This window comes from Tamandua tetradactyla, chromosome 16, assembly GCF_023851605.1.
Source record: "Tamandua tetradactyla isolate mTamTet1 chromosome 16, mTamTet1.pri, whole genome shotgun sequence".
Classification (NCBI taxonomy): domain Eukaryota; kingdom Metazoa; phylum Chordata; class Mammalia; order Pilosa; family Myrmecophagidae; genus Tamandua; species Tamandua tetradactyla.
Genome location: NC_135342.1, coordinates 8,708,530 through 8,775,181, shown reverse-complemented (window position 1 = coordinate 8,775,181; position 66,652 = coordinate 8,708,530). Strand labels below are relative to the sequence as shown.

Sequence of the window (66,652 nt, the reverse complement as noted above, 5' to 3'; positions counted from 1 at the left end):
ATCTTGCTATTGCAGCACCATTTGGTGAATTTTTAAATTTTATTTTTGAAAGTGCATAGGTCGGGAATCAAACTCTGGTCTCCTGTATGGCACGTGAGAATTCTACCACTGAACTACCCTTGCACCCCAATTCTTGAGCTTTTTGTTCCATCATTTCAATCTCTGTGTCAATCTTCATATGGCCTCTTTCTCTGCTTGTGTCTCTGTGCATCTTCTTCTCTTCGTAAGAAGTCTATTTACAAAACCAATCAAAATGTACATTTCTTGAGATAAACTTAAGAATAAATACAAAATCTGACTGAGGAAAATTTTGATAGATGGAAGGATATTACTTGGTCTAGGATAGGATAACTGAACATTACAAAAATGTAGGTTCTCCATAAATTAATATCAACATTTAATGGACAAAGTTAAAATATCAGCAAGTTTTTTCTTGAACTAGAAAAGTTGATAACTAAAAATGATATGGAAAAATAATTATGCAAGAACACCTATAAAAAGTATGAAGATAGAGCTTTATGGGGAAATTGGTGCTACCTGATATTAACACATGCTTCAAATTTTCTATAATTAAAATAATGTACTTACAAATAGACAAACTGCAATGAAGTAGATAAACTCTACAAATTGACTCATATATTTAAAAATTATTATATAATAAATGCAAATTCCTGTAGCAAGGATGACCAATTTAATAAAGGCTGCTGTGACAACTGTGTGGCCATTCTGAATAAGATAAAGTTACATCAACATCTCACACCATATATCAGACTAATGGCTAATTGGACCAGACAGATGTCTAAAATTTTAAAAATGAAACCATCCATATAAGTATTAGAAGAAAAAAGTGGTGAATTCCACTAAGAACTAAGTGTAGGAAATGACTTTCTTATTATGAATCAATATCAAGAGGCAATAAAGGTCCTATAAAAGCAACAACATCAAAATAGAAAAAGACACGTCTATGGTGAAAATATTATAAGGAAAGTAAAAGAGAAGAACAGTTTCTGCTTCTGGTAAAAGCTGAGCACATTCTATTTATCCAAACCTTCCTGTAAATAACAAACATAGACTTAAAATATTTGTAAAAATTATTTTGAAAACGGAAAAAGTTCGCTAGAGTTCACTAAAGAGTGAACAAAGGTAGGCAGATCCTCGATGAGTTATAACATGGGTAAAGGGAGAGTTTTTCCCTTTTAAAATGACTTTCAACCTCATGGTTTGTTGAAGTTGGTCCCATGCAAAATGATTAAAAACTGAAACAACCTGTAATACTATTGGTCTGAAGAATCAAAGTAAATTTCACCGTAGGGCACACGGGTAGTTCAGTGGTAGAATGCTCGGCTTCCATGTGGGAGACCCGGTTCGATTCCCCGACCATGCACCCCCTTCCCGCCCCCCCAAAAAAAAATTCACTGTAAACACAGAGGCTGGAAAGTAAGGGTAAAAAGTAAAGTTATTTTAGAAAAAGAGCCATACCTAGAGCCCTATTTTATGTATAATCTCTGTCCAAATCTGTCTAATTCATGAATATGCATGCAGGTTCAAATGTCAAACAATATATATGTCTATAATTACTGAACTGAGATTTCAGTATATGGAATTTGAGTTTAGCATAATTAAATGTCTTCTGAAAGAAAAATATTCTATACTCTTTGAAGAAACATAGATCCAGTCTCTACAATGTAGTAAATACATTCTGAAATTAGTAAACACAGAAAGATATGTTAATATGGAACAAATATTCAAGAAAAAATGTAGTCAGTGAAGCTAAACTCAAGATGACCCAGATATTCAAATTAACAGACAATGGTATTAAAACTTTTATGATAATAATCAAGGGTATAAAGAAAAATAAATGAAGAGAGATATAACTGATAAGGAACCCAATGAAATTCTAGAACTGAAAAATACATCTGAAACTTTAAGTTATAATAAATTAACAGTCTGAAACAGTGAAAAAAGACTAGAGAATAACTAAAGTGGATGGCAAATGGGAAACTGTATTTAAAAGTCTTTTAAACTGTATTTTAAAGGTATAATGTATTCTCCTTAAGATTAGAATTAGAATAATGGATTAAATATTTCACAAAGCAATTTAGAGGAACTCAAAAGCACCCAGAAATAGGCAAAATCTGGAGGAAAGTTTGCACTTGACAAACTTCAATTGCAAAAATTTATTGTCTAAGCTATGATAGTGAATTTCACTATGAAGGTGAAAGCTATAGCTATGGCAGTGGAAAACAGCAAGCCTTACCATATCAAAGTGGCAGAAAAGAGAACTCTGGGATGGAAATGAACCTGGAAATTTAAAGGAGAAATCCTGGAAGTAAGGGAATTGAAGGAGTAAACACCAAATTTGAATACAAATTCCACACCTGGGAATCATAACCTTTTTTCCTGCTCGAAACTGCAGAGGCAGAACTTTCCCACAGTAAGACCGGATTAGATAAGGTGCAGCCCAGGCTGGACCTTATTCCTCAGGAGCCGTGGCTCCAAGGTTATTCTGATGTGGCTTTGTCAGCAGTCAGAGGCCTGCTTCATGTAAAACCTGACTTGGGCCCCGACAGTAATAGATTGACAATTAGATAGATAGACAGGTAGATTGATGGATTGATTCATAGGAGAGAAGCAGAAAAATAAAAGCTAGTCCTTAAAGAGCATGCCAATTAATAAAGGTAGCAAGAAAGATGGGGTAAGAAATATCATGATTTTGTAACCATGAAAGTATAAGTGATTCAGGCAAGGCTTATTAATTAATGCTAAAGCTAGAAGGAGAAAGTTTGACGAGGAAGAGAAAATAGAACCTCAGAGTAAGTTCCCACAAATCGCCTATCAATTACAAAGGAAAAAAGAATTTTACAGTGGAGTAACTCAGCAGACAGCATTTTCATCAAGTGATCATAGGTAACACCACATATAATGGGACCAACTCACCACATGGGTAACCTAAGGTAGTGCACTGAGAAGGATATGACGTCATTTACACAGTAGTCCATCCCAAAATGTATAATCTGAATTGAACATCTGGAAACAGCATGTAAACTGAGGGACATTCTACAAAGAACTGGACTGAATTCTTCAAAACTGTCAAGGTCATGGAGAACAAAATGGTACAACCATTACAGATTAAAGGAGGAGAAAGAGACATGGCAACTCAATGGTGCATGAAACATGGAGCAAGGAGGTTAGATGATATTTTTGTGCAGCATTCATTTCCTGATTTTGGTCATTGTGATGTGGTTATATAAGAGAACAACTTGCTCTTGGGAAATACAAACAAAGAATTTAGGAGTAAAAGGGCATGATGTCTGCAATTTACACTCAAATGACTCAGAAAAGAAATTATATTCTACATATGTAACATACACTTATCTAACATTACATATTTGAATATGTTTATAAACAGTAAGAGAAGGAGAAAATAGTAGAGAAAATGTGGTAAAATGTTCATAACTGTTCAATCTGATGAATGGTATACTTGAATTCTTTGTGCTATTTTTATTTAAATGCAATTTTATTGAGATATAGTCACACACCATATAATCCCTCCAAAGTATACAATCAGTGGTTCACACTATCATCATATAATTATGTATTCATCACCACAATCAATTTTAAAACATTTTCATTACTCCAAAAATAAAAATAAAAAAGAACACCCCAAACATCCCATACCCCTTATGCACCCCCTGTTATTTTTTTGTCTTTATTACTCATACTTGGAGTTAGGAGCAGTGATGTTTGAGAAAGCACCTGGCTGCCATAGTGTCCTGGAAATAATTCCTGGATCTGAAAGAGGGTTGGCTTAAAGGTAATAGAAAAATAGATTTGTGAAGCACCCAGTCACAGAATGGGGAAATCTCATGAGAGATATGAGAAAAGTCATTACAAAGATAGAAATGCAGATATAGAAGTGGAATTAGAATGAAGCCACTAATTTCTTTGTTTCCAAACATTTTTCTGATAAATGATTCAGGGTCTAGTCAGAGAAAACACTGGTAGATCCAGTTGATTGATGAACTTCTGCAAGCTCGGCTCTAGGGCTAGGACAGGACCTTCATTTCAGTTATTACTGAGTGCTCAGTGTCAAAGAATATTATCCTGTTCACATGGATTAAAAAAAATAAAGCACAAATGAGAAAATAAAACAAATAAAGAAATTGTTTTAACTTTCTCAAAGTCACTCACCTATGATAAATGACAAAGCTAGATCTAATCTGACCTGCAGACTGATCATGGTTTGCATGAACTGTTTCACTAGGCATAAATATCCCAAGAGGGATTAATTCACTGGTTTATTGGTTTATCGGTATGGTCTAGATAGAATCTCTCTCTCTCTGTCACTGTCTGTCTCTTTGAAACCCACATACAAACACATACACAGAGCAGAGTGATTCCTTTCCAAAATCATACAAGAAAGGAGATGGAAAATTATACCGAGTCACACAGAGATGGGATGAAATTTGATCAGACTTCCTGCCAGCTGGTGTCTATCTCCCTCCTAAGTGTTGGCTCTGCTGTACATTATCCATTCACTATATTTCGTATTCAGAGCTGCCTACCAATGTGACATTGTGGAACAATTGCTCACTCACTGTTTAGGGAATTGAGAATAGGGTCAGTAGTTTCCAGTCCCTCAGTTTTTAGGCAGCAGAGTCAGGATTAGCAAGAAACTGTTCCTGACTCCAAAGGCTGGGCTGTTATTCAGTGTTGTCTTTCGGTGGGGAAGAAAAATGTATGATATTACACTCCATTGTGACTCATACCCATCTTATCTCTCCAGTTCTAATCAAATTCCAAACCCTGTCTGTGAGGTTAGTACTGAGGGAGTGTGTCTGTGTACTCATGTGTATGCAGAGAAAGGGACATATTTAAATTTATGAAGATATACCCTGAATTCCAGACATTAAAATTCATGAACTGCTTGAGTCCAGTTCTCAATGGCCTGGGCCAGTGAACAGTTGCATCACTATTCTAAAGGGGAAAGAGCAGGTGTGAACAGAGTATCGCTCCCTCCCCAGCCTTGCAGCATCCATTCCTTCTCAAGCCAATACCCATGACCATTTACTGACTGCTCTGTGGTCTTTATCTTCTCCCTCTCCCATCACTCCTTCCATCAGTCTAATCCATGTTGGTCATAACGGAGTTCAGAGCTTAAGTAAAGCTGTCCTGGGGTGAAGGAAAATGTCTCTCCTGTTCAGTTCCTCACCCATTCTCCCCTCTGGACATTCCCTCCTTCCCCAACCTGGCATGAGTCTGAGCCATCACAAAAAACTCACCGATGTTGAGCTCTGTTGCTAGAATTGGCAGCAGAAGGATGGCCTGCAGTAAATAGGTGCCATCTGCAGCTATAGCAGTTATAGGTCTCAAGATTCCCCAAGTTTATCTCCCCCCAGAACTGCCATTACCTTGTCAATTCTAGGGGCACTGACACCTGCTGCAAAGGGACCGTGGCACATCTGCAAAGAACCTGTAAATGTTGGTCCCAGGACAAGTCACCATCAGTATTTCCTGGGGATTATTATGATGACCTAATTAATAGGAAGTACAGTGAGAGGAAAACTTTCCTGACACCACTGAAATGGGCTTTGTGTCTCAGGAGGGCATTCTCAAGACTGCACCGGGATACTCATATCAGGGACTGTGAAGTAGATACTAAAGTTCCTCTAATTCCTGCTCTCAAAGAAAGTGATTAGATCTGTTGAGATCATGCTAGACCTTGGGCTCAGTGTTTCTTTGGTACAGACCTAGTCTCTGCTTGGGGTTCTGGGTCATCTGCATATTGGGAAAGCTCTGACCCATTCCTGTTCTCACATTCTTGCAGGAGCTCTGGGCACTTCTGCTAGTCTCTCTCACCCTTTGTCTTCCCAAGTTCTGCTAAGGCCATGGCAGCATGGCCAACAGGGACTCCATCTGCCATTTCTGAAGGTGCTTCTACCCTGATTCCTGAATCCCTTCTCTGAGTAATTATGCATTTTGTGCAGTTCCACTTCCTCCTTTCCTCCCATGGTATCATGCTAGTAGATTTCCTTAATGTTCTTTTTATAATTTATTTGATGTTATCTTCTCTATTTTGATAAATCAGTTTAAATGATATTTACCTTTCTATCTTCACTGAAATGATTAGCTCAATATACTTACATTTTTCATCAATTTCCTTCTCCATTCCACCCCTATTTTTTTAGGCGTACAATTTCTACATTAGCATTGTCATTAGTCAATTGTCATTGACTGCTATTGAAATACCCACAACACACTAAAAGCTTATTTCTGTGGTTATACAGAATCAGCTTTTTCTCTCAGTTCCTTTCCCATTGTGTATCTGTTTATCTCTTATCAGTGATAATATCTTAGAGATATTTCAATTCAGTGATATAGTCTCTTCAAATGCTTAGGATTATTTTTACTGTGAACAGAGTATTTTTGAATGTTCTGAATATGCCTGGTGCTTAGCACTGAATTGGAGGAGCAAGGGTTAAAACAAGACCTGCAGAATTTGTTGGGAGCAGCTGGCATCAGGGTGGTGGTGGCAGTAAACTGTGGAGATTGTTAGCTGCTTTATGTAGAACAGTCTGGGAGGAAGAGAATGTTTGATAACCCCAAATGGTTATGTTAAGTATGAAGGAAGAGAGCACTGAAAAGTAAGCACTCAGTTCCCTCAGTAATCACATGCATGCCTTTTGTCACCCTGCAGTATGTAAGCAGGATCTGGTTAAGAATAAAGTAGTCTGTTGTCTGTTATCACTAATCTTCAGATCCCCTGGTCCTGTCTCTTTCTCGACATTCCTTAATATCCTTAGAGCTCCAGTCCATAGGAAGCAACACTCAATTTAATTTCAACATTGAACATGTATCCAGCAAAAGTACTGGGCTCTCTTATTCTACATGGTTACCTGTGGATTCTCTTGTCTTTCCATGTCAGCAATCATATCATCTGAAAATAAGGAGAGACTGGTTTCTTCATTTCCAATGCTTAACCCCCTCACTTCTTACTACTGTCATCCTTTGCTGGTTATGACCTCTAAGAGTGTATTAAGCAAAAATGGTGAAAATATACGTGTATAGCTCAATGTTGTATTCCTAGGGAAGCTCTTTAAAGATTCTTCATTAAACATGTTATTAGCTGTAAACTTTTTGATAGTTATCATCTATTAAATGGTTAATGTTTTATTTAGACCTGTTTTGTTAAAAGGTTTTTTTCCCCATGAATAACTTGGTTTTCATAAATGTGTATGGAATTATTTCTTTAGCCTTCTTTTATGAATTGCATTAACAATGGTTTTCCTTTTTTAAAAAGTTTTAAAAACAGAACACAGAAAAAGAAACTTTGCAGTGCAATGAATATTCATAGATTGAACATCTATGTAATTCAACCACACTCCTGGACCAGAAACAGAAGATTTCTGACATAGTGGAAGCCCCAATGTGTGTACCTTTTCACTCACATTCTCTTTCAACCCTCTGCAGTACAATCACTATCCTGATATTTCTGTTAATAATTTATTTTCTTTTCTTTAAAGTTTTGCCACTTGTGTACATATCTCTAGACAATATAATTTAATTTTTCCAGATTTACCCTTTAATGAGTTTTAACACTGATGAAATGCCAAATCTTAAATAAGCACTTTTATGAATTTTCACAAATGAATACACCTATGTAGCTATCTATCAAGATGTAGCTTATTTCCATCACCACTGGAAGTATTCTCATATCGCTTACTGGTCAATATTCCCTCAGCCCTTTTGAATTCTATCACCAGAATAGTTTTGTCTGCCCTTGAATCTCATAAATACAGTACAATATGAATTTTCTTTATATCTTGTTTCTTTCTCCCAACAAAACATTTCTGAGATTCAGCTTTGTTATTGGGTGTATCAGCAGTTCCTTCTTTTTAATTGATGACATGTATTCCATTTTATGAATATCCCAAACATGGTTCATTATTCTCCTGTTGATAGATATTAGGATAGTTTCCAGATTCAGGCACTTATGGATCAATTTGCTAAGAACTTTTTGTAGAAATCATTTTTTGTGACGATATGCCCTCATTTTTCTTGGATATTGATCCATAACAGATATTGCTGCATCTTGAGTACACATCTTTTTAACTTCATAAGAAACTATCAAACAGTTTTCCCAAATGCTTACCGTTTTATTCTCCTACCCATAAGCATGAAATGCTCCTATGACATGCGAAATCTCATTATATCTAATGGAATTTATATGGTAAGAAAACATTATGCCTAAAAGACATATACACTAACCTGAAAAATTAGTCATTAGAAGTTAGATAATTTACACTGAGGATATCGATCTGTATTGAGAGGATTGACTCCATTTTTTAGTGTTTATATGCTGACATCTCATAAAGGTTTCCTCCCTTTGGCCTTTCTGTCCCAAATCTTCTCTCAGCCTCTCTCTCACTCTCTCATCATCATCATCAACAGTATCCAACTGTAAACCAAATTTTGGGTGGAGTCCATACTGTCTCTGTGGGATGATCACAACTCCTTCCGAATTGCATGATTTCTGGAAAGCTCATTTGCCCTTTTTAATTCCCCAAAATTAATTATAATGACAATTTCACACCAGAAAATATATTAAGGTCTAAAAATGTCTGAATTCATAGAATGTGGGGATGATTCCAAAGTAATAATGATCAGCCCTATTTGCTGAGAATTTATATTGAGGAAAAACTGGGAGAGAAATGAAACAAGTGTGGAGAAGCAGAACTCATTACACTTCAGATGATTTGCCTTGTTATTTTTGCATAATATTATAAGCTGTTTTTAAAGTTATGTTTTAAGGTAACATTTACAGTCAGTAAAATTCACTCTTTCATGTTGTTTTAGTTTGCTAATTTGCCAAAATGCAAAATACCAGAAATGGGTTGTTTTTTTACAATAGGATTTTAACTTATAAGTTTACAGTTCTGAGACCAAAGAAATGTCCAAATGAGAGCATCACCAGGCAATGATTTCTTCCTGAAGACTGGCTAACAGGGATCTTGGACTCCTACATCTCATGCAAGTCATGGCTCTTGTTTTTCTCCCAGATTTTCTTGCTTTTAGCTTCTGGCTGTTCCATCACTGGCTTTCCTTCTGAGCTTCTTTGTGAGCCCTTTCCTCTCTCAGTTTCTGTTTTCTGTATCTTCTGCATATCTATCCTGTTATATAGGACTCCAGGAAAAGGATTAAGGCCCACCTGGGCCATAACTCAACTTAATTAACCTGGTCAAAAGGTCTCACCCACAATAGGTTTATGCCCAGAGGAATAGATTAGATTTAATAATATGATATTTGGGGGGAGGGGGTTTATAAAACCTCCAAACCATCACATATGTATACAGATCTATGAATTTTGACAAAGATATACAGTCACATAACAATCACCGCAATAAAGCTATAGTATATCATGAATAACCTAGGTACATCCCTTCTGCTATTTGTACTCAATCCCATCTTCTCACCTCCAATGACAGTTCCTATAGTTTTGTCTTTTCCAGTATCTCAAGTGTAAACATATAGTTTGTTGCCTTTTGAGTTTGAGTTCTTTTACGTGGTATAATGTCTTTCACATTCACCCATGTTATTGTGTGTATTCCTTTCTAGAGCTGAAGAATGATCCATTGTATAGGTGAACTATAACTTGGTTATCCATTCACAAGTTGATGTATATTGTGGCTTAATCATTTATTTGGCAATATAAATAAAGCTGCCAAAACATTCACATACACATTATGTGTAGACATATGTCTTCATTTTCTTGGACAAAAATCTGGGAATGGGAAGCCGAGTATTTAATTTCATAATAGACTGATAAAATGTTTTACAAAATTGGTGAACCATTTTGCATTCTCCAACAGAAATGCATGAGAGTTCTAGTTACTACACTTCCTCAGCAACACTTGCTAATGTCAGTCTTCCTTACTAATAGCTATTCTGAAAGACATGAGCAGTAAACCTCCTAAAAGCTTGGGAAAGCTAATTGGGGACATTTCTTCCCAAATTCTGGTTCTATAGTCACCATATTAGCTTGAAATTGGCCACGGTGTGATTGTTTACACTGTGGCCATTTTTCCCTGGAAGCATGTTGTTAAATATTTATTAGCACGCCACTGTCAGCATTTCTTTGGTTCAGTATTTGTTTATATACCTGTTTTTCATGGGTTTTCTTGCTTTCTTATTTTTGAAAGCAATTAGGAGATGCACTAGTCAAAATATAAATTTTGTACCAAATAAACATTTTTTGCTTTAGTCTCACACATACGTTGAAATTTTAAAATATTAATTACCATCTATTTTCAGCAACCTGCAGTAATGACATTCCTTTTTTCTTCCTCATGCAAAAACATTTTTTAAATTTGTACACTTAGTCACTATCATTATACACTCAGGCATTCTTAGATTATACAATCTCAATCTTTATTGTCTATTTTTCTTTGTGATTTAATTTATGCCTCCAGCCCTCCTCCCTCTATCATTCTCACATTCAGCTTCGTTCAGTGTTTTAACATAATTGTATTACAGTTAGGTAGTATTGTGCTGTCCATTTCTGAGTTTTTATGTTCAGTCCATTTCTGAGTTTTGTCCATTATATTTATATTGTCCATTTCTGAGTTTTTATATTCAGTCCTGTTGCACAGTCTGTATGCCTTCAGCTCCAATTACCCAATATCTTACCCTATTTCTATCTCCTGATGGTCTCTGTTACCAACGAAATATTCCAAGTTTGTTCACTAATGTCAGTTCATATCAGTGAGACCATACAGTATTTGTCTTTTTGTTTTTGGCTAATCTTGTTGCTTCCTATGAAATGGAGCTTGAAGGATATTAAGGAATGATGAGAAAGAAAGAAAGAGACAGACGGGATCAGGGGATCTGAAGCTTAGCCTTAACAAACAACAGACAACAGACAACTTTATTCTGAACCAGATCCTGCTTATATATATACTGCAGGGTAAAAAAAGGCATGCATGCATTTCCTGAGGAAACAGAGTGCTTATCTTTCATCATACTTAACGTAACCATTTGAGGTAACAAACATTTTCTTCCTCCCAGATTTTTCTACATGAAGCAGATAATATTCTCCACAGTTTACTGCTGCTGCCACCCTGACGCCAGCTGCTCCCAACCAATTCTGCAGGTCTTGTTTTAATCCTTGGCTCTTACATAATCTCACTTAGCATAATGTCTTTAAGGTTCATCCATGTTGTTACATACTTCATAACTTTATTCTGTCTTACAGCTGCATAATATTCCATTGTATGAATATGCCACAGTTTGTTTAGCCACCGGTCTGTTGATGGACATTTTGGCTGTTTCCATCTCTTGGTAATTGTAAAAAATGCTGCTATAAACATTGGTGTGCAAATGTCTGTTTGCATCCTTGCCCTCATGTCCTTTGAGTAGAGACAGCATATAGATGGGTCCTGTTTTTTCAATCCATTCTGCCAGTCTATGTCTTTTGATTGGGGAGTTTAATCCATTAACATTTAGTGTTACTACTGCATGGGTAGTACTTTCTTCTTCTATTTTGCCTTCTAGATCTTATATGTCATATCTAATTTTCCTTCTTTTTACCTTTACTCATAGTCTTCCTTCCTACACTCTTCTCCATACCTCTCTCTTCTGTCTTTTCATTTCCATTACATCTAGACTAACAAGATGTGGTAGTTAGATTCAGTTGTCAACTTGGCCAGGTGAAGCCACCTAGTTCTGTTGCTGTGGACATTAGCCAATGGCGTGTGAACCTCATTTGTTGCTGATTACATCTGTAGTCAGGTAGGAGGCATGCCTGCTGCAATGAATAATGTTTGATTTAAGTGGCTGGTGCTTAAATGAGAGAGCGCAACGTAGCACAGCCCAAGCAGTTTGGCATTCCTCATCTCAGCACTCGCAGTGCAGCCCAGACCTTTGGAGATGCAGAAAGGAATCACCCCAGGGAAAGTTGTTGGAACTCAGAGGCCTGGAGAGAAGGCCAGCAGAGACCATCTGTGCCTTCCCATGTAAGAAAGAACCTCAGTTAAAAGTTAGCTGCCATTCCTCTGAAGAACTAATGAAATAAATCCCCTTTTATTAAAAGCCAGTTCGTCTCTGGTGTGTTGCATTCTGGCAGCTAGCAAACTAGAACACAAGGTGATATCTATTTAATGCATAGGAATAACCTCCAAGATAACCTCTCAACTCTGTTTGGAATCTCTCAGCCATTGACACGTTGTTTTGTCTCATTTTGCTCTTCCCTTTTTGGTCAAGCAGGTTTTCTCAATCCCTTGATGCTGAGTCCCAACTCATTCTTGGATCTCTGTCCCACGTTGCCAGGAAGGTCCACACTCCTGGGAGTCATGTCCCACGTAGACCAGGGGAGGGTGGTGAGTTTGCTTGTTGTGTTGGCTGGAGAGAGAGGCCACATCTGAGCAACAAAAGAGATTCACTTGGGGGTGACTCTTAGGCCTAATTTTAAGTAGGCTTGACCTATCCTTTGTGGGGTTAAGTTTCATATGAACAAACCCCAAGAATGAGGACTCAGCCTATTGCTTTGGTTGTCCCCACTGCTTGTGAGAATATCATGAGTTCTCCACTTGGGGAAGCTGAATTTTCCCCCTTTCCCACCATTCCCCCGGAGGGATTTTGCAAATATTTTTTATTCACTGTTCAAATTAGTCTGGAACTTATTGGGTCATCACTCTGGACAAACCTTCAAAATCTAATGTCCTACTGAAGGTTCCATGTACTTATGGTGTTTAATTAAGCTGTCTACATAAGTTATATTAGGAATTGCACTAGTCAAAATATAAATTTTGTAACAAATAAACATTTTTTGCTTTAGTCTCACATATAAGGTGAAATTTTAAAATATTAATTACCACTGTTTTCAACACCCTGCAGTAATGACATTCCTTTGTTCTTCCTCATGCAAAAATATTTTTAAATTTGTACAATTTAGTCATTATCATTATACACTCTAGGCATTCCTAGATTATGCCATCTCAGTCTTTTTCATCTATTTATCTTTCTGATTTCATTTGTGCCCCCAGCCCACCACCCTTTATCATTCTCACATTCAGGTATGTTCAGTGTTTTAACATAATTGTATTACAGTTAGGTAGTATTGTGCTATCCATTTCTGAGTTTTTACAATCAGTCCTGTTGCACAATCAGTATCTCTTCAGCTCCAAATACCCAATATATTACCCTATTTCTATCACCTGATGGTCTCTGTTACCAATGAAATTCTCCACGTTTATTCACTAATGTCAGTTCATATCAGTGAGACCATACAGTATTTGTCCTTTTGTTTCTGGCTAATCTCACTCAGCATAATGTTCTTAAGGTCCATCCATGTTGTTACATACTTCATAACTTTATTCTGTCTTACAGCTCCATAATATTCCATTAATATGTATATACCAGAGCTTGTTTAGCCACTCGTCAGTTGATGGACATTTTGGCTGTTTCCATCTCTTTGCTGTTGTAAATAATGCTGCTATAAACATTGGTGTGCAAATGTCCGTTTGTGTCCTTGCCCTCATGCCCTCTGAGTAGATGCCTAGCAACGGTATTGCTGGGTCATATGGCAAGTCTATACTTGTCTTCCTGAGGACCTGCCAAACTGCATTCCACAGTGGTTGTACCATTTGACGTTCTCACCAACAATGGATAAGTGTGCCTCTTTCCCCACATCCTCTCCAGCACTTGTCATTTTCTGTTTTCTTGATAATTGCCATTCTGGTGGGTTTGAGATGATATCTCATTATGGTTTTGATTTGCATTTCCCTAATAGCCAGGGAAGTTGAGCATCTTCTCATGTGTGTTTTGGCCATTTGTGTTTCCTCTTCTGAGAAGTGTCTGTTTAAGTCTTTTGCTCATTTTGTAATTGGGTTGGCTGTCTTTTCGTTGTTGAGTTGAACAATCTGTTTATATATTCAGGATACTAGACCTTTATCTGATATATCGTTTCCAAATATTGTCTCCCATTATGTAGCCTGTCCTTTTACTTTCTTGATGAAGTCCTTTGATGCACAAAAGTGTTTAATTTTGAGGCATTCTCATTTATTTCTTTCTTCAATGCTCATGCTTTGGGTGTAAGGTTTAGGAAACCACCTCCTATTATAAGATTTATAAGATATTTCCCTACATTTTCTTCTAACAGTTTTATGATCTTAGATCCAACGTTTAGATCTTTGATCTATTTTGAGTTAATTTTTTATAGGGTGTGAGATATGGATCCTCTTTCATTCTTTTGCACTGGATATCCCATTCTCAAGGCACCATTTATCGAAGAGACTGTTCTGTCCAAGGTGAGTTGGCTTGACTGTCTTATCAAAGATCAATTGTCCATAGATGAGAGAAAACTCTATTCTATTCTATTGGTTAATATACCTATCTTTATGCCAATACCATGCTTTTTTGACCACTGTAGCTTCATAATACGCCTTAAAGTCAGGTATCATGAAACCTCCAAATTCATTTTTCTTTCTCAGGATACTTTTAGCTATTTGGGGCACCCTGCCCTTCCAGATAAATTTGGTTATTGGTTTTTCTATTTCTGAAAAGTAAGTTGTGGGGATTTTAATTAGTATTGCATTGAATCTGTAATTCAATTTAAGTAGAATCGACATCTTAACTATATTTAGTCTTCCAATCCATGAACACGGTATGCCCTTCCATCTATTTAGGTCTTTTGTGATTTTTTTATTAATTAAAAAAAAATGAACAAATGAACAGAAACATTAACATATGATCATTCTGTTCTACATATATAATCAGTAATTCATAATATCATCACATAGTTGCATATTCATCCTCAAGATAATTTCTTAGAACATTTGCATTAATTCAGAAAAAGAAATAAAAAACAACAGAAAAAGATATAGAACGAAAACAGAAAAAAAAGATTATACATACCATACCCCTTACCCCTCCCTTTCATTGATCACTAGCATTTCAAACTAAATTTATTTTAACATTTGTTCCCCCTATTATTTATTTTTATTCCATATTTTCTACTCTTCTGTTGACAAGGTAGATAAAAGAAGCATCATACACAAGGTTTTCACAATCACACAGTCACATTGTGAAAGCTATATCTGTGATTTCTTTTAACAATTTCTTGTAGTTTTCTTTGTATAGGTCTTTTGTCTCTTTAGTTAAATTTATTCCTAAATATTTTATTCTTTTGGTTGCAATTGTAAATGAAACTTTTTCTTTATTTCCCCTCAGATTGTTCATTACCAGTGTATAGAAACACTACAGATTTTTGAGTGTTGATCTTGTAACCTGCCACTTTGCTGTAGTCACTTATTAGCTCTAGCAGTTTTGCTGTGGATTTTTCAGGATTTTTGACATATAGTATCATATTATCTGCAAAGAATGATAGTTTTACTTCTTCCTTTCCAACTTTGATGCCTTGTCTTTCTTTTTCTTGTCTAATTGCTCTGGCTAGAACTTCTAACACAATGTTGAATAACAGCGGTGATAGTGGACATCCTTGCTTTGTTCCTGATCTTATGGGGAAAGTTTTCAGTTTTTGTCCATGGAGGATGATATTAGCTGTGGGTTTTTCATATACTCCTTTTATCATTTTGAGGAAGTTCCCTTCTATTCCTATCCTTTGAAGTGTTTTTAACAGGAAAGGATGTTGAATTTTGTCAAATGCCTTTTCTGCATCAATCGGATGATCATGTGTTTTTTCTGCTTTGATTTGTTAATATGGTGTATTACATTAATTGATTTTCTTATGTTGAACCACCCTTGCATACCTGGGATGAATCCTATATGCTTATGATATATAATTCTTTTAATGTGTTGCTGGATTTATTTCCCAGAATTTTGTTGAGAATTTTTGCATCTATATTCATTACAGAGATTGGCCTATAGTTTTCTTTTTTTGTAATATCTTTGTCTGGCTTTGGTATGAGGGTGATGCTGGCTTCGTGGAATGAGTTAAGTGACTTTCCCTCCTCTTCAATTTTTTTGAAGAATTTGAGCAGGATTGTTTCTTTCTGCAATGTTTGGTAGAATTCACATGTGAAGCCATCTGGTCCTGGACTTTTCTTTTTGGGGAGCCTCTTAATGACTGATTCAAATTCTTTACTTGTGATTGGTTTGTTGAAGTTGTCTACTTCTTCTCGAGTCAATGTTGGTTGTTCATGCCTTTCTAGAAAGTTGTCCATTTCATCTACATTCTCGAGTTTATTAGCATAAAGTTGCTCATAGTATCCTCTCATTACTTCCTTTATTTCTTTGGGGTCAGTGGTTATGTGTTCTCTTCCATTTCAGATTTTATTTATTTACATCCTCTCTGTTCTTCTTTTTGTTAATCTTGCTAAGGGTCCATCAATCTTATTGATTTTCTCATAGAACCAAATTTGTTGATTTTATCCATTGTTTTCCTGTTCTCAATTTCATTTATTTCTGCTTTAATCTTCATTATTTCTTTACTTTTGCTTGCTTTGGGGTTTGTTTGCTGTTTTTTTCTCTAGTTCTAAGTGAACAGTTAATTCCTTGATTTTTGCCCTTTCTTCTTTTTTGATATAGGCATTTAGGGCAATAAATTTCCCTTTTAGCACTGCCTTTGCCGAATCCCATAAATTTTGATATGTTGTGTTTTCATTTTGCATTTGCCTTGAGATATTTACTTATTTCTCTTGTAATTTCTTCCTTGACCCACTGGTTGTTTAAGAGTGTGTTGTTAAGCCTCCAAATATTTGTGAATTTTCTGGTCCTCTGCCTATTATTGACTTCCAACTTCATTCCTTTATGATCTGAGAAAGTGTTTTGTATGATTTCAATCTTTTAAAATTTATTGAGACTTGCTTTGTGACCCAATATATGGTCTATCCTTGACAATGATCCATGAGCACTTGAGAAAAAGGTGTATCCTGCTGTTGTGGAGTGTAATATTCTGTAAATGTCTGTTAGGTCTAGCTCATTTATTGTATTATTCAAATTCTCTGTTTATTGATCCTCTGTCTAGATGTTCTGTCCATGGATGACAGTGTGGAATTGAAGCCTCCAACTATTATGGTAGATGTGTCTATTTCTGTTTTCAGTGTTTGCCTCAAGTATTTTGGAGCATTCTGCCTCGTTGCATAAATATTTATGATTGTTATCTCTTCTTGTTGAATTGTTCCTTTTATTAATACATAGTGTCCTTCTTTGTCTCTTTTAACTGTTTTACATTTGAAGTCTAATTTGTTGGATATTAGTATAACAACTCCTGCTCTTTTCTGATTGTTATTTGCATGAAATGTCTTTTACCAACCTTTCACTTTCAACCTATGTTTTTCCTTGGGTCTAAGATGTGTTTCCTGTAGACAGCATATAGATGGGTCCTGTTTTTTAATCCACTCTGCCAGTCTATGTCTTTTGATTGGGGAGTTTAATCCATTAAAGTTTAGTGTTATTACTGTACAGGCAGTAATTTCTTCTACCATTTTGCCTTCTGGATTTTATATGTTATATCTAATTTTCCTTCTTTTTACCTTTACTGATAGTCTTCATTTCTACACTCTTCTCCATACCTGTCTCTCCTGTCTTTTCGTATCTACCTCTAGTGCTCCCTTTAGTATTTCTTGCGGAGGTGGTCTCTTGGTCACAAATTCTCTCAGTGATTTTTTTTGTCTGAAAATGTTTTAATTGCTCCCTTATTTTTGAAGGACAAATTTGCTGGACAGAATTCTTGGTTGGCAGTTTTTCTCTTTTAATAATTTAAATATATCATCCCACTGTCTTCTAGCCTTCATGGTTTCTACTGAGAAAAACACGCATAGTCTTATTGGGCTTCCCTTGTATGTGATAGATTGCTTTTCTCTTGCTGCTTTCAAGATTCTCTCTTTCTCTTTGACCTCTACACTCTGATTGGTAAATGTCTTGGAGTATGTCTATTTGGATCTATTCTCTTTGGGGTACACTGCACTTCTTGGATCTGTAATTTTAAGTCTTTTATAAGAGTTGGAAAATTTTCAGTAATGATTTCCTCCATTAGTTTTTCTCCTCCTTTCCCCTTCTCTTCTCCTTCTGGGACACCCATAACACATATATTCATGAGCTTCATATTATCATTCAATTCCCTGAGTCCCTGCTCATATTTTTCCATTTTTCCCCTATATTTTCTTTTTCTTGTCGGATTTCAGATGTTCCATTCTCCAGTTCACTAATTCAATCTTCTACCTCTCAAAATCTAACGTTGTAAGTTTCCATTGTTTTTTCATCTCTTCTACTGTGCCTTTCATTCCCATAAGTTCTGTGATTTTTTTTTTCAGACTTTCAATTTCTTCCTTTTCTTCATTCCGTGCCTTCTTTATATCCTCCCTCAATTCATTGATTTGATTTTTGATGAGGTTTTCCACATCTGTTTGTACATTCTGAATTAATTATTTCAACTCCTGTATCTCATTTGAATTGTTGGCTTATTCCTTTGAATGGGCCATGTCTTCAATTTTCCTAGTGTGATTTGTTATTTTTTTGCTGGCATCTAGGCATTTTATTACCTTTATTAGTTTATTCTGGAGATTGTTTTAACATCTTTTACCTAGGGTTTTCTTGCTGGATGACTTTGGTGTCTGTCTGTTCTTTGACATTCAGCTCCGCTTTTTCTGGACCACTAGGTTAGGTTTTGTTTAACAGAGGAGAATTTTTCAGTTCTTGTTTTCTCGTTTCTTTCCCTGTGTAATAATGGTGCCTTTTCCCCTCCACCCTTTGGAGGGTCTACTTAGGTATTACAGATCCCAGCCAGATTTTCCCAGACCAAACTGGCCTCCTGTCAGGAGGAGTCACTTGCATCAGTTTTCCCTGAGGGTGAGACCCAGAAGGTTGAAAGTCTTTCCTGTGAAGTCTCTGGACTCAGTTTTTCTTATCTTGCCCAGTATGTGGCACTTATCTGCCTGCAAGTCCCACCAGCATAAGATGATGTGGTGTCTTTAGATTTGGCAGACTCTCCCTGCTGGCAGCATGGTGGAGATAGAGGAGAGGTTGTAGGCTGGTTTTAATGGTTTCAAGTTACCATGCCCTGCGTTCTGAATTCCTTGAGGGAGGGATTTCACCTCAGTTGTGCCTCACCCCTCCCCTGTAGAAGGCACCAGCTCCAGCAAGCTCACAAGGAAGGTTGTTTCTGCCTATTCCTGGGGCAGTTGTAGCCTGAGGATCCCTGCTGCTGTATCCAAAGGCAGCCAAGCCTCCACAGAAACACAGCCACAAAAACCTCTGTTTCTTTTTTTTCTTTTTCTGTCAGCCCTGCCCCCTTGGTGCCAGGGCAAAGATCAGCGACCTCTGCTTTGACCAGGTTCACCTAAGCTGGGGGCCTATTTTTATTAGTCAGAATTTGTGAATTAATTCCACACTTGAAGCTTAGTTGAGCTCAGCCCCTGCTGCTGGTAAAGTCTCTTTCCTTTCCCCTCTGGGAAGCAGCCTGTGGGGGAGGGGCACAGGCCACCCAGGCTTGGGGAATTCATGGTTCTGGGTGGGCTTGCAGCCAGTTCAGCTGGTCCAGGCTGAGGGTACACTGTGTGTCCGGTCGCTGACATGGACCCAAGGAGCTGTTCTGTACTGTTCCTGGTTATTTAGTAGCTGTTCAGGAAGACGAATTAAATCCCATGCCTTGGTAAGCTACTGTCTTGGTTCCTCCCTTCATCGGTGTGTTAGTTAGATTCAGTTGTCAACTTGACCAGGTGAGCATACCTAGTGTTGTTGCTGCAGACATAAGCCAATGGTATGTGAACCTCATCTGTTGTTAATTACATCTGCAGTCAGCTAGGAGGCATGTCTGCTGCAATGAGTGACGTTTGACTTAATTGGCTGGTGCTTAAATGAGAGAATGCAATGTAGCACAGCTAAGCAGCTCGGCATTCCTCATTTCGGCACTAGCAGCTCAGCCCAGGCCTTTGGAGATGCAGAAAGAAGTCACCCTGGGGAAAGTTGTTGGAACCCAGGGACCTGGAGAGAATACCAGCAGAGACCATCCTGTGCCTTCCATGTAAAAAGAACCTCAGTGGAAAGTTAGCTGCCTTTCCTCTGAAGAACCAACAAAATAAATCCCCTTTTATTAAAAGTCAATCCGTCTCTGCTGTGTTGCATTCTGGCAGCTAGCAAACTAGAACAATTGGCCTTCTTGAACCAAGGTATCTTTCCCTGGATACCCTGGATTGGGCATTTCTATAGACTTGTTGTAACTGGGACATTATCTCGGCCTTGAAGCAACTGATTAAATTCCCCTTTTTAAAAGCCATTCCTTTTCTGGTATATTGCATTCTGGCAGCTAGCAAACTAGAACAAATCCTAATCCTATTTTTTAAGGACAGCCATTTCTTCTAATCACTATTCAGTACTGTATATTGGGAACCTCAGATTATCTCCATGGAGATGTGTCTCAACCAAGTATGGGTATTAACCTTAATTAGACAGGGACGTGTCTCCACCCATTCTACGTGGATCTTGATTAGTTTACTGGGACCCTATAAAAGAGGAGACATTTTTTGGAGAGAATGCCTTTTGAGAATGATGAGAAAGCAACAGCAGAGCCCAGCAGAGCCAAAAGGCCAAAAGAACCACAGAGTTCACCAGCCAGTGACCTTTGGAGATTCTGAGAAAACAGAGAATGCCACAGAACCAGGAAGCAGTCCACCACCCAATGACCCTTTGAGAATGAGGAGAGAGCCACAGAACCATAACAGAAGGATGAGAGAACCGCAGAGTCCACCAACCAGAGACTTTTGGAGAGGAAGAAGGAAAACACCTCTCAGGGAGCTTCATGAAACAAGAATCTGGAACAGAAAGCTGGCAGACTTTGCCATGTGTCCTTCTAGCCAAGAGAAACCCTGAACATCATCAGCCTTCTTAAACCAAGGTATCTATCCCTGGATGCCTTAGATTGGACATTTCTATGGACTTCTTTAATTGGGACATTTTCATAGTCTTAGAACTGTAAACCTGTAACTTACTAAATTCCTCTTTTTAAAAAAGCCATTCCATTTCTGGTGTATTGCATTCCAGCAGCTAGTAAACTAGAACACCTTCTCTTTCATTGACCAGAGCTATGGCCTTGACTGAGGAAAAGAAGACTCGGGCCTGGTTTATAGAGGGTATTACATGATATGCAGGGACCACCCAGAAGTGGACAGCTGCAGCACTACAATCCCCCTTGGAAATGTCCTTAAGGGACAGTGGTGAGGGGAAATCCTCTCAGTGTGCAGATCTGGTTGTTCATTTTGCTTGGAAGGAGAACTGGCCAGAGGTGTACTTATATACTGACTCATGGACTTTTGCTTATGGTTTAGGTGGATGGTCAGGGACATGGAAGGAGCATGACTACAAAATTGGTGACAAAGAGTCTGGGGAAGAGTTATGTGGATAGACCTTTCTGAATGGGCAAAGGTATTGTTTCTCATGTGAATGCTCTCCAGAGGGTGACTTAAACAGAGAAAGGTTTTGATAATCAAGTGAATAAGCTAACCTGTACTGTGGATACAAGTCATCTTCTTTCCTCGGACATTCTGCCATTGCCCAAGAGGCTCATGAACAAAATGGGCATGGGGGGAGGGATGGAGGTTATGCATGGACTTAACAACATGAACTTACAATCACAAAGCTTAACCTGGCTATGGCCACTGCTGAGTGCCCAATCTGCCAGCTGCAGAGACCCACACTCAGTCCCCAATATCGTACCAATCCCTGAGGTTATGAGCCTGTTCCTGGTAGCAGGTTGATTACATTGAACCAATTTCATCATGAAGGGGCAGTGATTATTCTAATAGGAACAGACACATACTCTGGATATGTGTTTGCATTACCTGCATGCAATGCTTCTGCAAATACTACCATCTGTGGACTTACACAATGCCTTATCCACCATCATGGTAGTCCATACAGCATTGCTTCTGATCAAGGAACACACTTCACGACAAATGAAGTGTGGGAACGGGCACATGCTCATGGAATTCTCTCATCTTATCATATTCCCCAGCATCCAGAGGCAGCTGGGTTGATAGAATGGTTGAATGGCCATTTGAAGACCCACTTATGGTGCCAACTAGATGGCAATACCTTCAAGGCTGGAGCAATGTTCTGCAGGTGGCTGTGTATGCTCTGAATCAGCATCCACCGTATGGTACTGTTTCTCCCACAGCCAGGATTTACAGCTCCAGGAATCAAGGGGTGGAAATAGGAGTGGCACCACTTACTGTCACCCCTAGTGATCCACTAGGAAAATGTTTGCTTCCTGTCTCTGAAAGCTCAAGCTCTGATGATCCACAGGTCTTAGTTTCAAAGGAGGGATGCTACTATCAGGAGATACGATTCCATTGAATTGGAAATTAAGACTGCTATCTGGCCACTTTAGCCATCTCATGCCTCTGCATCAACTGGCAAGGAAGTGGTTACTGTTCTGTCTGGTGTGATTGATCCTGGCTATGAGGGGGAAATAGGACTGAAACTGCACAATGGTGGTAAAGAAAGTTTTCCTGGAATACAGGAGATCCTCTAGGGCATCTCTTAGAACTACAATCCCCTGTGATTAAAGTCAATGGAAAACTACAACAATCCCATACAGGCAGTAATACTAATGGCCCAGAAACACCAGGAATAAAGGTCTGAGTTGCCCCAACTGGCAAAGAACCATGTCCAGCTGAAGTGCCTGCTGAGAGTAAAGGGAACATGGAATGTGTAGAAGAAGGTAGTGATCAATATGATCTATAACCATGTGACCAGTTACAGAACCAAGAACTTTGATTGTATGAATATTTCCTCCATATTTTGTTATGAGTATGTTTGCATTTGTACATAAGCAAATATCTTGTTTTCTTCTTATATGACACAAGTTGTATTGTTCATGATATAGTATTTAAGTCACAGGATATGAAGTTTAAGAGTGAGTTTTGGAGGCAGGGCAAGATGGCAGTTTAGTGAGGTGTGGAGTTTAGTCTGTGCTCCAGAGAAGCTAGTAAATAGCCAGAAATGGTACAGAACAACTGCTGGGGCTACATCAGTGACTGGACACAAAGCGTATACCAGTCTGGACCAGGTGGGCCAGCTGAGACCCCACACCAAACTATAAGTTCCCCAAGCCACAGAGGCTGGCACCTCTTCCCCATGGGCATAGTAGGCTGGTTCCCTGAGAAGAAAGGAAACAGACTTTACTAGCAGCAAGGGTTTAAGTCAATCAAGAATCAATTGCAGAATTAATTAAATTCTGACTTAAAAAAATAGGCCCCAGCAAAGATAAACCCAGAATAAGCAATAAAGGTAATTAGAGTTTTTTCCCCAGCACAGAGAGGGTATGTCTGATGGAAAAACAAAAACAAAGACAACAGAGACTTTTTCAGTCAGACAGCACAAAATACTGGAAAAGGACTGGACCCCAAGAAAAGGGGGCACACAGAGACTGGAGGTATGTAGAGCCACATAACAACTTAAGCTCTTGAAAAACTTGACGAGCAGAGGCCCCACTCTGAAAAGGCTTTTAAAAATTTTTTCCTACTCTGTAACAGATCATTAGATAAACTTGGAAGACCTCTCAGCACTGCCCCAGGCAAGAGTGGAATTATGCTTGTCTGAGAGACAAAGTAATTAGTCTCTAAAGGCTGTACCTTCCCTAAGAGAAAGGTGGGGCCCAGTTCAGGCGGAATGCCTCCTGCAAGGAATTCAGGCCCCAGAGACTGGAAAACTGAAGCAATTAATGTGAACCTACACCTCACCTGTGTCTCAACCACACCCCTGGTGAGGGGAATGTGCTAAAATTAAATGATCTTTACACTGGTGTGATGCCACAGACAGACAACTCCCACATGCTGGGAAGGATAGGAAAAGTAAAGGCTTCTTAGGAATTTCTGACAATCTGCTGTGTCTCATCCTCAGGGAAAACTGATGCTGGCAACTCTTTCCTCCAGAGAGGAAACCAATCCAGTCTGGGAAAATCCGAATGGGGTCCATAATATCTCAGGAGACCCTCTTCAATAAATAAATAAATAAAAAGGCTCCATATAGCCAGGGTAACAAACAGAAAAACAAGAACTAAAATATTCTGATCAGTTAAACAGAACTTACGCTAGAGGTCTAGAATAAGTTGAACTGAACGTCAAAGAACAGAGAGAAAACAAAGCCATCCAGCAAGAAAATTCTAGGTAAAAGAGTGAAAACAACCTCCAAAATAAACTAATTAAGGAAATCAAATGCCTAAATGCCAGCAAAACATAATGAGTCATATGAGGAAAACTGAATATATGGCCAAATCAAAGGAACAAACCAACAATTCAAATGAAGATATAGGAGCTGAAACTACTAATTCAGGATATTTGAAAAGACATGGAAAATCTCATCAAAAATAAAATCAATGACTTGAGGGAGAATATAAAGAAGACACTGGGAAAACAAGAAGAAATCAAAATCTGAAAAAAATTACAGAAATTATGGGGATGAAAAGCACAATAGAAGAGATGGAAAAAATCAATGGAAATCTATAACAATAGAGTTGAAGAGGCAGAAGAAAGGATTAGTGAAATAGAAGACTAAACATATGAAACCTGATACACAAAAGAAAATATAATGAAAAGAATGGAACCACATGAACAGGGTCTCAGTGAATTTAATGACATGAAGCATACAAATATACATGTTGTGGGTGCCCCAGAAAGAGAAAACAAGGGAAAAGGAGAAGAAAACCTAATGGAGGAAATAATCACTGAAAACTTCCCATCTCTTATGAAAGACAAAATTACAGATCGATTGCAGTGTACCCCATACAGATCCAAATAGATTACTCCAAGACATTTACTAATCAGACTGTCAGATGTTACATCTAAGACAGAATCTTGAAATCAACAAGAGAAAAGCAATCCATCCAATACAAAGGAAGCCTGACAAGACTATATGTGCACTTCTCAGCAGAAACCATGGCAGTGGGAAGGTAGTGGTAGGTTATATTTAAGATTCTAAAAGACATAAACTGCCAATGAAGACTTCTATATCCAGTAAAATTGTCCTTCAAAAATGAAGTGGAGGGGGAGGTGTCAAGATGGTGGCTTAGCAAGGTGTGGGATTTAGTTCATTCTGCAGAACAGCTACTAAATAATCAGGAACAGTACAGAACAGCTCCTGGGGTCACATGAGTGACTGGACACATAGTGTAACCTAGTCTGGACCAGCTGCAAATCCACCCAGAACCATGAGTCCCCCAAGCTGTGGTGGCCAGTGCCCCTCCCCCACAGTCTGGTTCCCAAAGGGAAAGGAAAGAGACTTTACCAGGAGCAGGGGCTGAGCACTAAATAAGCTTCAAGTGTGGCATTAATTCACAAACTCTACTAAAAATAGACCCCCACCTCAGGTGAACCTGATCAAAGCGGAGGTTGCTGATTTTTGCCCTGGCACCAAGGGGGCAGGGTGGATGGAAAAAGAAATGGAGGTTTTTGTGGCTGTGTTTCTACAAAGGCTTGACTCCCTTTGGATACAGCAGCAGGGTTTCTCAGGCTGCAACTGCTCCAGGCATAGGCAGTAACAAGCTTGTTTGAGAGCTTGTCAGGAGCCTTGCCTTCCCTAGGGGAGGGGTGAGGCACAACTGAGGTGAAATCCCTTCCTCAAGAAATTCAGACCTCAGGGCTTGATAATTTGAAGCCCTTAAAACCAGCCAACAACCTCTCCTCTGTCTCCACCACGCCCCCAGCAGGAGAGTCTGCCAAAATAAAAGGTACAACATTATCTTATGCTGGTGAGACCTGCAGGCAGACAAGCACCACATACTGGGCAGGATAAGAAAAACAAGAGTCCAGAGACTTCCCAGGAAAGTCTTTCTACCTGCTGGGTCTCAACCTAAGGGAAAACTGATGCAGGTGACTCTTTCCTCCTGACAGGAGACCAGTTTGGTCTGGGAAAATCTAGCTGGGATCTATAATACTTAAGTAAACCCTCCTAAGGATGGGTGGGGTGGGGAAGGCACCATACAGGCAGGGCAAGAAAACAAAAATTGAAAAATTCTTCTCTATTAAACAAAAACCTAAGCTAATGGTCCAGAAAAAGCTGAACTGAATGTCAAAGAACAGAGAGACAACAAATTCATCCAGCAAGAAAACTCTAGGTAAAAGAAGTGAAAACCATCTCCACAATAAACTAATTAAGGTAATAAAATGCCTAGATGCCAGCAAAAAATAACAAATCACACTAGGAAAATTGAAGACATGGTCCAGTCAAAGGAACAAGCCAACAATTCAAATGAGATACAGGAGTTGAAACAATTAATTCAGAATATACAAAAAGACTTGGAAAACTTCATCAAAAATCAAATCAATAAACTGAGGGAGGATATAAAGAAGGCACGGAATGAACAAAAAAACGAAATCAAAAGTCTGAAAAAACAAATCATAGAAATTATGGGAATGAAAGCCACAGCAGAAAAGATAAAAAAAAAAAAAATGGAAACATACAATGTTAGATTTCAAGAGGCAGAAGATAGGATTAGTGAAATGGAGAATGGAACATTGGAAATCCAACAAGCAAAAGAAAATATAGGGGGAAAATGGAAAGATATGAGCAGGGTCACAGGGAACTGAATGACAATATGAAGTGCATGAATATACGTGGGTGTCCCAGAAGAACGGAGGGAAAAGGAGGAGAAAAACTAATGGAGGAAATTATCACCGAAAATTTCCCAAATCTTCTGAAAGACTTAAAATTACATATCCAAGAAGTGAGCGTTCCCCAAAGAGAATAGATCCAAACGGACATACTCCAAGAAATTTACTAATCAGAATGCCAGAGGTCAAAGAGAAAGAATCTTGAAAGCAGCAAGAGAAAAGCAGTCCATCACATACAAGGAAGCCCAACAGGACTATGCATATTTTTCTCAGCAGAAACCATGAAGGCTAGAAGACAGTGGGATGATATTTTTAAATTACTAAAAGAGAAAAACTGCCAAGCAAGAATTCTATCCAACAAAACTGTCCTTCAAAAATGAGGGAGACATTAAAACATTTTCAGACAAAAAAAAATCACTGAGAGAATTTGTGACCAAGAGACCACCTCTGCAAGAAATACTAAAGGGAGCACTACAGACAGATATGAAAAGAAAGGAGAGAGAGGTGTGGAGAAGAGTGTAGAAAGGAAGACATCAGTAAAGGTAAAAAGAAGAAAAATTAGGTATAACATATAAAATCCAAAAGGTAAAGTGGTAGAAGAAAGTACTGCCTATACAGTAATAACACTAAATGTTAATGGATTAAACTCCCCAATCAAAAGACACAGACTGGCAGAATGGATAAAAAATCAGGACCCATCTATATGCTGTCTACAGGAAACACATCTTAGACGCAAGGAAAAACATAGGTTGAAAGTGAAGGGTTGGTAAAAGACATTTCATGCAAATAACAATCAGAAAAGAGCAGGAGTTGTTATACTAATATCCAACAAATTAGACTTCAAATGTAAAACAGTTAAAAGAGACAAAGAAGGACACTATGTATTAATAAAAGGAACAATTCAACAAGAAGACATAACAATCATAAATATTTATGCACCTAGCCAGAATGCTACAAAATACATGAGACAAACACTGAAAAGAGAAATAGACACATTTACCATAATAACTGGAGACTTCAATTCCACACTCTTATCAATGGACAGAATATATAGACAGAGGATGAATAGAGAAACAGAGAATTTGAATAATACAATAAATGAGCTAGGCTTAACAGACATTTATAGATCATTACACACCACAACACCAGGATACACCTTTTTCTCAAGTGCTCATGGATTGTTCTCAAGGATAGACAATATACTGGGTCACAAAGCAAGTCTCAATAAATATAAAAAATTGAAATAATACAAAACATTTTCTCAGATCATAAAGGAAAGAGGTTGGCAATCAATAATAGCAGAGTGCCAGCAAATTCGCAAATATGGGGATGCTCAACAACACACTCTTAAACAACAAGTGGGTCAAGGAAGAAACTACAAGAGAAATCAGTAAATATTTTGAGGCAAATGAAAATGAAAACACACTGTATCAAAATTTATGGGACACAGCAAAGGCAGTACTAAGAGGGAAATTTATTGCCCTAAATGTCTATATCATAAATGAAGAAAGGGCAAAAATTCAGGAATTAACTGTCCACTTGGAAGAACTGGAAAAAGAACAGCAAATTAACCCCAAAGCAAGCAAAAGGAAAGAAATAACAAAGATTAGAGCAGAAATAAATGAAACTGAGAATATGAAAACAATTGAGAAAATCAATAAAACCAGAAGTTGGTTCTATGAGAAAATCAATAAGATTGATGGGCCCTTAGAAAGATTGACAAAAAGAAGAAGAGAAAGGATGCAAATATATAAGATGAGAAATGGAAGAGGAGACATAACCACTGACCCCACAGAAATTAAGGAGGTAATAGCAGGATACTATGAACAACTTTATGCTAATAAGTACAACAATGCAGATGAAATGTACAACTTCCTAGAAAGGCATGAACAACCAACTTTGACTCGAGAAAAAATAGATGACCTCAACAAACCAATCACAAGTAAAGAAATTGAATCAGTCATTAAAAAGCTTCCCAAAAAGAAAAGTCCAGGACCAGACAGCTTCACATTCCAGAAAGAATTAGTACCAATCCTGTTCAAACTCTTCAAAAAAATTGAAGTGGAGGGAAAGCTGCTTAATTCGTTCTATGAAGCCAACATCACCCTCATACCAAAACCATACAAAGATATTACAAGAAAAGAAAACTACAGACCAATCTCTCTAATGAATATAGATGCAAAAATCCTCAACAAAATTCTAGCAAATCGAATCCAGCAACACGTTGAAAGAATTATACATCATGACCACGTAGGATTCATCCCAGTATGGAAGGATGGTTCAACAGAAGAAAATCAATTAATGTAATACACCATATCAGCAAATCAAAGCAGAAAAATCACATGATCATCTCAATTGATGCAGAGAAGGCATTTGACAAAATTCAACATCCTTTCCTGTTGAAAACACCTCAAAGGATAGGAATACAAGGGAACTTCCTTAAAATGATAAAGGGAATATATGAAAAACCCACAGCTAATATCATCCTCAATGGGGAAAAACTGAAAACTTTCCCCCTAAGATCAGGAACAAGGATGTCCACTATCACTGTTACTCAACACTGTGTTGGAAGTGCTAGCCAGAGCAATTAGACAAGAAAAAGAAATACAAGGCATCAAAATTGGAAAGGAAGAAGTAAAACTATCACTGTTTGCAGATGATATGATACTATATGTCGAAAACCCTGAAAAATTCACAGCAAAACTACTAGAACTAATAAATGAGTACAGCAAAATGGCAGGTTACAAGATCAACATTCAAAAATCTGTAGTGTTTCTATACACTAGTAATGAACAATCTGAGGGGGAAATCAAGAAACAAATTCCGTTTACAATTGCAACCAAAAGAATAAAATATTTAGGAATAAATTTAACTAAAGAGACAAAAGACCTATCCAAAGAAAACTATAAGAAACTGTTAAAAGAAATCACAGAAGACCTAAATAGATGGAAGGGCATACCGTGTTCATGTATTGGAAGACTAAATATAGTTAAGATGTCAATTCTACCTAAATTGATTTACAGATTCAATGCAATACCAATTAAAATCCCAAAACTTACTTTTCAGAAATACAAAAACCAATAAGCAAATTTATCTGGAAGGGCAGGGTGCCCCAAATTGCTAAAAGTACCTTGAGGAAAAAAAATGAGGCTGGAGGTCTCATGCTGCCTGACTTTAAGGCATATTATGAAGCCACAGTGTTCAAAACAGCATGGTACTGGCATAAAGATAGATATATTAACCAATGGAATCGAATAGAGTGCTCAGATATAGACCCTGTCATCTATGGACATTTGATCTTTGATAAGACAGTCAAGCCAACTCACCTGGGACAGAACAGTCTCTTCAATAAATGGTGCCTAGAGAACTGGATATCCATATGCAAAAGAATGAAAGAGGACCCGTATCTCACACCCTATACAAAAGTTAACTCAAAATGGATCAAAGATCTAAACATTCTTTCTAAGACCATAAAACAGTCAGAGGAAAACGTAGGGAAATATCTTATAAATCTTATAATTGGAGGCGGTTTTATAGACCTTACACCTAAAGCAAGAGCACTGAAGAAAGAAAGAAATGGGAGCTCTGCAAAATTAAACACTTTTGTGCATCAAAGAACTTCATCAAGAGAGTAAAAAGACAGCCTACACAATGGGAGACAATATTTGGAAACAACATATGAGACAAAGGTCTAGTATTCAGAATTTATAAAGAGGTTGTTCAACTCTACAACAAAGACAGCCAATCCAATTACAAAACAGGAAAAAGCCTTGAACAGACACTTCTCAGAAGAGGAAATGCAAATGGAGAGATGCTCAACGTCCCTGGCCTTTAGAAAAATGCAAATCAAAACCACAATGAGATATCATCTCACACCCACCAGAATGGCCATTATCAACAAAACAGAAAATGACAAGTGCTGGAGAGGATGCGGAGAAAGAGGCACACTTATCCACTGTTGGTGGGAATGTCATATGGTGCAACCACTGTGGAAGGCAGTTTGGCGGTTCCTCAAAAAGATGAATATAGAATTGCCATATGACCCAGCAATACCATTGCTAGGTATCTACTCAAAGGACTTAAGGGCAAAGACACAAACGGACATTTGCACACCAATGTTTATAGCAGCGTTATTTACAATTGCGAAGAGATGGAAACAGCCAAAATGTCCATCAACAGACGAGTGGCTAAACAAATTGTGGTATATACATACGATGGAATATTATGCAGCTTTAAGACAGAATAAACTTATGAAGTATGCAACAACATGGATGGATCTTGAGAACATTAATGCTAAGTGAGACTAGCCAAAAACTAAAGGACAAATACTGTATGGTCTCACTGATATGAACTGACATTAGTGAATAAACTTGGAATATTTTGTTGGTAACAGAGATCATCAGGAGATAGAAATAGGGTAAGATATTGGGTAATTCGAGCTGAAGGGATACAGACTGTGCAACAGGACTGGATACAAAAACTCAGAAATGGACAGCACAATACTACCTAACTGTACTATAATTATGTTAAAACACTGAATGAAGCTGCATGTGAGAATGATAGAGGGAGGAGGGCTGGGGACATAAATGAAATCAGAAAGAAAGATAGACGTTAAAGATTGAGATGGTATAATCTAGGAATGCCTAGAGTGTATAACAATAGTGAAATGTGCAATGTACAAATTTTAAAAATATTTTTGCATGAGGAAGAATAAAGGAATGTCATTATTGCAGGGTGCTGAAAATAGATTGCAATTAATATTTTAAAATGTCACCTTATGTGTGAGACTAAAGCAAAAATGTTTGTTTCAAAATTTATACTTTGACTAGAGCATTTCCTAATATAACTCATGTAGATAGTTTGATTGAATGTCATAAGTACTTGGAATCTCAGGTAGGACATGAGATTTTGTTGATTTGTCCAGAGTGATGCCCCGATGAATCCAAGAGTGATTTGATCAGTTAGTGGAAAAGTATTTGCAAGCCCCCTTCGGGGAATGGTGAGAGCGGGGAGAAATTCAACTTTCCCAAGTCAAATTCTTGATATTCTCACAAGCAGTGTGGACAACCAAAGCTACAGGCTGAGCCCCCAGTTTTGGCGTTTGTTCATATGAAACTTAACCCCACAAAGGATAGGTAAAGTCTACGTAAAATTTAGGCCTAAGAGTCACCCCAAAGAGAGCCTCTTTTTTTGCTCAGATGTGGCCTCTCCCTCCAGCCAACATGACGAGCAGTCTCACCACCCTCACCCTCTCTGCGTGGGACATGACTCCCAGGGGTGTGGACCTTCCTGGCAACATGGGACAGAGATCCTGGAATGAGCTGAGACTCAGCATCAAGGGACTGAGAAAAACCCTAGAATGAGCTGAGAATTAACATCAAGGGATTGAGAGAACCTTCTCGACAAAAAGGGTAAAAGTGAAATGAGACTAAGTATCAATGGCTGAGAGATTCCAAACATAGTCGAGAGGTTATCCTGGAGGTTATTCTTATGCATTAAGTAGATATCACCTTGTTGTTCAAGATGTAGTGGAGAGGCTGGAGGGAACTGCCTGAAAATGTAGAGCTGTGTTTCAGTAGCCATGTTTCTTGATGATAATTGAACAATGTGACTCTGGGAATGTGAAAACCTTGTGTCTGATGCTTCTTTTATCTACCATATCAACAAAAGAGTAGAACATATGGAATAAAAATAAATAACAGGGGGAACAAATGTTAAAATAAATTTAGTTTGAAATGCTAGTGGTAAATGAAAGTGAGGGGTAAGGGGTATGGTATGTATAACTTTTTTTCCTCTATTATTGTTTTATTTCTTTTTCTGTTGTCTTTTTATTTCTTTTTCTAAATCGATGCAAATGTTCTAAGGAATGATGAATATGCAACTATGTGATGATATTAAAATTACTGATTATATATGTAGAATGGAATGATATCTTATTTTGTTTGTTGTTAATTTTTTTAATTAATAAAAAAGTTCTTATAAAAAAGAATCAGAGAACATTTAGTAGAGAAATATATATATTTCTTCAAATATAAGGTTTAGAAAAGTCTTTAGACAAGGTGAATCCTCACTAATCATTAGAAATGCATACCAGGATAGATCTTAAAATTATAAAGAATGTGATCATATATTTAACCAATAGTCAGACTATATTAAACATAAGAAAATAAATATCTGAGAGAAACATTAAAAATTAATGTGTATGGCAAGGTTCTCATCCAAAATTGAATCCTTGGGGACCATCAGAATACTAATTTTGGCATGAAATCATACAAATTTTACTAGTGGAGCAAGTCTCTTAATGATGCCAAGTCTTACTGAATTCCAGCTATTTTGAATATAATGAATATCACAAACGCTGTAACCAATGCTTAAACATTAATGTATACTGCAGTGAAACCTAATAAATTTAGCAAGCGTATAAAGACTATTTATCCAAAAGAATTCTTAGTGCAGAGAAATTTTCTACATCATTTGAGAGGAACATTTTCCCATAAATGCTATCTCACAAGGTAATGTCTTAAAGATTACTGAGAGTAGGAATGAGGCTGTTGGGAATTTGATAATCTAGTTTTACTTTCTTTAGCATTCATAGAGGACAACAGACATCCCTGCCAAATGCCCCTAGAAGTATTGCAAAATTAATGTTGACAGAATATTCAGAAATTGAAATCAACAAAAAGTCTAAAATATATAAGTACTTTTAAATAAAAAACATTCCTTTTCACTACATTAAGTAGTCATAAAAAGGCTATTTGAAATTACATTGTTATTTAGAAATAAGCGACAAGCAAATTATGATGGCACCAAAGTTTACCTCAAAGTATTTGAGTTTACCCATCCATTTCAAGCTTGGATTAGAATAACAAGTATAAAGAAGAACAACACAATTTACATCTAATTAAAAGCTACGGCTTTTTTTAAATTAAAAAAAAAATTTTAGGCATAGGTAGGTGACCTAAATTGTCTGATGCCTCAGCCCTCCACCTGCCAAACCCCAGACCTACACCCCAGGAAAATCTAAGGAGCTGAGCTCAGGGGAACTTCCTGTGTCCTGGGAGAACCATGAATAGAAATGGAAAAGATGGGAGTTGCTGTGAAATTGCACATTCTGCATAGGCATAACCAAGAAATTAGGATTTAAAGGGTGGTTTTGATTACTGAATCACTATATAGATATTCCTTTTTGCTTTCTGGTATATTGGAGTAGAAAGAGGGAAATAGCTGAAATACCTAAATTGTACTCCAGCTGCCCTGATCTCTGATGATTGTATAGCCCTTATCTCCTGCCCCTGTGATTACGAAAACCTTATGATTAACCTTCATTTGTACTCATTTATCCAGTTTTTCAACCTTAGAGTCCTGTAATCACTAAAGCTAGCCCCTAACATTGATTAATGAAGGGTCTTGTGTCAGCCCAAAACTAGTCCACCCCAAGTACAAAGTTACCTTGATTTCTAAGACAGGATCTAACCAAAGCGGGCCCGCCTGATGCACACAGAAGCTTAGACTTACAAGTCACCTGTACCTCATTCTGCCATTTTTTTTTTTTTTTACATGGGCAGGCACCGGGAATCGAACCCGGGTCCTCTGGCATGGCAAGCAAGCATTCTTGCCTGCTGAGCCACTGTGGCCCGCCCCTGCCATTTTCTTATATACGTTCTGTGACTAAGCATGTAATCCATCTGGGCATGCTCAATAATTCAGTCACCTCTAATCACATCAGCTGGGGCGACTGTGCTCACTATCCTAAACCTGCCCATCTTTTTTTCTAATAAAACTATAGTTACTGGACAAAGGCTGTGGATTCTTCTGCCAGACACACTCAATAACCAATTCCTGAGACAAAGGGGTTTCAAAGAGAGAAAGAATTTATTACTACATGCATAGTAGGAGACCAGACAGCCTATCGGCCCAAAATTTGTCTCCTTAAACTGCAGTAATTTGGATAGTTTTATTAGAGGAAAGATGGGCAGAGTTTAGGAGAATGAGCACAATGGCTCCAGATGATGTAATTAGAGGGGTTCTGACTATTGAGCATGTACATGACTAAATGCTGAGTCAGAACCTGTGTAAGAAAATGGCAGAATGAGGTAGAGGTGACTTGTAGGTTAAAGCCTCAACTACTGTACATGTCAGGTGGGCCCACTTAGGTTAAATCCAGTCTGGGTCATCAAGATAATTTGGGACTTGGGGTGGGTTAATTTGGGACTTGGAGTGGGTTAGTTCTGGGCAGATCCAAGACCCTTCATTAACAGCCATTTGGGGCTGTCTTTAGTAATTACAAGACCCTAAAGTTGAAAAACTGGATAACTAGGTACAGATGAAGGTTAGTCACAAGGTTTTTTTTTTTTTACAATCACAGGTACAAGATGAGGGTTATATATAACTGTTATCAGAGATCAAGGCAGCTGGATTACAATTCAGAGATGTTAGGTATTTCCCTGTCTACTTCAATATACCAGAAAGCAAAAAGGAGTATTTATATAACGATTCACTAATCAAAATCATCCCTTAAATTCTGATTTCTCAGCTACACTATCACAATTACTGCAGTTTGGTGAGATATTGGGCTGACAGGCTGTTTTCCTACTATGCACCTAGCAATAAACTCTTTCTCTCTCTGAAACCCCAGTGTCTTGGGAATTGGTCATTTAAACACATGGGCAAAATAAATCTACTTCCCTTGTCTCGTAACACAGGCAGTTTTGTGTTTCACATTCTAATTTCCATGCTCTTCCCACATGACTTCTGTTGGCCCTTACCTTACCTGGTTGGGAGTCCTGGATTCCCCAGGACAAAGAATTGAAACTCGAATCAAAGCTGGGAGAGCAAGTGATTTATTTAAAAGAAAGAGAGGAGGAACACCTGGCCCGGAGTCTTGGTAAACATGTGTGGAAGTTGGGAGAACAAGGTGATTTATTAAAAGCATTGAGTAAAGAGAGGAAGCAATACATCCTAAGGAAGGGAGGGCTCAGTTGGTGAAGAACCAAACTAGTTTTACGGTTTTAGTTTAGAGTTTTATGGGGCCTGCTAACAGTAGTATTATGCACACATTACCAGGATTTTGTTGGGGTTTTTCCTTTGTGGCTTGGTTTCTTGCTCTAACAGGGTGTCCCGACCGCATTTTGCGCAATTTAACCATTTAACCACCTGTTAAAGGCGGAATGTTCTGACTGCAGTTTGCTCAAGTTCCATTAAAGGTGGTTTCAGCCTTCTGGGGGCTGCCTTGTGGGTGGTCCCCTTTCCCCATGAAGCTGGCTCCTGACTGCCTAACTACCTAACACTCCAGTCCTTGCTTATTTAAGTGGCCCAAATTAAATTCTAATCCCAGGAGACTTTCCTGGATCCAATCACTTCCCCATGGGAGCCTCCCGCTAGGATCCTCTCCCAGGACCCATCCACAAAAACAGCTTTTGACCTAAGTTGTTCAGACTTATTAAGAGGAAAATATCTCGGCTTCCAACAGAAGTGACCTTCTCATCTCTAATCTTTTACCTGAAGTTGTCTCATAGCTGGATAAATAAAAGATAATATAATCCTTTGGCTGGAAAATACTTAGTATACTCGTCAGTAGCTAAAACAACAAGAAAAAACTGGTATAATCATTTTACTCAAGCAGCCTTGAATTATTTTAAGCATAAAAAGCCCTTATTGAAACAGTCTACGTTGGCCTAATCTATACGGAAAGAAAACTTACTCTCTGTTCCCAGAAACTCTCCCTTGCTCTGCTTGCAGGAATGAAACATCATAGGAATAACTACCAGTATCTTCACCCTCTTGAAGAACAAGACCTGAATGGTCAACAAATAAAGAAAGGCTTACCGGACAACACCATGTGCCGGCCAAAGAAAATGAAGCCAGGGGCTGTTACTCAATTTTAATGAATCCTGTGACTTTTACTTAGTTTTTTTTCGTTGCTTTATGCTTTCTTCTGGACCTTTGTTGTTTCTTTGTATGGGGTTATAAAAGCCCAAACCACCCTTCCCACCAGGAAATGGTGTTAGAAAGTTTTTTCTTCAGTCCTTGATGCATGTTCAATAAACTCACCAAGATGAAGAGAACTGCTTCTCTGTTTGATGCTGGATCAGACGGGCCTGACTATTTAGAACCATGTTTTCTGAGGATAACAACACTTAAATTAGGCAGGAAATAGAGGGGCACGCCAGGACTCCAAAGAGATGTAAATTTCAAACGCAGAAACCCAAGGGCAGGGAAGGAGCGAAGCTTCGCTCCGGCAGCTCCGCGCTCGCCAATCCAGACCCCGCCCCCTGACCATTCGCGGCCCGCTCAGGCCCCGCCCCCCGACGCTCGTGGCCCGCTCACCGGTCTCCCGAAGCTCTTGGCTCAATCAGGCCCCGCCCCCACGGCCCGGCGTCTCCACCTGCGCGCGCACGAGTAGTTTCCTGCACCACCGGAAGCGCAGGAAGTGGATGCTCGTCGCTTGTTGGTAAGCGTGTTTCCACCTTTCTGGTTTAAATTTCCCTTTTGCAGACGCGCGCCCTGCACCGCTGCAGTCCGTGAGTTTCTTCAGTCTCCAGCGTTGATTCCCGGAGCCTCTGAGAGACGACCCGAGGCTCCGTTGCTCCGCTCCCGTGTCTGGTTAAGATAACTATGCGGCCGCCCTGCCTCTGGTCTTTCTGCTTTCGGGTTATGTGGACGCCTTCCACGGGTATTTGGGTGTGTGAAAATCTTTCACTGAACTCCCCTCTCGCTCGGCGCGGTGTAAGTCTGTGTAACAGGAGTCGCGTGTTTCTCGCCTCCTCTCCTCCTACCTCCGGCCTCTCCCCTGCTTGTGCAGTCCCGGGGTCCTGCGACCTCTTCCAGCTCGGAGTTACCTCTGCTGGGAACCCCAGTCCCCGTGTCCTTTTCGGGCCGAATCCTGCGGCTCTCTTGGCCTCCTCAGTCACCGTTTCCGCGAGGTCCTTTACTCCCGGCGCCGGGAAGGGACTTGCTTCTGCCTGTAATACACGCGTTTTTCGGTCCTTAATCCCACCCCACTTGAATGTGTGCCCCTCCAGAGCACCGGGCATCTTATTCCATTCCTATAAATAGGATGACAGGACGAAGGGGATCAGGAGAAAGAGATTGAGGATTAATAGGAAAAACAGACCAAAAAAGAGGGAGAACCGTGAAGAGACGGCGAAATAGAGAATGGGAGGGCATTTGCAAAGAAGTAGTAAGAGTGGAAAAATAAGGCGAGAAAATAGCAAAGGGGGGGGGAATCTCGAGAAAAGGGGTTCTCCAGAGACATGAAAGAGCAAAATAGGGAGCGGTGCACTTGGTAAGCATGAATGAGATGGAAAAACAGGAGCTCTTCAGACAGTTGGGGAGGAGGAATAAAAGAGTTGGAGTCAAGGCAAAGAGCTGTGTGGTGCTGGAACCTAAAGGAGGGCCAGGGATGTGAGAGCAGAGGAAGAAACATTAGGGAGGAAATTGAGTGAGCTGGGGCTTCCAGAGACTGGGGGTGAAAGGAGTGTTAACAGGGGAAGACAGTTAACGGGGAGCAGAGGGTGAAACAGAGATGGGAGCCGAACTGAGGCGGGAAAAAAACAAAAAGAGGAAACAGAGCTTAGATTGAGAGAGGGAAACATGTAGTGGTGAGTTGATTGGATATAGGTGATTATTGTGATATATTTATTTGTGGCTTTATAGTTTAAGTTTTTACTTAAACTTTACTTCTGATTAATTTATACAGATAACGAGAACTGCAAAACTCCTGTCTGTTGTGCATTTTCTAATGAGTTGCCTCAGAGGATAACTTCCATTTGCAATCCCCCATTCAGCCAGAGGGCAGACTTGTCTCAGTCCATTCTGTTAGTCACCCACTTACCTTTTTTCTGGAATGGAGTGGGGAGAATGAAATGGGGCCAGAAATTACAGACTTGTCATGTTGCCTTTGAAGGAATGTAAGAGCTGTCTATTTTTTTTCTTTTAAATTAAATATTCTTTGACAAGCTTACAGTTATAAACCCTAGTTTATTTGAATTTTTGCCTTTATGTAAATTATCATTAACTTCTGAAATAAGCTTTGGTGGCATCTATAACTAGCTTATGTCACTCTTCTAAATATACATTATCAATTTTTAAAAAACTTGGTCCCAGAATTTATTTATTTTTTAATTTCCAAATTGTTTTCCCTTTTAAGTTTCTTGTGTCGTGTTTAGATTATTTATATAAATTTATATAATTTATATTAGGCCTACGTGCTTTCTACTCTTCATCATATATAGGAAATACTCTTTGGTACCTAGTAAATAATTTTAGACTATTTCAGTGTGCACCTGGTAAGAATGTCCATGATCTCTTATCTTAGCAGTCAAAGCCTAACTTAATAAATTAGTCTAATATTTATAGCTTCTTCTCTTCCCTTATGTGATTTCTTAAATTAAGAGTCGTGAACTGTAAATGTTTCCAACAAGTCCCTCTTGTCCATTCTCTACAAATGATGAAGTATGGTCTAACTGGCTTCTGTGTTCCAAGAGAGCACATTTGTTCTTGATGAAGAAAGTTGCTCAGAGCTTTCATACTTTCTCAGCATCAAAAACTATGTGTTCACTATTATATATATATATTTAAAAATATTTAATAGTGATTTTTCAAGAAAAGTGGAACTAAGCACTTGGGATCGGTGTGATTACAACCGTGAAAGAGAAATTCTCTTGCCCAAGTATTTAAAAGATGGTCCTGGAATTCTAAAGGGGGAGGGATGATGAGGATAAATCCTGCCTGCACCCCTTGCAGGTCAACGTTTCAAAATTTTTTACGAGCAGTTCTGCTAATTTAACTCAGATGTTTAAGGGCAGCTTGGTGAGTTGACTTTCCCACTGGGCCTGATTCTGCCTGCCTGTGACATGGAGTTGATGGATTAGACCAGGAATCCTGAACCAGAGCAGTAGCAATCTGAAATGATTGGCCAATTGGGCGTGTGTCTGTGTGTGGCAGTATTCTGGGAGAGAATGCCAATTGTTACTTGAATTATAAGTGATTCCTAGTCCTTCACGAAGAAAACTACCAGGAAGAGAGGGACATTGGTTCAGAGGCAGAGGGATAATTTCCCAGAAGTTTCCCTGCATCATGGGAAAATCTGAAATCAAATCATGTTAATTCCTGGCATGGAACCTTCCACCGGTTTCTTAAGACTCTCAGGACAAAATCCAGACCCTTCAGCAAGGCTACACAGATCTGTATAATTGGGTCCCCTGCCAGTATCTTCAGCCTTATCCTGAAAGCCTACCCTCCTCCCCTATCTCATTTGCCATTTTAGTATTTTTGAACACCAGAATCTTTTCTGACTCCTTTCTTTGTCCTTAAGTCATTATGCCTCTGGCTCTTAATCATCGTTCAGATCTAGGCTCAAACATGACCCATACCCCCATTTAAAATCCCTCTCATCAATCAGTCTCTTATCACCTTACCCAGGTTTTATTACCTCCACACCAATTGCACATATCAGAAATTATTTTCTCCAGTTGACTGTTTTGAGTCTTTTGTTTCCCTTCACTGGAAAAGACATAGTCTCTTATTCACACGATGGCACATTATTTCTTAGTTTCTCCAACTGGTTTCTCCTGAACTCCCTGTTCTCTGAATGTGGAAGTGCCCCAGGACTTAGTCCCTGAAAGCTTTCCTCTCTGCAACCAGTGCCTCTCCAAATTATTTTGTGATTTTAAACACCTTGTGTCCACCAGTTTCACCTCCCTCACCCAGCCCTCTCCCCAGAATTCCAGACTCGTAAATGTCCATCTGGCTCTTCAGCATCTTATTTGGGACATCTAACAGGACTTCCACCTTAAAATGTCCAAAAATGACCTCCTGACCTCAAGTTGTGTTCCCCCTACAGTCCTCTACATTCTTAGTTACAGGTGAGCTGGAACTTCTTGGCTCAGGTGAATTTTATTTGTAATAAGTGTTTTAACTATATAGGAAAAAACATCGTATGTTTACTTAAAATGGGTAAGGGAATATATGGTGTGGGAGAAAAATGTTTGAAGACCAAGGCCTTTTCTGATCTGCTGCACCCATACTTCTCTTTTTTTTTTTTAACATGGACAGGCACCGGAAATCAAACCTGGGTCCTCTGGCATGGCAAGCAAACATTCTTGCCTGCTGAGCCACCGTGGCCCGCCCCCCATACTTCTCTTGACCTTGTTTCCTACTTGTCTCTTCCCTGACTTTGCTCTAGCTGCACAGACCTCTTTTTTTCCCCTGGGATCAGGGTTCCTCTGCCTAGAACTCTGACCGGTTAGATTGCGCTTGGCAAACATGTTTCTCTCTGCTTCTTCTGATACAACTAGATAAAGGTGGTAAGGCCCCAGGGGAGAGCAGAGCCGCAATGTGGGGAGGTGTGCTGAACTGGTCTTCTAAGTCTCAACTCTGGCTTCACTTTGGATTGCTGAGGCATTTTGCAAATGTATCACTTGTTCTGTACCGCTCCAGAGAATCCCATTCAAATAGTAAGGGTAGGGCCCAGTCTCAGAGTTTAAAGTGCCCCAGGTGATTCTAATGTATATCCTGCATGGTGCAACCCAGGCTCTGGGACATCCATTTCTGGGGACAGTCTCACCCTGATGGGGGAGTGGTGAGCTCTCTCCTCTGCATGGTGTTGGTATCAAGACCTGATCTGCCCCTTGAAGGAAAGGATCATTGCAGTCCAGACACCCACTACTGCAGCAGAATGTGTGAGGCGCACCTGGAGAGGAGGGCATCCTGAAGAAAGGGGGCAAAAGTCTCACTTGACAATCTCACTGTTGTTCTCTGTAGGAGTTTATTGTCCCTGAATCCCTCCCTTGCAGTGTGCAGCAGAGAGGCATCTTCCCCCCTTTGAGATTCTTTCTCTGTATGTAGTTGTGACATAGGAAGGGTCTATGCATTAAACAACATATTTTCAACACTTAGGATTGACTTCTCAGAACAGATTTTGCCTGAGAAAAAAGATTGGAGGACGAGGAACAGAGAAGAAAAGAAAGACCGAAATGACTTTTTCCCAGGTAAAAGTCATGTTCTTCTCTGACTATCCTCTATTTCCTGAAATGTCATTTTTAGTACTTGCTGATCTTCTCTGACTCTGAAATACCCTGCCTAAAGGTTTGTGCTTACTAACCAAGGGGCCTTCCCTTAAGTTACCCTCCTCTGCACTTACATTCCATTTCACCATAACCCTGTGACATCAAACTTGTGGAGAGACACAATTCAGAGATGATTGTGGGAAAGGTCTCCCACCTAGGTGTGGATTGGAGAGGTGAGAGTAGGGCCCTGAAGGTGAACAGAAAGAACTTTTTAGTGGCTGCATCTATAAGCACTGTCGGCTCTCTGTAGAACAGGACTAGGGGAAGTGCAGGTTGACGTGCTGTTTTACTGTGTTGTTTTCTGGAATGGGGGGCTAATAAGGGAAAGCCTGCTCTACCTGATTTTATAATGTACCCCAGGTTAAACAAGTGAATCATTGTGTTTCTGGTTCCAAAATGTTAATGATTTGGAATGGAATAGAAAGTTCAGAAACAGGCATCAGAGACAAAGGGTGTTTTATTCCCCAGTGTTTTAAAATGTGGACTCAACCTAGGTATCTGTCAGTAGGACGTTCTTTAAATCATTTTTAGCACATCCATTCCAAGGAGACTGGCGACCTGTAGGTATTCTTCAGCGGCAAGTGTTTCAGGTTGAAAAGCAGTTAAGATTTAGTGAGGATGTTGGAGCAGAGAACTTGATCTTTGTCGTCAGAGACAATGGAACCAAATTCTTATTCCACCGTTGTTATTAAATATTGTATTTTTATTAAAAAAAGTACACCATGTATATACTTTTTTAAAATTTTAAAAAAATATATAGCAACATCTTAAGTTATGATCATTCTGTTCTACATATATAATCAGTAATTCACAATATCATCACATAGTTGCATATGCATCATCATGATCATTTCTTAGAACATTTGCATCAATTCAGAAAAAGAAATAAAAAGACCACAGAAAAAAATTCATATATACCATATCTCTTACCGCTCTGTTTCATTGATCACTAGCACTTAATTTCTAAATTTATTTTAACATTTGTTCCCCCTATTATTTATTTTTATTCCTTATGTTTTACTCCTCTGTTGATAAGGTAGATAAAAGGAGCATCAGACTCAAGGTTTTCACAATCACACAGTCACATTGTGAAAGCTGTATCATTAATCAGTCATCTTTAAGAGGCATGGCTACTGAAAGGCAGCTGTACATTTTCAGGCAGTTCCCTCCAGCCTCTCCATTACATCTTGACTAATGAGGTGATACCTTTTTAGTGCATAAGAACAACCTCCAGGATAACCTCTCGACTCTGTTTGGAATCTCTCAACCAGACACTTTATTTTGTCTCTTTCTCGACCTTTTGGTCGAGAAGGTTTTCTCAATTTCTTGATGCTGAGTCTCTGCTCATTCTAGGATTTCTGTCCCACGTTGCCAGGTAGGTCCTCACCCCTGGGAGTCATGTCCCACCTAGACAAGGGGAGGGCAGTGACTTTACGTGTTGTGTTGACTGGAAAGAGAAGCCACATCTGAGCAACAAAAGAGGTTCTCTTGGGGGTGACTCTTAGGCCTAATTTTAAGTAGGCTTAACCTATCCTTTGTGGAGTTAAGTTTCATATGAACAAACCCCAAGATTGGGGACTCAATCTCTTGCTTTGGTTGTCCCCATTGTTTGTGAGAATATCAAGAATTCAACTAGGGGATGTTCAATTTTCCCCCTTTCTCACCCTTCCCTGAAGGGAACTTTGCAAATACTTTTTTATTCACCGTTCAAATCGCTCTGGGATTTATCGGGGCATCTCTCTGGATAAACCAACAAAATCTCATGCCCTACTCAAGGTTCCATGTACTTATAGTGTTCAATTAAGCTTTCCACATAACTTGTATTAGGAACTGCACTAGTCAAAATATAAATTTATCAAATTAACATTTTTTGCTTTAGCCTCACACATAAGTTAAAGTTTTAAAATATTAATTACCATCTATTTTCAACACTCTGGAGTAATGACATTCTTTTGTTCTTTCTCATGCAAAAACATTTTAAAAATTTGTACATTTAGTCACTATCATTATGAAAATGTATATGCTTTTTAATGGCGAATTCCAGTTAATGATGAAACTTAGAGACTATGAAGTATAACATCTCCTTCCCTCTCACATCTTTCATCATCACTCACTGTCTCCAATGGGAACCACTTTTGTCATTTCTGTGGCAAAAGTCAGTGCACATCTTGTAAAATGCACTTACACATCATTATGTGATTTTTAGAAAGTTCTTAAGTGAATGTGGTGTTGTGGTATTTTATTCTGCAAATTTAAAAGCCTCCACAAACTATCTGTCTGGAAGCTGTTTCTATTTTGCTGAACAGAGATAGCTTGTTTTTTTTTTTTTTGGTTCATATTCTCTTAATGAAAACACATCGGTCCTTAATTTTTCACTGTTACCAAGAATTCACTAGTAGCTGCCTCTGAGCACACTAACTTTTCTATCTGAGGGTTTCTTTGAGTTGAACACTGGAAGTGTGATTTCCGCATCAAAAGGTGTTGCATTTCTTATTTTGATAGATTCAGGCAAGTTGTCAACCTGCAAAAGCTGTAAAGAACCCTCTTGTAGTTTAAATCCTTATTTCAGTTTCTCATTTTTTGTGGTGAAACTGCAATCACCTTCATGCCTGCCATTTTTTTAGATTGCTTTGGAAGGCCTCACTTATTGTGTGATTATAAAATACATAGTAGGTTTATATGTAGTTTTCCAAGTCCCTCCATTTTGTTTTCTTGTCAAAATTGTGTTGGCTCTCCTTCAACCCAGTGGGAACTTTCATTTGATATTCCACTTTTCTACTGAGTTTAGATTGTTTGAATTTCTGCAGTACCTGAGGTTTTTATATTATCACATCTTCCAAATAGAAATTGGGTTTGTACTCTTTGATCATATCTCTTGTGCCTCCTTCATTAAAGGTTTAGAATTTCTTCACATAGGTCTGGAAATGTCTTGGCTCTGGGTGTCACAGTATATTTGCTAATGGAAATACAAAATGTTTCTGACTCTCTTTGTGATGCTTTTAAATTACTGCCACTAAATAAGATCGTTTTCAGTCTGTTGTTACTAATTTTTAGAGTTAAAATGCATCCTGCTGTTTTTCTAGTTTGCAGTCATGGCATCTATGAATAATAACATTTCCAGCCTTTTGATGATTATTTTTGTGTTACTTTCTTTTCCCTCTACTGGTCCTGTCTCAGGCACCCTATATAGTAGTGACTAGTAGCATCCCTTCCCATCCCACTTATCGCAGCCTTGCCTTTAGTGGAAATGTTTCCAGTATTTACTGCAGATCATGATGTTCGTTAAGTTTTCTTTCTTAATAACACTTAACTTGAATTTTCTCTTCAGCATGATTTTTGATAAAATCTAGTAGTTTCTTTAAGAAACTACTGTTGTGATAAGTCTTTCTATTTTAATCTGTTTATGTTTTATGTTAATACATTTCCTACTCCTGAATAGTGTTTCATTAGTGTAACAAACTACACTTGGCTTATGTTAATGACTTAATTAAAATGGATAAAATTGTATAACTGTAAATTGTATGTATATTTCATAGAGATCGGAGTTAAACTATTAGATATATTTTTTCATTTTTGCATATTTTTTTACTATGTTTAACTAATTTAAATTAGTTTATACATGTTCATTCTACCAAAAATGCTGAAATACACAAGTAACAAATGATGTTATGAATTTGTTCCCAAAAATCTGTCATTTGTAGACAACTACTTTTACTTCAGTTAATTTCAGTGAGTTTGTATGCATGATATGTAACAGACATCTCATTTCATAAATAAGTTTTATATTTATTTTAACCTTGAACATACATCTTAAACATTTTCCATGGCCTTAAACATTTTTAGCGCCATCATGTTAGTGAGTTTGTAACAGTAGGAATAACAGCTAGTGGTATGTAAGCCTGTGTGCATACATATGTGTGAAGTTCTTTATTCCCTTCCATGTTTTTAGCCTTTAACTTATTCCAAGTTGTCTCTGTGAAGACTCCATCTGTCAGTGTACTTTTTTTTCTTTTTTGCATGGGCAGGCATCAGGAATCGAACCCGGGTCTCCGGCATGACCGGCGAGAACTCTGCCACTGCACCAGCATCGCCCACCCTATCAATGTACTTTTAATGCTGTGTCTGTTGATTTAACAGTTCAGTTCTAAAGCCTGATCATGGGGTTCAGTGCTGCCTCTGCCATTTATTAGCTGTTGGACTTGAGGCAAGTTCCTTACCTCTTCTGTGAGAAAGTTGTCTGCTTATAAGGTGGGCACATCTTTTTCTGATGGGCTGTTATGTCATCGTTTGAGTTAATACATGTAAAACATTTTTAGTGATGCTTAGCACAGGAGAAGTATTCACAAACTTTTAGTTATTATTGTGAACCCACTTTTTCAATTTTAATCTCTTTTTAAATCCCGCTTTGGACTTTGTCATCCCTGTCGATACCATACATGCTCTAGCTCTTTGAGAAATTGACTGTCACTTGGTATGTAAGACATCATATCTAGCATATAGGGAGGACCCTGTGTTGAGATGTTTTTCATTTGTGTAGTTATTTTATTACCTAAAAAAGTGTGAAATCCAGTCATTTAGTAGAATTCATATCCTTTGATGGTAATGCATAATGAAGTTAGGAATATATATAACTTGCTCAAAATTATCTTACATGAATCTGTCAAAACACTCTCCAACCTAATTGCTCTTAGCACCTCTCTCCTTTTATTTTGTGGGAGGATGAGAACTCTCACCGTGGCCCCTTGGTGAAATGTGTTTTTCATTTCAGGGACTATTGACATTCCGAGATGTGGTGATAGAATTCTCTCAGAAGGAGTGGGAATACTTGGACACTGAGCAGAGGGCTTTGTACAGGGATGTGATGTTGGAGAACTACAGGAACCTGGTCTCCCTAAGTGAGTTTCACTTCCCTCCAGAAGTAGAGCTCTGCCATGGTGTACTTTGCATTTCTTTGTGAGTCTCTTAGGATCCCCTCCTGCTGTGCTTGATTCAGATTGAAGCTGTATTGATTCAGAAATGAAGTTTCATAAAGTGTCATTGGGAATTTAACCTTCTTCTTTCTTCAGATATCCGCTTCACACTAGCTTAACACTGGTTTTAGAACTTAAGAAAATACAAAAACGTATGGCAAATTTTTATAATGTCGAATTCCCTGGTTTTACATCTGTACTTTTAATTCAGTAGTTCTTGGAAAAGACATAGACATCTGCATATTTAAAATATCTCTTGGGCAGGCTGCAGTGACTCAGCAGGCAGAGTTTTCGCCTGCCTGCCATGCCGGAGACCTGGCTTCCATCAATTCCTGTTGCCTGCCCATGCACCAAAAAAAAAAAAAAAAAATCCCTTATGTGTATTCAGGAGACAGTTAGTGAATGAATTTATAAAATAATTTCCTAAACTCACTGTTAATGTCCTCTCTCCTCAGCTGAACAAAGAGCTGGGATTATATTCTGGAAAAGCCCAGCATATCATGTGTATTTTTTCTATTATGCAGAGATCTCTGATTTTGAGCTCAGTGTTATCTCCATTTTGGAGCAAAGGGGAAAGCCCTGGACTCTGAAGAGTGAAGTGAAAGTAGCAACAAAACCAGGTGAGTGGAATATATCAACGATGTGAACAGGTAAGAGGTCTCAAGGACACACAGGGTAAGTTGCACCATTAAATAGTGTTTTGGGAATTCTCCCTCTGTGTGAGAGTCCTGTGGGAAAAGTTTATTTCTTGTGAGGCTTCAAAGGAAATTCCTTCTCCCACCCCTCTCTTATCATCTTCCCTACCCCTCCAGTAGCCCATGCAAAGACCAAGGCAAAGCTTTTATCATGACCCACAGTACTCTACTCCCTATAACCTCTTTGATACCTTCACTTGAGAGGCATGGGAAGAGCTGTTTATACGGTGGCCTCTTTGCCCCATGGTCTTTTCTTCAAATCTCAGATCTCAGTTAACACAGAGCAGAGTTGAAGCCTCCTTGGTCTGGCTTCAAGTTTTTCCAATTTCCATCCCCATTCTACATACTTGGAAATCTTCACATAGGATAGAAAAACATTGGCTCTTCTTTTTCATCTGGGATCCCAAAAAACTACATGAACTGGTCTTAATCCCTCTCTGCTTATTCAGGCATCTCAGCCATTTTTTTTTTAACTTTTACAACCTGAATGGAGTATGGGTAGTAGGGGAGAGGGGTGTGGGGTAGGTCTTTTGAAACTTTTACTCAGCAGTATTGTAAAGATAGTGGAAAATAACATCCTCTATTTAATCTGCGGTTCTATAGGGGACCATATGGCAGTCTTATCAGGTGGTCAGCCTGGGGTTTGTAGGTGGAACATACTGTCCTTTCTTAGTGTCCCCACAAAATCTGATTCACTTTCTTTACTCCCGTATCTTGTATTTTTCTCTCTCAGTTCTTTAACTAGTTAGTTTTAAAATATAGACCAGCCTTGGCTCTTCCTGGTTTCATATTCTCAGTTTGTCATTTTTGCCTCTATTACTTACTTTCATTTATTTATTTTTGCATGGGCGGACACCGGGAATCAAACCCAGGTCTCCTGCATGGCAGTTGAGAATTCTGCCTTCTGTGCCACTGTGGCCTGCCCTATTACTTACTTTTGAAGTATATATCCCTAGGGTCATCTTCTTGCAGAAATACTGTGACATCTACTCTTTAGGTGATAGACAACTTCTAATGAATTCTCCCATGGTGGGGATTTACTGGTTAATAGAAAAGTTTTGAAGTAGAGCACTTAAACTTGAGTATATTCTAATTTTACCTTTTTACGTACAGAAGTGCCTGTCGGACCACTGAGTTAGAGGGGTCAGAGTGTCCTAGGATGCTGATTTAGAAAGTGCTGATACGTGGTTTCTGTTGTCTTTCTATTTTTTTTTTAAGTGTTACAGAAAAGATAGTGTGACACTGTTGATCAAATAGGTATACTGATTGATGATCATCTCCTTTGAGCTGACAATCAAAGTATAGGAATTTATCCTAAGAAGAACCAAGTTTACAACCTCATATCTACGAGGCTGTTGACCAAAGTATTGCTCATGCCACATTGTTCACATATGTATGTGCCATTGTTCATTCTTCAGGAAATATTTTTTTGCCAGAATATATATTTAATGATTTTTTTAAACAAATAAAAAGTTCATTCACACAAAGGGTGCAAAAAAACTTTCTACACTTGAAAAGTGGTGGAAAAGGCAGTATGTGGAAAAAGGCAGTATGTAACACTGAAAGATTTGACCACATAAAATTTACAGACATTCACATACTTCTCCCAAATGCATCTGTGCATAACTAAAATAATTAAATGATAACAGCAGTGTTGATGGAAAAAACTTCAATTCTTTGTTTGAATTAATGCAATAAAAACACTCAGACCCCAGTATACAAAAGCAACGGATGTGAACAGAAAGAGTGGTAGAGGAAGTAAATGGCTAACATAACCACAAATATATTCAGCCTCACAAGTAATAAAATAATTCAGAGGAAAGCTTTTTGATATAATCAATATAATACTTATTAAATAATGATGATTTTTTCATACGTGTAGCCATCTAGAGAGAACATAACACAAAAAATGTGTTTCATGAACTACATTGCAGGGTAATATCGATGTCTGTTAGTCTGGGTATGTCTTATCAACACAGTAATGTTCAAATATAATGCATCTTAAAATTAATGTCCTCCCTTAAGTGCTTATTCATCCACTGCTAGTACCCCATTTTTCCCTCTTCCCCTCAGTGGCAGAGCTCTTGGGGGAAAATGTTTTTCTTTTCCTGGAACTGTGTTATCCCTCCCATTCCTCTTCTTGTTGGGCTTCCACTCCCATCACTGATTATCAACAGTGACCTCTGCCTCAGTAAATAGATTTTTGATGCATCATATTGAGGAAATTTATGAAGTTCAATGATGCATACATTTTTCTTTTTCTATTATTTATTTATTTATTTAATTTATTTTGCATGGGTAGGCCCCGGGAATCAAGCCTAGGTCTCTGGCACAGCCTGCGAGAACTCTGCCACTGTGCCACCATCGCTTGCCTGATGCTTACATTTTTAACCCTACCCTAATTTGTTTTCTTTAAGCTAGTGTTACTTTCATCTTACACATTTCCACATAGTATAAGTGAACTTTTAAATTTATTTAACCATTAATTATATATTTGTGATGACATAATGTTCTTTGTTTTATAACTATAATTTGTGGGTCCATTATATGAAAGAATGAGTATTGTTTTAAATATTATACAAGAGAATTTCCTTCTTGATAGTTAAGGGTTGTGATTAAGCAGCAGTTTTTGCAAAGCTTATATAATCGATATGTTGTGAAAAGACAGTCATTTTATTTTACTATTAAAGTACACTTTTCTCATTAAATGGATTAGATTTTTAAAATTGGGAATTTTTAATGTATTGAAAATTTTCTGCTTTTTTGTTACTGTCTTGTCCCAGAAATGTCAATAAATTGATTTACCATAATTTGTTTCATACATTTGTTACATGTATTTTCTATAATATATGTCAAGTTTTGTAAATATAACTTGTTGGCTTTATTTCACTCTTTCTTATCTTTGGTTCAAATGCTTTATTCTGATAATTAACCTCCCTGTCTAGGTGTATCATGTACATCTTGATATTTCATTGTATTTTATAAGAAATTTAGTCAGTTTTTTGTACTTTATGTATTTCTTTCCCATTGTTACTTATGATACGTTTTCCAAAAAATTCCAAAAATTTTTGAAATGCGTTTTTCAATTAACTCATTGTACTGGCCTACAGGAATCTGTCCAGCCAAAAGACTGAAGGAAACACCAGGCACAGACTGAGACATAAATTTTATTGGGGAACTTACATACAGAAGTTTTGGTGGTGGCAGTCTAAGATTTAGAGTAGTGCCCCCCTCCCCCCCAGTTGGTTAGAGGGGAAAATAGGGTTTTATATTGGGTATAGACAAAGAAGGCACTGAGCCAAGAGAGCGCGTGCATATGTTGCTGACAAAGTTAACTGTTAATGTTTGTCTCTCTCGGCACAGCTTCCCAAGAAGCTAACCTTGGGGAAAGATAACAGAGGCATAGAACTAAGAGAGTATGTGCAGGAATGTACATAATTGCTTACAAAGTTGGAAGACTTGGGTATTGAAAAATGCAAAAACATTATTGTGTTACGCTCATAAAGACTGTTTTGCTTCCCACCTTCCTTTCAAACTGAATTTTATAAAATGTTCACCTGGTTTTTGTTGACTTCCACCCAGATAGAAGTCATTTGTTCTCTGGCTACTATTGGCCAGTTATATCATGTCTCTGCACATCACCCTTCCCTGTGGGTCTCTGTGGCACTGCCAGAAATTACTTCTACACTTTGCTATTGCTAACACCACCCTTCATTGTAGGCCATTCCTTGTTGTGAATTAACCTCAAAAAGTTCACCATGTCAAAATGAACTAACATAATCACATTCTTAAAAAGCATCCTTTCCATTTATTTATAATTATATTTCTACTAATACATTTAATAAGAATACCCCTCTCAAAAAAAAGAAAAGAAATTAACACAATATTTAGAAATCATTCCATCTACACATGCACTCCGTAATTCTTAGTATCATCACATAGATGTATGATCATCATTTCTTAGTAATTTGCATCGATTTAGGAAAAGAACTAGCAAAACAGCAGAAAAAGATATAGAATGTTAATATAGAGAAGAGAATTAAAATAATAATACTAATAAATATATATATATAAAGGAAAAAGAAAAAACAAAAACAAAAGATACAAACACACAAACAAACAAATAAAAAACCATATTCAGTGCAGCTTCATTCAGTGTTCCAACCTAGTTACATTTACACTTAGGTATTATTGTGCTGTCCATTTTTGAGTTTTTTGTATCTAGTCCTGTTGCACAGTCTGTATCCCTTCACTCCAATTACCCATTCTTACCCTGTTTCTAACTCCTGCTGTCTCTGTTACCAATGATATATTCCAAGCTGATTCTCGAATGTCGTTCACATCAGTGGACCATACAGTATTTGTCCTTTAGTTTTTGCTAGACTCACACAGCTAATGTTCTCTAGGTCCATCTATGTTATTACATGCTTCATAAGTTTAGTCTGACTTAAAGTTGCATAATATTCCATCGTAGGTATAACGCCACAGTTTGTTTAGCCACTCGTCTGTTGATGGGCATTTTGGCTGTTTCCATCTCTTTGAAATTGTAGATAATGCTGCTATAAACACTGGTGTGCAAAAGTCCGTCTGTGTCTTTGCCCTTAAGTCCTCTGAGTAGATACCTAGCAGTGGTATGCTGGGTCGTAATCCATTCTGCCATTCTATGTCTTTTGATTGGAAATTCAGTCCATTAACTTTTTAGTGTTATTACTGTTGGATAATATTTCCTCTACCATTTTGGCTTTTGTATTATATATATCATATCTGATTTTCCTTCTTTCTACACTTTACTCCATACCTCTCTCTTCTGTCTTTTCGTATCTGACTCTAGTGCTCCCTTTAGTATTTCTTGCAGAGCTGGTCTCTTGGTCACAATTCTCTCAGTGACTTTTTGTCTATAAATGTTTTAATTTCTCCTTCATTTTTGAAGGACAATTTTGCTGGATATAGGAGTCTTGGTTGCAGTTTTTCTCTTTAGTAATTTAAATATATCATCCCACTGTCTTCTAGCTTCCATGGTTTCTGCTGAGAAATCTACACATAGTCTATTGGGTCCCTTGTATGTGACGGATTGTTTTTCTCTTGCTGCTTTCAAGATCCTCTCTTTCTCTTTTGACTCTGACATTCTAACCAGTAAATGTCTTGGAGAACGCCTATTTGGGTCTATTCTTTGGGGTGCGCTGCACTTCTTGATCTGTAAATTTAGGTCTTTCATAAGAGTTGGGAAATTTCAGTGATAATTTCTTCCATTAGTTTTTCTCCTCCTTTTCCCTTCTCTTCTCCTTCTGGGACACCCCAACACGTATATTTGGCGCTTCATATTGTCCATTCAGTTCCCTGAACCCCTGCTCAGTTTTTCCATTCTTTTCCCTATAGTTTCTGTTTCTTTTTGGAATTCAGTTGTTCCATCCTCCAGTTCAGTAATTGTAGCTTCTGTCTCTTTAGATCTACCATTGTAGGTATCCATTTGTTTTTTCCATTTTTTCTTCTTGTCCTTCACTCCCACAAGTTCTGTGATTTGTTTTTTCAGATTTTCTATTTCTTCTTTTTGTTCAGCCCATATCTTCTTCATGTCCTCCCTCAATTTATTGATTTGGTTTTTTGAAGAGTTTTTCCATTTCTGTTCGTATATTCAGCATTAGTTGTCTCAGCTCCTGTATCTCATTTGAACTATTGGTTTGTTCCTTGATTGGGCCATATCTTCAATTTTCCGAGCGTCATCCATTATTTTCTGCTGGTGTCTGGGCATTTGATCAGATCTCCCTGGGTGTGGGACCCAGCTGGTTGAAAGGTTTTTCTGTGGAATCTCTGGGCTCTGTTTTTCTTTTCCTGCCCAATAGGTGGCCTCGTGCTCATGTCTCTTTTATGCTAGGAATTGAGTTAAAAGATCTGAAGATATGATTTCAAATAAAGGAGTCTGGCAAAAGAGGCAGTATTATTTTAATATAACAAACAAGGACACTTAGACTCAAAAAAGTAAATGAGCCAAATTGCATGTTTCTATTTTTAAAATATGTAATTAATAGTTCAATTAGTTTCTTCAATCAGGTAAATTCTTCAGTCTTTATTGTAAGTTCTTCAGTTTTAATGACATATCCCAAAAGCTCAGACTTTTGCAAAAGCTGCTGCTTTCTTTGTATTCCTCTTGTCAGCAAGGGGATTGTCATCTTGCATCCATGGCCAGCATGCATTACTGGATCCTTTGTTTTAGTTTCCTGGTCTACTCAAAGCAAATACCATGGAATGGTTCATCATAAACAATGGAAATTTATTACTTTTAAGCCTACATTCTTGAGGCTTTGAAAATGTTCACATCAAGGTCATGTTTTCTTCCTGAAGATCTGCTACTAGAGATCCTTGGCTCCTGTTCCTCTGCCACATGGCAGGGCACATGGTGGCATCTGCTGGTCTCACCCTTCTTTTCCAGGTTTTGTGGCTTTCAGGTTCTTGCTTCCATTACTTTGTCTGTGTTTCATTCTCTTATAATGGACTCCTGTAAGAAGATTAAGACCCATTCTGTTGAAGTGGGTCACATCTTAAAATTGAACTAATCTCATCAAAAGGTCCTACTTACAGTGGGTTCACACCCCCAGGAATGGATTAAATTTAAGAACTTGTTCTTCTAGGGTACATACACCTTCAAAGTAACACACACTCTGCATGTGTTCTACAGGGTGAATTCATCCGTTTTCCTCTTGATGGCAATTTCCAGGTTTTCACTTTTAGGTTGTACTGAGAACATTCTTGGACTTAGCCCTTGAAATATGTATGTAGGACTTGCCCAAGTGTATGCTTATAAATGGAATTCCTAGGATATTCAGTTTGATAAATTTTAGAGCAAATGTTGGTATAAACTTGCCTTCATCACACATCCCTTTTTAATCTTCATTTTTCCCCATTTCCTATTATATAATTCCCACAAAGTAGGTCAGCATTATACCAGTTTGTATTTTCTTCCAATATAAGGATTTTAACTGTCCCAGCACAAGCATGTTTGTATATATTTGCAAGCACAGGTTTTGGTCCCACATCGCCCATTACTTCCTGCATTACATTCTTCTATATTCCAGCCTCTAGCCACTAATTTGTGTTCTGTCTCTATGGATTTTCCTGTAGTATATGTATAGATACTACATATAATTGGAATCATATAGTAGTTTTCCTGTTGTGCCTGGCTTTTTTCATTTAGCATGTTTTCAAGGTCCATTCAAAGTACAGCATATACCACTACATTCCTTTTTAAGTCTCAATAATATTCTGTTGTATGGATATACCACATTTTATTTATCCATTCAGCATTGATGGACATTTGGAATGTTTCCATCTTTTGACTACTGTAAATTGTTCTTCTGTGTACATTCGTGTATGAGTATTTGTTTGAATACCTCTTTTCAGTTGGATGTTCAAATAGGAGGCCTCCTTATATCTACTGCAAGTCGATGTGTTCTTTGGATTTGGTGTGGGAAAATTCCCTCTTCTTAGAGGGCTAACATGTTGCATATTAGGAGTGGGTTGTTAAAAGGTTGTTTGAAACTAGTTTTCCATGGTATTTACTAAAGTCCATAGTTTGCTTAAGATTTACCTTGTGTTGTATGGTGTTATTGGTTTTGATGGATCTGTTATGTCATATACCTATCTTTAAAGTATTCACTGCCCTAAAATTTCCTTCCACTTCACCAGTTCAGCTCTTCCCCTGAACCTTTGTCACCCACTGATGTTTTTACTGTTTATATCATACTACCTTTTCCAGAATGTCGTATAATTGGAGTCATACAGTATGGCCTTTTGAGACTGGCTTCTTTCACTTAACAATATGCATTTAAGGTTTCTGCCTGTGTTTCCATAGCTTGAGAGCTCATTTCTTTTTATCACTGCATAATAATTCTATTGGATGGATATACCAGTTTGTTTATCCTTTCTCCTATTGAAGGCCATCTTAGTTGTTTCCAGTTTTTGGCAATAATGAAGACAGCTGCTACAAGTTTATGTCCAGGTTTTTGAGTTCACATCAGGTTTCAACTCATTTGGGTGAATATGTGTATGAATGCAATTGCTGTATCATACAGTAAGTCTGTCTATAACTTCTTCCTATGTAGCTGTAGCATTTTGAATTGTCAGCAGCAGTAAATGAGTTTCTGCTGCTCCGTATCTTCACCAGCATTTGGTATTGTGCAGTTTTTAGACTTTAGTCTTTTTAAAGATGTGTAGTAATGTGTCATCATGGCTTTAATTTGTAATTCTCAAATGTCATATTATATTGAGCATCTTTTCGTGTGCTTATTTTCCATTTGTGTATCTTCTTTGGGAGGTTCAGCTTTTCTGCCCATTTCTTAAATTGGCTTGTTTGTTTTCATACTGTTGATTTATAAGAGTTTTTTGTATATTTTAGATGCAAGTCCTTAGATCTGTGTTTTGTATATAATTTTTCCCAGTCTGTGATTTGTCTTTTCATTCTTTTAATGAGTCTTTCACAGAGCAAAAGTTTTTAATATTAATGAAATCTGCCTTATCAGTTTTTTCTTCATTCATCATGCTTTTGGTATTGTATCTGAAAGTCATTGCCAAACCCAAGGTCACCTAATATTTTTCCTAGGTTATTCCCTAAAGTATTCATAGTCTTACATTTTATATTTAGGTTTATGGCCATTTTGAGTTACTTTTTTATGAGATGTGTAAAATCTGTGTCTAGATTCATTTTTAGTATGTGAATACCCATTTGTTTCAGAACCATATATTAAAAAAACAAAAACTGCTTTGTCCATTAAATTGACTTTACTTTCTGGACTCTTTGTAGCTTTATTAATAAGTCTTAAAGTCAGGCAGCATCAGTTTTCCAAACTGGTTCTTCAGTATTGTGTTGCCAGTTCTGGTTCTTTTGCCTTTTCATATAAATGTTAGATTCAGTTTGTTGTCAGTATCCACAAAATAAGTTGCTGCATTTTGACTGGGATCATGTTGAATCTATAGATTGAGTTTGGAACAATCAGTAACTTAATACTGAGTCTTCCTGTACGTAAGTGGAATATTTCTCCATTTATTTAGATCTTGTTGTTTTCTTTCATCAGAATTTTATTGTTTCCTTCATATAGACGTTGTATATTGTGTCAGATTATTACCTAATATTTTTTAATGCTAATGTACGTGACGCATTTTCAAATTCCACTTGTTTTTGACATATAGAAAAGTAGTTGACTTTTGTATGTTGTGGTAGTCATACCATCTACAAACACTACAGTTTTATTAGTTCTTTGAATGTCAGACAATCCTTGCATATCTGGAATAAATCCCATTTGCACACAGTAAATATTTTTATACATTGTCATATTAAATTTTCTAGTACTCTGCTGAAGGTTTTTTCATATATGTTTTTGAGTGATATTGATCTGTAATTTTCCTTTAATTCATCTGTCTTTTTTAAAGTATGATAATCCTTCACAAAATAAGTTAGGAAGAGTTCCTTTTATATCTTTTTTGGAGAAGTTGAGAATCTGTATAACTTATTGTTTAAATATTTGGTAAAATTCACCTGTGAAACCATCTGAGCCTATTGCTTTCTGTTTTAATTTGTTGTTTAAAGTTCTTTAATAGATGTAGGCCTAATCACGTTATGTTTCTAAACTTGTGTGAATTTTTGTAAATTGTGCCTTCTAAGAAATTTGTTCATTTTTTTCCAGGTTAGCAGATTTTTTTTTAATATTCCGCCATTATCTGTGTAATGTCCATGAGATCAGTCATGTTCATTCTTTCATTTCTGGTTTGGGTAATTTGTGTCTTTTCTGTTTTTCTTCTTTAGCATGGAAAGAGTTTTATTAATTTTATTGATCTTTTCAAAAAAAACAACTTTTTAAAATTATTATTACTCTCTGCCCATTTTCAATTTCATTGCTTTCTCCTCTAATTTTCTTATTTGGTCTATGTAAAGTATTTCTTAATATAAAAGTGTATTCCAATTACAGTTAATAGGAACATTATGGTCCTTTATATCTTTCAGGTATCTCTCCTAGATGTGTGATCAATGAACTGTCACTAAAAGATGACAATAATAAGGGAGCATCATACCAACTAGAGATATTAGAAAGATATGAATGCCACACCATCAATGGCTTTGACTTCAGAGCAAGACAGGAAAATATGGAAAACTTTGAGAATCAGGGGAAGTATGATGAGAGAAATTACAAAGGAGTACCTTCAACTCAAAACAAAAATCTTATTGTTACAGAAGGTCAACAGTATGAAAACTCTTCCAGCAATTTCCCTCTAAAGCAGAGTATTTCTATAAGAAATAGTGCACATCAATATTTCAGACATGGCAAAGAATTTATAAGGCATTTATTAAAACTAGAAAATGATAAATTCTGTACAGGAAACAAGAATAGGAAATGTTTTGAAACTAGGGCTGGATTAAGCTTTCAGTCACATCTAGGTGAACTTCAGAATCTTCAAATTGAAGAGAAAATTCATGAATGTAATCAAGGTGAGAAGTCTATCCAAAAATCTTCCTCAGTTTCACCATTTCAAAGAGTCACTCCTTGTGGCAAAACCAACACTTCCAATGTATATGGGAAAGTTTTCGTGAATCATTCATTGCTTACACAACAGCAGGAAACAAACATTAGAGAAAAACCTTACAGATGTAATCAGTGTGGGAAGACTTTTAGCCAGTGTTCAGTGCTCACAGCTCATCAGGCGATTCATTCAGAGCAAAAATCTTACAAATGTAATGAATGTGGCAAAGCCTATAAACGTATCACAAACTTCGTGAAACATCAGAGATCTCATATCAGAAAGAAGCAGTACAAATGTAAAGTATGTGGGAAGGTTTTCCCCATACATTCCCGCCTGTGTAATCATGAACGGATTCATACTGGGGAAAAACCATACAAATGTATGGAGTGTGGCAAGGCCTTTAGTCAGACTTATTCCCTCACGACTCACCAAAGAGTTCATACTGGAGAGAAACTGTACAAATGTAATCAGTGTGCCAAGGATTTTACCTCACGTTCTTACCTTCGGGCTCATACAAGAATTCATACTGGAGAGAAACCTTATAAATGTAACAAGTGTGGTAAACCCTTTTCTGTGAGATCACAGCTTACTCAGCATATGAGAGTTCACACTGGAGAGAAACCATATAAATGTAATGTATGTGGCAAGGACTTTGGACATTCTTCAAGCTTTAAACTTCATCAGAGAACTCATACAGGAGAGAAACCTTATAAATGTAACGATTGTGGCAAAACTTTTAAACGGTCCTCAACCCTTACTAGGCATCACAATATACATCCTGGAGAGAAACCACACTGCTGTTATGCATGTGGTAAGGCTTTCATCAAACTTTCATATCTCTGGTGTCATGAGAAAGTCCATACTGGTGACAAACCATGCACATGTATTCAGTGTGGGAAGGCCTTTTGGCTGTTGTCTGACCTCAGGATTCATCATAGAATTCATATGGGAGAGAAAACTTACAAACATAATACATTTGACAAAGTTTTAAATGAGTATCCAAGCCTTACTCAAGATAAGACAGTCTATACTGGAGAGAGATATAAATGTAACGAATGTGGAAGATCCTTTTCCAAGAAATCAAACCTTACTCAGCATAAGACAATCCATACTGGAGAAAAACCTTATAAATGTAATGTATGTGGCAAGGCTTTTAGAAAAAACTCAATTCTTAAGATTCATCAGAGAATTCATACTGGGGAGGAACCTTACAAATGCAGTGAATGTGGCAAAGCCTTTAAATACTCCTCAAGCCTCCTTAAACATCGGAGTATACATCCTGGAAAGAAACCCCCCCAAAAGTAGTGTGTGCTGTAAGACTTTTACCATACATTCATATCTTTGGGGTTGTGAGAATTCATGGGGGAGAAACCTTACAAATGTAAAGAATGTATTAGTTTCCTAATCTCCTGGAATGCGGTATACCTGAAATGGAATAGCTTTTAAAAAGGGAGTTTATTATGTTGCAGGTTTACAGTTCTAAAGCCATGGAAATACCCAAACTAAGATATCAAAAGAGAGATGCTTTAACTACAAAGAAAGGCAGGTGTCTGTCACATGGTAAGGCATGTGCTGGCATCTGCTGGTTCTTGTTCCTGGTTCTGTTGCTTCCGGATTTTGAGGCTGGTAGTTTCCTCTCTAAGCTTCTGTGGGCCTTCACTTAGCTCCTCTAGGACACAACTCTGGGTTCTGACTTGCTTAGCATCTCATGGGAAGTACTGTGGTGATGTCTGCTGGGGTCCTCACTAAATATCTACTCTAGCATCTCCAAGTGTCTGTGTCAGCACAGGAGCAACTATCCACATATCTGTAGCTGAGGTTTTTCCAGAGTATTTCCCCCTTTAAAGGACTAGTAAACTAATGAAGACCAACCTTGAATGGGTGGAGTCACCGCTCCATCTAATCAAAAGGTCACACCCGCAATTGGGTGTGGCATATCTCCATGGAAGTAATCTAGACAATGGGCCACACCTACAACTGAGTGTTTCACACCTTCACGGAAGTAATTCAATTAAGTTTTCTATCCTAAACAATAGTTCTGCCCCGAGATTGAATTAGGATTAAAACATGACTTTTCTGGGGTACATATGGTAGTTTTAAACCAGCACAACATTGCCAAGGCTTTATGTAAGGTCACACCTTACTCAGCATGAGTCCATGCTGGAGAGAAACCAAATAAATGTGGTTTGTAGTTGCTTATCCCACATTGCGACTTTCCCCATTGCAGTTTCAGTATTTTGTGGGTTGGCATGAGAAATTACAAGAAACTCAGGAAAGTGATGGACTTGAAGGAAAAAATTCAGTTATTAGGTATACTTTGTCAGGCAAAGCAACTGCTGCAGTGTTATTGAGTCAGCTGTAAGGCATATCAAGAAAAATGGAAATCCATGAAACTTTTGCAAATAACCCCAACTGCAAAGCATTTGCATAAACCATGAGCTCCACGTCTCTTGTGTAAGTAATGCAACATATTTTGGGGTGCAGGATTACTGTAGAAAAGGCCAAGACCTTGTGTCATTCCCTAAAGGAAAATGAAGGTGATGGGTCTTGCCCTATAGGTTTCCAGGCCAGCAAGGCTGGTTTGAAAATTTTGAAGGTTTACCTTCCACAATAAAAAATGAATGGAAAAGGAAAAAAAAATGGAAGAGGTATTATCTGCCATTTTCAGGCAGCTGGGAAGTTTTCTGAAACACTGGAGAAAAAAAACTCATGGGTTTTCCAGATTTCAGAGATACCATGCATCTAGCCCCCACAGTGTGAAAGGGATAACTGTATGTTTCAAGTCTTAATTTTTGGAGAAGTCGTACTAGGGAGAAACCTTGTGTACCAATTTGGAACTACTTTGTATGCCAGAAAAGCCATATTCTTTAATCCCCATTCAGTATTGCTGGGGGGGTGGGACCTATTTGATTGTTTGCATGCAGATGTGGCCCACACAATTTTGGTTGGTAACTTTTGATTAGATGGTTTCCATGGAGATGTTTCACTATGCATTCAACATGGGGTTGCTTACTGGAGCCCTTTAAGAGGAACCATTTTGGGAAAATCTTGAGTGTCAACAGAACCCACACAGCCAGAGACCTTTAGACATGCAGAAGGAAAACACCCTTGAGGAAGTTCTTTGAAGGAGAAGCCGGTAGAGGAAGCTAACAGATATCGCCATGTGCCTTTGCAGCTGAGAGAGAAACCCTGAACTTCATTTGTCCTTTCTTTGTAGTTACGGTATCATTCTCTGGATGCCTTAGTTTGGAACATTACTATGTCCTTAGAACTGTAAACTTGCAACTTAATAAATTACTCTTCCCTCCCCCCCCCCCTTTTTAAAAAGCCTTTCCATTTCTCGTATATTGCATTCTGGCAGCTTTAGCAAACTAAAACCACTAGTGTGCTGCTGCAGTTTGCAAATACCAAATATGCTGGTTTAAATCTGGTGGACCCCAGAAAAGCCATGTCCTTTAATCTTCATTTAGTATTGCTGGCTGGGAGTTTTTTTATTGTTTCCATGGAGATGTGACCCAACCAATTGTGGGTGGTAACTTTTGATTAGATGATTTTCATGAAGGGGTGTCTCCACCCATTCAAGGTGTGATTGCTTACTGAGCCCTTTAAGAGGGAACAATTTTGGGAAGAGACACAGCTTGCATAGCCAGAGACCTATGGAGATGAAGCAAGAAAATGCCCTCGGAAGCTTCATAAAACAACAGGCCTGGAGAGGAAGCTAGCAGATGCCAGGTTAGCCATGTGCATTTCCACTTGAGAGAGAAACCCTGAACGTCATTGGCCTGCTTGAACCAAGGTTTCTTTCCCTGGATGCTTTAGGTGAGACATTTTCATGGCCTTAGAACTGTGGACTTGCATCTTAATAAATTCCCCCTTTTAAAATCCATTCTGTTTCTGGTATATCATGTTCCACCAGCTAGCAAACTAGAACACCAAACATGGTGGAATGGGTTTTTACATGGATAAAGGGAAGATTTTGGAATATTTGTGAGGAGCTTGATAAAGAAGGTCTAGAATGCTTTGAAGAGACTGTTGGAAGAGATGTGGACTCAGTAGATTCCTCTGATGAGGACTTAGGCAGAAATGATGCATGTATTATTGGAAACTGAAAGGAAGGCAGTCCTTTTAAAATGGCAATCTGGAAAAATTGGATACTGGTTTTGGATGGAAGGCAGATTTTAAAAACCATGTACTTGGATATTTAGCAGAAGAGATGTCAAAATTAGATGTGAAAAGTGCAGCCTGGTTTCTCCTTGATCCTCACAGTGAAATGTGATGGGAAAGAGATAGGATGAGAACTGAACACTTCGGTACAAAGAAACTAGCAATCAATGATGGTCTGTAAAATTCTGGTCTTCCAGAAAGGGAGACCCCAGAGAGTAGTATCCCCATAAGGATTTAAGCAAACATGAAACCAGTTGGCCATTTCAAAAAAGGCAAGTTTAGAGATGCTGTTATCTAGGCAGGATTTGTGGAAAATCCTATTGTCCGATGTTTATGGTATCTGCCTGCTATACAGAAAACCAACAAGAGTGCTGTGGGATCTCTATTAGTGGAACCACTGCCAGTCTGTGCTAGAAAGGACAGAAAGGGGACAAATTTAGGAAGAATAAAATCAAAGGCAGAGCCATGGGATTACCTTCACCCTTTCAAGGTGGGGTTCCTTTAAGAGGGAACTATTTTGGAAAAAGCTTGGGTATCCACAGAGCCCACACAGCCAGAGACCTTTGGAGAAGAAGCTGGCAAAGGAAGTTAGCAGACTTTACCCTGTGCCTTTGGAGCTGAAGGAGAAACCCCAAACTTCGATTCAAGGTATCTTTCTCTTAATGCCTTAGTTTGGACATTTCTATGGCCTTAGAACTCTAAACTTGCAACTTAAATTCCTTTTTTAAAAGCTGTTCCATTTCTGGTATGTTGCATTCCAGCAGCTTTAGCAAACTAAAATACCTTGCAAATCCTTTTTCCAGTTTTCACAATAGACTATGCATTTGAGAACTATTAGAACTAAGTCACTAAATACTTCTCAAAGGTTAATCAACATCAGATGTTAAATCCTGCAGTGTTTAAAAATCACAGTCATTAAGAGTCATGAGGTGATGGTTGTCAAAGGAGTCGTTTTGGAATGGTCTAGTTATCTTCAGCTGTATCTTTATTCTATAATTGAGGTTTCTTGAAAGGCTACATGAGTGTTTTATGACTCTCACTGAATTTTGAAATATGTTTATGTCTTTGTCACAGACCTTTCATGTTACTATAATGGTCTCCAGGAAGGAAGACAATAAGATGACAGTACCTAGTTACTTAGCTGTGATTCATGTGTACCTGTGTTCCTTGGAAGAACCAAGGACACGGAATTGCAAGGTGCAGTGTTGAGTTAAGTTGAATGAGCATGGAAAGGGGCAGAATGTAGATGTAAAGTGATCTTGTCGCAATATGTTCAGGATCCACTGTTACAGGTTTTTGTTATGATAGGAGCCACTGTGAATTACTGGAGTACATTGCTCCACCAGCTGTATGTGAAGCAGGCATTGCAAGACTGAGATTTTCATGGGCACAGAATGATTGGTTATTGTTGGTTGGGTAAGTAGTAGAAATAATGGAGGGGAAATGATAGGCCTTCCTCCTTTGAAAGGAAATAGACATTGTATATCAAAGATTTACAGGGAAAAAATCTCTTGGAAACTGTAAAGAGAAATCAGTATTTAACAAAAATAATACAGTGGATATGCAGGATTCACATTTATTTAGTCCCTGATATATATATGCATATATATATATATATATATATATGCATTTTGCTGCTGTTTTATTTGGCATTCCTTTAATACTCATTTAATAAAATTTATTTTTTTTTCTTAAGTCTGTGTCATGTCCCTTTTTTGAGCCCAAACCTATCTTACCTCATTCGTGAGTTTCATAACAAATGCAAATGATGCGACCTTTAGGTTCTCAAGGTTGAATTTCATACTTAACGATTTCTATTCATACCGTTTTTGGAATATATACCCATAATCTACCCTTGACTTACTCTCTCCACCCTTGTCCCTAGGACATTTTTTGTGGCTATAGTGAAAATACCATAAGCAGTACAATTTCAGGTTCTGCCCTCTTAATACCTGCATTGCTGTTCTGAGTATGAACCAAATGAATATATTTCCACATGCCCCTGTTGTGCCTATATAAGACCATGACCTACTTTGCCCTTAATTTATATAATGTGAAAAATGAATATATGTCTCAAAAATGCTAGGGTTAAAGATTGAAAATATTTTTCCTGCTTGAAACCTGTTTTAGTTTCCTTCTCTGCTCAAGAGAATGTCATATGAGTTTACTTGAAAAATGGGAATTTAATGGTTCGTAGTTTTTAAGGTAGGAAAATCAAAATCAAGATGTCATCAAGGCAGTGCTTTTTTCCTGAAGGCTTGCATTCTGGGGCTGGTTGTTAGTGATCCTTAGCTCTGGACTCCTATGAGCATGGCAGCATACATGATGGCCTCTCCATTCCCTTCTGGGCTCTATTGACTTTAAGCTTCTTGGTTCCTGTGTCTTTCTCTCTGGATTTTGTTCCATTTATGAAGGATTCCCAAGAATAGCATTAAGACCCATACCATAACTGAAGTAACCTTATCAAAAGGTCCTATTTGGAATGGGTTCACACCCACAGGAATCAATGATGTTTAAGAATATATTTTTCTAGAGTGCGTATTTCGAAGCCACCACAGAACCCTTAATGGAATCTGTTATGAGATTCCTAATATGAATGGAAATACATATTTAAGGGAAAGCCTTGATTTTATAGATATACTAGGAATTTCATGTATTCATCCCCTGCCTGAATAATTTTTAGGTAATTTGTGCTTGTGTGCAACCCCCAGAGCTATCATGTACTCAGGTACAACAGTTGTTTCAGATATAATGTTTGAAAGTGAAAGTTTATGTGAACGTATTCATTGCTTCCAGCATAGCACATGTGAGCATGACTGGCTTCAGAGCTGGTTCAAAAATGTCTTGAATGGTGGCCTAGGGGTTGGGAATCCCCTATCTTAGTGGAAGAGTGGGGCCTTAAGCACATAGCAACCCATGTTACCAGAGTACAGATGTTAATTAAAGCTCCCCTAATCACTGTTGGTAGCCTCTTAGAGGACTGCTGAGACTCTGTTGCAACCAAATCTCATAAAAGGTTGTCTAACCTCTTAAGTCCTCCCCACTCCCCGGCACGCATTCTCCCCCCCCCCCCCTTTTTTTTGAGTGTTCTTTTATTGTGAAATGTATACCAAAAAGCAATAAATTTCAATGTACATTTTAACAAGTAGTTATGGAACAGATTTCACAGCTTAGTATGGGTTACAGTTTCACTTTCAGGTTTCTCCTTCTAGTGTCTCCAAGACACTGGAGGCTGACAGAAATGTTAGTATATTGATTCAGCATTCATACTCATTTGTTAAATCCTGTATTCTCTGTTACACTCCTTCTCTTTAGGTAGCATACATACCTAAAAGCAATACATTTTAATGTACATCACAACAAATAGATGTAGAACCAATTTCACAGTTTGTTATGAGTTACAATTCCACAATATTAGGTTTTTATTTCTAGCTGCTCAAAGCTACTGGAGGCTAAAAGAAATATCAGTGATACTAATGATTCAGCACTCATTTGTTAAATCCACCTTTCTCTGTATAACTCCACCATCACTTCTGATCTTTCTCACACTCTGTAGGGGTATTTGGATTTTGCCCATTCTGACTTCTTTTTTTTAATTTTTTTTATCGTATAGTGTATATACAAGGCAAATAAAAAAGCAATAGTTTTCAAAACACTCTTCAAAAAGTGATTTTTTGAATCTATCTTCAGGATAGATTCCAGAGTTTGTCATGGACTACCATACAATCTCGTATTTTCCCTTCTAGCTGCTCCAGAATATAGGACGCTAGAGGGCTTAATACTTTTTTATCATCACAATTGACTTTTATTCCTTCCTTTTCTTGTGAACAATAATGTATATACAAAAAAGCTATAAATTTCCAAGCACAGCACCACAATTAGTTGTAGAACGTATTTCAGACTTTGACCCGGGTTATAATTTCCTAATTTTAGGTTTTTACTTCTAGCTGCTCTAAGATGCTGGAGACTAAAAGATATCAATGATTCAGCATTCATACTCATTTGTTAAGTCTTATTTTCTTTGTATAAGTTCACCATCACCTTTGATCTTGCCATTCCACTCTAGGGGATTATTTGGGCTATGGCAGTTCTAAATTTTTGATATTGGAAGGATCTGTCACTATTATGGAGTAGAGAGGTGGAACTATCTGATGTTCTGGAGAGGCTGGGCTGGGTTTCAGGACTTATCTGGACCATAGACCTATTTGAAGGTTGTAGGTTTCTAGAAAGTTACTCTAGTGCCTGGAACCTTGTAGGATCTTATATATTACCCTAGGTGTTCGTTAGGATTGGCTGGAATGGTCCTGTTTGGGGGTTGGCAAGTTAATGTAGGTAGCAAGGTCTACCTGATTGCTTGCATAAGAGCAACTTCCAGAATAGCCTCTCAACTCTATTTGAACACTCTGTCACTGATACTTTATTAATTACACTTCTTTTCCCCATTTTGGTCAGGATGTAATTGTTAATCCTATGGTTCCAGGTCTGGATCCATCCCTAGGAGTCTTCTCCCATGTTGCCAGGGAGACTTTCATCCCTGGATGTCATGTCCCACATAGGGGGGAGACAATGATTTCACTTGCAGAGTTGGGCTTAGAGAAACTGAGACCGCATGTGAATAACAACAGAGGTCCTCCAAAAGTAACTCTTAGGCGTGCCTATAAGTAGTCTAAGCTTCTCTGCTACCTACA

At 38.1% G+C, this 66,652-nt stretch overlaps 1 protein-coding gene across 3 annotated transcripts; it reads left to right on the top strand.

Annotated features, from left to right (window-relative positions):
• The first annotated feature begins 36,937 nt into the window (after positions 1-36,937).
• On the top strand, positions 36,938-62,664 carry LOC143658686 (uncharacterized). Of its 3 annotated transcripts, XM_077130868.1 has the most exons (5): positions 36,938-37,011; positions 41,460-41,551; positions 46,398-46,524; positions 47,124-47,219; positions 57,286-62,664. In XM_077130868.1, the coding sequence occupies exons 2-5, from the start codon at positions 41,537-41,539 to the stop codon at positions 59,103-59,105; spliced, it is 2,058 nt and encodes a 685-aa protein (XP_076986983.1). In that variant the 5' UTR covers positions 36,938-37,011; positions 41,460-41,536; the 3' UTR covers positions 59,106-62,664. The 3 variants fall into 3 exon arrangements, with proteins under 3 accessions (XP_076986983.1, XP_076986984.1, XP_076986982.1); XM_077130869.1 differs by lacking the exon at positions 41,460-41,551 and having other exon boundaries at positions 36,969-37,011; XM_077130867.1 differs by lacking the exons at positions 36,938-37,011; positions 41,460-41,551 and having other exon boundaries at positions 46,380-46,524.
• The last annotated feature ends 3,988 nt before the right edge of the window (positions 62,665-66,652 follow it).

Excerpts from the sequence above, each read along its gene's own strand:
- LOC143658686 (XM_077130867.1), top strand. The coding sequence starts at position 46,380 with ATGTGTTTTTCATTTCAGGGACTATTGACATTCCGAGATGTGGTGATA. Across the intron at positions 46,525-47,123 it reads CAGGAACCTGGTCTCCCTAA|AGATCTCTGATTTTGAGCTC; the intron begins GTGAGTTTCACT and ends TCTATTATGCAG. Across the intron at positions 47,220-57,285 it reads GAAAGTAGCAACAAAACCAG|GTATCTCTCCTAGATGTGTG; the intron begins GTGAGTGGAATA and ends TATATCTTTCAG.